Here is a 72,089-nt window from a genome sequence, read left to right as displayed (position 1 = left end):
AAAATGAGTAAGCCATACTGAATTTAATTTAAAAAATTTTAAAATACAGATTTTATCTCATTTTCTTTATCACTTATGCACATGTACGCTCTTGCTCTCTTCCGCTAATACATGTGTGTAGATACATATGTAAATGTATATATCTACACACATTTTTTTCTAAATCATTTAAGGGTGACTTACATACATCACGTCTGTGTGTGCCCAAATTCTTGCGTGAATAATTCCTGAGAAATACAGTTAGCAACTTCAGCAGGTTTAACACTGATACTTTACTATTGTAATCCAATCTTGTCAGTCAATTCAATACTGTTGTTTATGCCGTTTTTTCCCTTCTTGCATTTAACTTTAGTCTCCTTCAATCTGTAACATTTCCATAGCCTTTCTTTGTCTTTTATGACAGAGATATTTTGGAAGAATAAAGACCTCTCCCCACTCTTTTTAGTAGAATGTTCCACATGTTGGATCTGTCTGATGTTTTCTTGTGAGTAGACTCAGGTTGTAGACATCTTTTTACATATTCTAAAATGTGGAAACAGTATTCCATCCAAAAGATCAATGTAAAACAAAATTTCGGTCACACAAAGTTTGAAAGAATTATTAGAAGCCAAAATGGAAAACCAAAATGTGTTGTAGAATCAACTTCCTAGAAAATGTTTAGTTTAAGATAGTTTTTCAGTCTTTCAAGTTACTATAGATGGGTGGTTCAACAACTGGATTTTCAAAAATCAAGAAATGTCTTGGCATTGAGGTGAACCTAGGTGGTTTTGTTTAGCTTCATCATGAACACTGGCTCCCCAAAAAGCCAATGGTATCTTTCTGTAGAAACAGGATTTTTCTTTCAACTTCTGCTCTATATATTCAACAAACATTACTAAATTCTTGTTATCCTGACATTGAAGTGGACCCTGGGAATACAAAGAAGGGCATAACAGAGACTTAGTATGCCACACTGTTTATTAAAAGATAATCAGAGGCTGACATGCCACAGAGGACAGAAGCAGCTTCTACAGGGGGATGGTCTGTAATTGCGCTGGAGGGGGAATACCTAAATGCTACTTTCTGCCCAAAGTGGGAAATCCCTGTTGCTCCTGTAAGAGTCACATCTGTCTGCAAAAAAACATCTCTGGCTGGTGCTTTAAAAATGACTAAGCTATACTGAGTAGTTTAGTACAGGCAATCCCTTTCAGAGACTGGGGGATAAGAGATTATTTCTTTCAGTGTTTGAATTCTTGAATTGTTTTGTACTACATGAAATGTTCCAGGGATTCGCCTTTTTTTTTTTTTGAGAAAACACTAGATTTTAAATTATGTATCTGTTTTTGCATCATTTCCAACAGTATCACAGGTAAATGTGTAAAATTATTTTAAGATGGAAAATATTTTTTAAGTTTGAAGACAAAGCAACTTTGCATCTTCTGATGCTATGTTCCGAGTTGTAGTTTTGTTCCTGACTCTTTCTTTAGCTTTAAGAAAGACTCTCTAAGACAAGGTCTTAAACAATTCATTTTATCTGAAGACTAACATATTCTCAGCTACAACTTCATTTGTCTGGTTTCTGCACGGAATAGTTTATTAAACATGGGGTTCCCAAAATACTATAACTTAAACCTGGAAATAAAATACTAATATGCTGAACCTGAGATAATTTCTAAGAGTGCCACTAAAGATACATCTATTTTTTTCCAGACACAACATAGGGGAATGGGTATTGGTTGTACCATGTAGATGTTCTTTAACTTAAATTGTATTACTTGGGAAGACTGGTAATTTTCATGTCATTCACAATATAAGAATAAAGAAAATGTAGTATCTATTCTAAATTCTATGTTGTACATTTTCATACAGTAAATACTATGCCAAAGAAAAGGAGCTGTGATTTCATATTGTCAGAAATATGACTTAAAAGCACCTAGATAACAGAAGGGAATTCAAGAAGACCCATGAATGTAATACAGGAGAAAATGGTTTTTTGAATTTTGTGACTAGGTATTATTTACTTCTATATTGGCAAGTATTGAAAAAAGAAAAATATTTTATTGATAAAGGTATATTTTAATCAAATAATTATCTGGCAGGACATTCAAAATAAGCTAATTTTGACAGTTTTCCTTCTGTTAAAATTGAAAGAACACAGTTGATTTCTCTCATGCAGTTGAAATGCAGTTAACTGTAGTATTCTTTCAGACTATCTTAGTTATTGCACTACCCACAATAGGACAATATTGGAAAGCATAAGGGAAGTTCTGAATCTGATTATAAATGAAATAGATTGCTTAGAGGTTATTTCTTGTCTGTATTGTTAATATAGAATAAGAGTTAACTAGATTGTCTTACATTTTAAAATCCCTGTTGTGGCCGGGCGCGGTAGGCCAAGGTGGGAGGATCGCTTGAGCCCAGGAGTTCAAGACCAGCGTGGGCAACGTGGCAAAACCTCATCTCTACAAAAAATTAGCATATGTGGTGGCATGCGCCTGTGGTTCCAACCACTTGGGAGGCTGAGGTGGGAAAAGCACTTGAGCCCAGGAGGCAGAGGTTACAGTGAGCCGAGATTGCGCCACTGCACTTCAAGCTGGCTGACAGAGCAAAACCCTGTTCAAAAAGGAAAAAAATATCCCTGGTGCTGTTTACAGAGCTTAGAGAGCAGAATGTCAAGTGTTTAAAATTCCTTAGCACAATATATTATATAAAATTGCCAAGTATTTCTTTTTTATATCAAAACTTGCTGGATATCATACATTTTATATGATTCAACCTTAAACTGGCTTCTCTGTAAAAAGACTGCCTTGACCAGGCTCGGTGACTCACACCTGTTATCCCAGCACTTTGGAAGGCTAAGGTGGGTGGATCATTTAAGGTCAGGAGTTTGAGACCAGCCTGGCCAACGTGGTGAAACTCTGTCTCTACTAAAAATACAAAAAAAAAAAAAAAATAGCTGGGCATGGTTGCACATGCCTATAATCCCAGCTACTCGGGAGGCTGAGACAGGAGAATCACTTGAACCCGGGAGGGAGAGGTTGCATGAGCCAAGATCATGCCATTGCACACCAGTCTGGGCAACAGAGTGAGACTGTCTCAAAAAGCAAAAAAAAAAAAAAAAAAAAAAGCTCTGCCTCTTTTTCTAACCTGCTATCCTTCCTTAGTCCATCTTTGTCTTAGTCTATTCAGGCTGCTATAACAAAATACTTTACACTGGGTAATTTATAAGCAGCAGAAATTTATTGCTCACAGTTCTGTAGGCTGGGAAGTTTAAGATCAAGATGTGGCAGAATTCCGTGTCTGTTGAGTGCTCACTCTCTGCTTCCAACATGGTGCCTTCGTGGTGTGTCCTTACATGGTGGAAGGGTCAAAGAGCTATCTCAGGTGCTCATCCCATTCATGAGGGCTCCACCCTCAAAACCAGATTACTTCCTAAAGCCCCAAATTCTTAATACTGTTGCATTGGGGATTAAGATTTCAATATATAGGCTAGGCGTGGTGGCTCATGCCTGTAATCTCAGGACTTTGGGAGGCCGAGGCAGGTGGATCATGAGGTCAGGAGTTTTTTGAGACCAGCCTGGCCAACATGGTGAAACCCTGTCTCTATGAAAAATACAAAAAAATTAGCCAGGAATGGTGGCAGCTGCCTGTAATCCCAGCTACTTGGGAGGCTGAAGCTGAGAATTGCTTGCGCCCAGGAGGTGGAGGTTGCAGTGAGCCGAGATCGTGCCACTGCACTCTAGCCTGAGTGACAGAGAGAGACTCCATCTCAAAAAAAAAAAAAAATTTCAACATACGAATTTGAGGGGACAGAGAAGTTCAGATGACTTCAACCTTGAATTTCATCCTCCAACAGCATTGAACGGCTTGTTATTTCCTTGCTCACGTCTGGCTTTTACATCTTACATTTGCATGTGCAGTATGGTAACCACTACCTGCATGTGGCTATTTAAGTTTAGGCCAGGGACGATGGCTCACACCTGTAATCCCAGCATTTTGCGGGAAGGCCAAAGCAGGTGGATCACTTGAGCTCAGGAGTTTGAGACTAGCCTGGGCAACATGGTGAAACCCTGTCTCTACCAAAATTACAAACATTAGTCTCATAACCCAGTCTCTAAATAAATAGTAGAAAAAAATTTAAAACGCTGTATTAAAAAAAAACCCAAATTTGTTTAAATTCATTAAATTTAAAATTCAGTCTCTCAGTTGTACTAGCTACATTCCAAGTACTCCAAAGCAGCATGTACTAGCAGCTACCTTATTGGAAGTGGACACTTCCATCACAGAAAGTGCCACTGGACAGTGCTGCCTTAAGCCCTTTGTTCTGTCTCCTCTTCACTGCCCAGCACTCTCCCCTTTCTTACCTATTTAAAGCATTATTCTTCAAGATTTATATCAGGTGCAAGAAACATTTCCAGCCAGTCCTGTTTATTCCCAATTATTTCTGGGTTATAGTCCCAGAGTATTCCTGGTTTTTTTGTTTTGTTTTGTTTTTCTTTTTGAGACAGAGTCTTACTCTGTTGCCCAGGATATAGTGCAGTGGCACGGTCTCAGCTCATGGCAACTTCTGCCTCCTGGATTCAAGCAACTCTTGTGCCTCAGCCTCCGAAGTAGCTGGGGTTACAAGTGTGTGCCACCATTACCAGCTAATTTTTTGTATTTTTAGTAGAGACAGGGTTTTACCATGTTGGCCAGGTTGGTCTCAAACTCCTGGGCTCAAGTGATCTTCCTGCCTCCGCCTCCCAAAGTGCTGGGATTACAGGCAAGAGCCACCGTGCATGGCCTCTGTCATTTTGGCATTATGCCTTTATTACTGACACTTTACTATGTGAAAATTTAGGTTTACATATATGTCTTCTTTTCTGACTATACACTTTTGAAATTTCACCTCCTAAATGTTTCTTCAATCCATCTACTTTACTCTAAATATAGTGGAAATGGTACAGGCTTAGGAGTCAAGCAGGTCTCATTTTGAATTCTAGCCCCTTCACTTACAATCTTTGTGACCTTAGACAGCTTTAATCTTGTTGAGCCTTAGTTTTTTAATACATAAAATAAGAATGGTAAACTAGGCATTCAGCTTTACAACGAGAGGCCACATATAGCATCTGAAAACAATAGTAAATGTTATTTATTTTATTTTATTTTATTTATTTATTTTTTTGAGATGGAGTCTCACTCTGTTATCCAGGCTGGAGTGTAGTGGCGCAATCTCAGCTCCTTCCCAGGTTCAAGCAATTCTCCTGCCTCAGCCTCCCAAGTAGCTGGGACTACAGGTGCCTGCTACCATGCCCGGCTCATTTTTGTATTTTTAGTAGAGATGGGGTTTCACCATATTGGCCAGGCTGGTCTCAAACTCCTGACCTCATGTGATCTACCTGCCTTGGCCTCCTAAAGTATTGGGAATGTTATTTTTTAAAAGAAAAAATGCTGCCTAGAAGGAACAAGTAAACAATAAAGAATAGTGTGACTTTTTTTTTCTCCTTTCTGATTTGCTTTTAAATTATTAAAGTAATAGACATCTAGACAGCCTCCTCAGTTAAGTTTCACACAAAGGAGGACTCTCCAATGAAGAAATTTTGGGGCTAAAGAGACTCCCATTTGCAAGTTGAAGAAGATTCTAGAATATATTCTTACTATATATGTACTTTATAGCTGATGTGACCAGCTGTGCATCCAGCTATGCACTTAACATTTGCTCTTGGCTATCTGCTACCGCCACCCTAATCTAAGCCCTTGGAGCCACACAGCTTTCTTGCTAGACTCCCTGAATCCGGGTCCTCCCTGTTTCAATTCATCAACTGTGCCTACTTTGCAAATCTTTGTTACTCCCTTGCCTAATGGTGTTTTTTCTTCTTCTTCTTCTTCTTTTTTTTTTTTTTTTCTTAAGACCTACTCTTGCTCTGTTGCCAAGGCTGGCATGCAGTGGTGCGATCTTGGCTCACTGCAGCCTCTGCCTTTGGGTTCAAGCAATTCTCCTGTATCAGCCTCCCTAGTAGCTGAGATTACAGGTGATAGTCACCACACCTAGCTAATTTTTGTGTTTTATTAGAGACAGGGTTTCTCCATGTTGGCCAGACTTGTCTCAAACTCTTGACCTCCAATGATCTGCCCGCCTTGACCTCCCAAAGTGCTGGGATTACAGGCATGAGCCACTGTACCGGGCCTAATTGTCTTTTATCTTCCATTTCCAATGCTTTCATTGTACTCTTTTGACTCAACTTTAAGACCTTTAGTGTCCAAGCACTATCTTAACATCAAACCTTTTCACTATGCAGTCTCCCCATTTTTCTGGGGTTCCCCCTCCCCCGCTACAGAGGAAGATCTTTTTACTGTCCCATTAACATTTCACTCTCAGTCCTATCTCCTAGTTTTTAAATATGTTGTATTCCCGATCAGGAACTCCTTTCCCCTATTCACGATCCACCCACCTGTCTTTTGGGATCCAGCCCAGATCACATCTCCTTCATGAAGTTTTCCCTGATTATTTTAATTTTCAGAATCTAACTATTCTGTACCTCATAATTATAAATTATGTTATCTTTGATTGAATGTGTATGTGTAATTATACATTGTCTTTGTGTTGCTGTGTAACATTTTTAACATTATGGTCTCTTGTTTTCTATTATCTGTGTTAATGTTATTTTTGTAAGAATAGATATTCTGCTTTTTATTTCCTCTTTGGCAGTGCTGAGCACATGGTAAATCTTCAATAAATGTTTGTTTCTTAAATAATATGATAAATAGACTGGCAGACATGCATGTAGGAATTTGTTTTGCTCATAAATTTGTTCACTGTTGATGGATTCATTTTGCATAGTTTGGAGGAGAGCCTTCCGTTCTTTTCAAGAGATTGGTCATTATGTATTGAGCTTCTAGAATAAATGTGCTGGACACAGTAGCTCCCTCATTACCAGTTTGTAACTCAGAAATGTCTCTCTCACTCTTTTTCCAGATTCTTCTTTTCAAGATGAAAGGAAATCCTATCATGTTGTTGTTGGTAGTGATGGAGTGATATAAAACTTATAATAGCCCTATGAGAATAAGTAATTCATTTGCTTGGCTATTCTCTAGTGTATGAGCATCACACCATAGTATTTAGCAGTTTAATGAACTATATTAGGAGATATAAAAGATATACCTGTACCTCAAAGAACATTCTGGTAGATAGAAATCCAAGTTATTTAAGAAATCACTAAAAATAGTGTGAATCTTGTTTAAGGACCCCACTAGTCTCATTCATACACACACTTGAGAAATTCAGAAAGCTAAATATTTCTGCTGGGTATGATGGCAGGGACCTGTGGTCCCAGATACTTGGCAGGCTGAGGCAGGAGAATCACTTGAGGCCAGGATGCTATAGCGTGCTGCGTTCATGCCTGCAAATAGCCACGGCACTCCAGCCTGGGCAACATAGTGAGACCCGATTGCTTAAAAAAGAAAGAAAGATGACAACTTCTAATTTAAAATGCCTGCTTGGATGGTAAACTATTTAGCCAGGCACAGCTAGAAATTTTATAACTATGTATAGGATGGGAAAATCCCTTGCCACATACTATGTTTATAAAGTTATGACGTTATGATTTCTTTGACACCAGTACTAATTTAGCCTGTTGTTTTTACAAAGAAATAGTCCTGAGGGAGCACAAGAGGAAGCCCTAGTTTTAATCAAGTCGATAAGTTATTTATTGTTGGTCTCTGTTTAAAAAATAATAATCCTACAAAGTTTTTAAAGAAAATAAGTATTGCATTTTAATTATAATAACTAGTGAGAAGAATTTTTCATAAATTTGTAGCAACAAATACTTGGGGAACAAACATTTATTCAGTATATGAATATGAAAATGATAATGTTAGTTATTGAGGGAGGTAGGGACAGGTTTGGGAGGGAAAGTCACGAGTATATTTTGAACACATTAAATTTGAGATGCCTATTAAAAGTCCAAGTGGATATGTCAAGTACATCAATTAAGAAATTATAGGGAAGAGATTGGGATATAATAGTGATTTCAGCCGGGCACGGTGGCTTACGCCTGTAATCTCAGCACTTTGGGAGGCCAAGGTGGGCGGATCACCTGAGGTCAGGAGTTTGAAACCAACCTGGCCACATGGTGAAACCCTGTCTCTACTAAAAATACAAAAATTAGGCTGAGCGTAGTGGCTCACACCTGTAATCCCAGCACTTTGGGAGGCCGAGGCAGGCAAATCACGAGGTCAGGAGATGGAGACCATCCTGGCTAACAGTGAAACCCTGTCTTTACTAAAAATATAAAAAATTAGGCAGGGTGGCATGCGCCTGTAGTCCCAGCTACTGGGGAGGCTGAGGCAGGAGAATCACTTGAACCCAGGAAGAGGAGGTTGTGAGTGGAGATTGCGCCACTGCACTCCAGCCTGGTGACACAGTGAGTCTCCGTCTCTATAAAAATGTAAAAAAATTAGCTGGGTATGTATGGTGGTGCATACCTGTAATCCTAGCTACTTGGGAGGTTGAGGCAGGAGAATCACTTGAGCCTTGGAGGCAGAATTTGCAGTGAGCCGAGATTGTTCCACTATACTCCAGCCTGGGCAACAGAGCAAGACTCCATCTCAAAAAAAAAAAAAAAAAAAAAGAGGGATTTCAGTGTTTCAATAGATAGTGTCTAAAGTGACATGACTTATTGACATCCCCCAGGAGCAAAACAGTCAGGGGGAAAAAAAACTAGGTCCAGTCTTGTTAATGTTCTTAACATTTAGAGGTCAGATAAAGAGAAACCAATAGAAGAACTGGCTAAGTATGTAGGAGGAAGATAATATGGTATCTTAAAAGTTGAGAGTGTTTCAAGGAGGGAATTATTAGCTATGTTAAAGATTGAGTAATTAGCCAGGCATAGCTGTGCATGCGTGTAGTCCCAGCTGAGATAGAAGGATTTCTCTCTTGAGCTCAGGGAGGTTAAGGCTGCAGTGAGCTATGATCGCACCACTGCACTCCAGTCTGGGTGACAGAGCAAGACCCAGTCTCTTAAAAAATAACAAAGATAAAAATTAGAAAACAAGAAGTGTCTGCTGGATTTGGCAACGTGAACGTCATTGATGGCCTTCATAAAAGCAGTTTTAGTGGAGAGTACTGAGAACTGAAGCCAGATTGGAGTGGGCCAAAGATAAGTGGATCAAGATGAAACAGACAACTACAGAGACCTTTTGTGGTCAAGAGGAAAGAAATGGGCCAAGGGTTGGAAACCACAGTGACAGGACAGTTTTTTCCCCTTAGTCTGGGATTATAGATTATATAGAACCTGTTTATATATCTGTCTTCATAGGAGTGAGCTAGCAGTTAGTCATAAATCTGTGGATGTCAGAGCTTTGTGATGTTAAAAAAGATATTTATAATTTTTTAAGTCCCTGCAGAATCAACTTTATACTTTTTTTTTTTTTGAGATGGGAGTCTCCCTCTGTTACCCAGGCTAGAGCATGATCTTGGCTGACTACAACCTCCACCTCCCAGGTTCAAGTGATTCTCCTGCCTCAGCCTCTTGAATAGCTGGGTTTACAGGCATGTGCCACCACTCCTGACTTATTTTATATTTTGTAGTTTTCACCATGTTAGCCAGGTTGGTCTCAAACTCCTGACCTCAAGTGATCTGCCCACCTTGGCCTCCCAAAGTGCTGGGATTGCAGGCGTGAACCACCGCACCCAGCCCCTATACTTTTCTTTATACTGGATTTAATATTTCAGCAGGGCTCACTGCAGTCTTTACCTCCCAGGCTCAGGTGACCCTCCCACCTTAGCCTCCTGAGGAGCTGGGACTATAGGTGCATACCACCATGCTTGGCTGATTTTTTTTTCTTTTTTTTTTTGAGACAAGATCTTATTCTGTCACCCAGGCTGGAGTGCAGTGATGCGATCATGGCTCACTGCAGCCTCAACCTCCCAGGCTCAAGCAGTCTTCCCACCTCTCAGCCTCCTGAGTAGCTGGGACTATAGATGTCTGCTGTTACACCCAGCTAATTTTTGTTTTTTTATAGAGATGAGGTTTTGCCATGTTGGCCAGGCTGGTCTTGAATTCTTGGTGTCAAGTGATCCTCCCTTTTCAGCCTTCCACAGTGCTAGGATTACAGGTGTGAACCACTGCACTCAGCCTGCATTGCTTTTTATTAATGAAAAGAGTTGAGTATATTCTGTCTAGTGATGAATACATATTGCTAGATAAAATTGTGTTAATTGTAAGCATTTTTAGATGCTATCTGGGTGCTAAAACAATACAGGAATTCTGGTTGACCAAATAGTAAGTATTTTCTTTAAATAATTGGAAAATACCTGCAAAAATCAGTAACTAATTATATTTCAGAGTGTATATATTTTGCTGAGAAAATGAAACTATATAATTAAAATGTGTCATAGCTAGTCAATCAACAAATTTTTATTAAGTACTTGCTATGTTCCAGGAACTGTCTTTGGTGCTGATGATACCACAGTGAAATAGTCTCTGCCCTCAAGGAAGGCTGACATTTTAGAAGGTTGGGGAAAGGCAACAAGCACATACTAAGGAAATGTTTATGTGCTGAAAAGTACTATGAAGAAAATAAAATGGAGTAATGTAGCAGAGAATGACTGGGATAAATACTTCTGCCAAGTAGTCAGGAAAAGCCTCTTTGAGCTAAGATTATATAATGGGTGGAGGAGATTCAAGTCAGTGAAAAGAAAAAGCGCACGTCCTGAGGTAGGATTATGTTTGGCTGGTAAAGGAAGATGAAAAGGTCTTGTGGCTGAAAGATGGAGTAATCTGGGAATAGAATGGAAGGACCTGTTCAGAGAGTTAGTTGGCATGAGATTATTTGAGCCTTGTCGATTAGGGTAAAGAAGTTGGATTTGGGTTTATTTATTTATTATATTTTATTGCTTTTCCTTCCTTTCTTCCTCTCTTTTTTCCTTTTTTCCTTTCTTTTCATTCATTCTTTCTTTCTTTTCTTTTTTCTTCTTTAGAGACAAGGTCTCACTCTGTCCAGGCCGGAGTGCAGTAGTACTATCATAGCTCACTTGGAGCCTCACATTCCTAGGTTCAAGTGATCCTCCTGCCTCAGCCTCTCAAGTAGTTAAGACTGGACTAAGGACTTCCTTTCTTTTCTTTTCTTTTCTAAGAGACCAGGTCTTACTTCATCCAGGCTGAAGTGTAGTGGCATGATCACAGCTCACTGCTGCCTTGACCTCCAGGACTCAAGTGATCCTCCCACCTCAGCCTCTTGAGTAGCTGGGACTACAGGCTCACCACCATGACCAGCTAATTATTGTATTTTTTGTAGATACGGGGTTTCACCATGTTGTCCAAGCTAGTGTTGAGCTCCTAGCCTCGAGTGATTCTCCTGACTTGGCCTCCCAAAGTGCTCAGATTACAGGCATGAACAATTACACCTGGCCAGGTTTTTTTCTTAATGTAAATTCATTGAAGGGTTTAATCAAGGAAGGGGCATGATTAGATTTGTCTTAGAAAGATCAGTCAGGGCTTGGCACAGTGGCTCACAATTGTAACCCTGTCACTTTGGGAGGCTGAGGTGGGAGGATCCCTTGAGGCCAGGAGTTCAAGAACAGCCTAGGCAACATGGCAAGACCCTGTCTCTACAAAAAATTCAAAAAAAAAAAAAAATAGATCAGTATGGATGCTATGTGGAATGGAAGCAACAAGTCTCATTCAGAGTCATCTACAACAGTCTAAGTGGAAGATTATGAGAATTCAGACTTAAGTTGTAGCAGCAGAGATAGTAGGAAATGGTTAGATTCAGGATGTATTTGGGAGCAGTACTGAGAGGATGTACTGATGATGGGTTGGATGTCGGTATGGATGGATTGCATATGGGGTGTAAGGAAAAGAGAATCGTCAAATTCAGCAGAAACGTTTGTTAAAATACCTGTCCTTATGTGGTGTTACATTAGATAACAAATATACCAATTGATTTAAACAGCTATGCCCCTTCTTCTTGGACCATAATTTTTCATCACTTCTTCCCATTTTAATGGATGTTTTTTAAACCACCTAAATGATATCATAATTTTCATTCTAGCTTTTAAAATAATGTGTTTTAAAATAATTTTTAAAGGTTTTGATTGCAAAATGAAACAAAGAAACAAAGATAAGTTATGCTAATTCCAATAAAGTATGGAGGCCATTGTTTTAGCAACATTTCTGGATCTCCTTTTGCTTAAGTGTCCAGCTCCTGGCACACGGAAACATCCCACATTAAAGCTTCCTTAATTCTGAACCATCCCATTTCTTTTACTGATGTTTTGTTTTGCTACCTTCATGATGCTGAGTTCAGTTTTAGTGCCCATTTGTTCACCCTCACTTCTGTTTTCAGATTATATTCTATTTGCCTTCTCTAGCATGATATAGTGATTCTATCAGAAAATCATAAAACACTCCCTTCAGTAAGTCTTGGGACACTTTTACCCTTGTATCTCCCTACCTTCCCAGAAAGTCTTGAGACTTGCTGAAGAAAGCAATCTTTGCCAAGGAGAACCAGGTACAGAAGCATGGTTACTAAAGATGAAATACATATCTGAGCACTTGTTCACATGGGGAAATGGACTCAAAACTTTTCCTGCAGAAAATTCTGACTTTGCCTGCAGGTGTCTCCCTCCTCGTTAAGATGGCCGTCTATCAAAGCAAGAGTCCTGATTGGGAACCTGATTTCCATTATATTAATAGATGATCAGCTTTACCACCTGCTAGTCTAACTTCTAATACATGTGGTTCTGTTCTTAATCAGCAATATAGAATACTTGTATTTTCCAAGGATCAGCAAACTTTCTGCAAAAGGTCAGATAATAAGTATTTCAGTCTTTGTTAGCCATATGACCCCTGCCCCAACCACCCAGCTCTGCTGCTGTAGAGCAAAAGCAGCCATTGACAGTGTGAAAATGAGTGAAAATGGCTGTATTCTAATAAAACTATACAAAAATGAGCAGCGGGCAGGATTCAGCCTGTGGGTCATTGTTTGCTATCCCCTCCTCTGGCCTTGGTTAGACAAACTGTTAGTCTGTTCAGCTATCATCTAAGCTTTCTAAGCTGGACTGAGAAAAGTGCTATTTATGGAATATGATAAGAAGGGTCCACTATATGCGGTTTATCTAGAGCAGATGATAGATCTACTCCTCTAAGTAATCTAAGTTATAAGAATCACTTCCTGGATCTGATTCCCTCTTGTTTGTTTATATATATATAGTATTAGGCAGGTAGACCTTCTGCTGTAAGTCTGCTTTGTCTACAATAGAAATGCCAAATAGGCTGGCATGGTGGCTCATGCCTATAATCCCACTTCTTTGACAAGAGGATTGCTTAAGCTCAGGACTTAAAGGTTATAGTGAGCTGTGATGCACTCCAGCCTAGGTGACAGAATGAGACCCTGTCTCAAGAAGAAAATACTCAGTAGGAAGAATGGCCTCCTATAGCTGCTGATTTCAAGGAAAGGGTGTCTCAATTCTAACGACAAATGGGGATTAGCTACATGGAAAAATACAGGCAGTGGATAAAAACAAGCTATTGAGCAAAACAAGATAGAAATTCTCAAAAAGATTTATCTTTGCTCTTTCTTACCTCTTTGTGTGTCATTCTGCACCCTAATTTTATTCAAGTAATAGTTGTCAAATGTCTGTTATGTGCAAGGCATGGTGCTATGCATTATCTCCTGAGACTATTCTTCTACTAGAAAGAAATGCCTGATATAAATGATTGGTATTTATATTTGTTTTCTTGCCATATATAGTCCATTCCCTGGCATGTAGGAGATGCTCAATAAATATTTGTGCCTGAATTAATATCTCCCATTATAAATCAATAAATTTCTCTGTTTTTGGTAAATTGCTCTCTTGTGAATTCTATTAACATGCATCAGTGGATGAATTTCTAAATAAAACAAGCCATAGCTGATGTCCAACCAGGAGCCCAAGGTGATTCCAAACAGCCTGTGATACCTAATGATTTTAACAAAATTATCAAATATCTTTTTCTCATAGTGCCACATCCAGCACTTAATAAATACAGTATGTGCATTTAGGAGAAAAGAAGTGAGAGCTAATTTGAGGGTTAGAAACAGGCAGCTATTAGCTGGCTAACAAAGCAGAACTTACATGTCTTTTTGAACATCTACTCAGTTTCTGGTTTCTGATGTTGCACTAGAATGTTTTAAATGGAAATACTGTGAAATTGTAGTTACTTACATTTACAGATGAAAACTGAATCCAAGAGAGATTAAGTCATTTATTTGAGGGAAGCTCTGATTTTCTCACTGTCTCTTTGTTTCAGAAATAAAGTTGTGGTTTAGGAGACTGATAGTCGGGTGTCCTATTTCTTTTGTCATAAGATTATATATTCACTTGTATTATTTTCCATTTTCTCCCAATGGAGCCACTTCACTATTGTACCAGCTGAACATGACTTCATAAGTAAGTCTTCATTCATTTTAAATGGTAGCCATTTTTTATTTCACTGTAATCTATCTTTCTAAGATGCCAGCAATGGACTCTTAACCCCAGTTAGTGTCAACTATCAATGTAAGCACATTTGACTGAAGAAACTAACATTTTTTAACTCTCTTATGTGCCAGGTACCATGTTGTTTTCATCGTCATCGCTCAATACTAAGACTTAGTATTGAGTAAATACTAAGTCCAGGCCTTTACATACATTCTCTTATATATTCCTCACAACACTCTATGAGGAAGATCCTATTACTGTCCTCAGGGACTTAATTGAGGAATTTAAAACTTGTGGGTAAGATTAAATGTTTTGTAAAGTATCAGAGCAAGCTATGATATGATGAACTCAGTCTATCTAACAGATTGGCTTTTCACATCCCAAAATGCTTCATGGTAGACTTATATTATAGTTGAGGACATTAGAAAAAATAATAAATTGTACTAAACTAAGAAATGACCACATGCAGTGTTTTCCAAGACTCTTGAAACCACACTCCACAATGGGAAATGCATTTTATATTTCAACCCAACACACACATACACGTGTGTGACAAAAATACAAATTGTGCCCTGTGATTTTTTTTTTTTACTATTTTTCGTAATGGATCATAACCTATAGCTTGAAAAGTAATGATATAATGTGATTCTGTCCTCAGTGTCTATTCTTAGTATGACAATATGACACAATAAGCCAGAGTTTCTTCTCACTTTTTCTAGCTAATATATTCATTAACTTATTAAAAAACTACATACATGTCAAGTGTTTATTATGTCTCAGGTACGGTTCTAGTTCCCAGGACATACAAAGACGAGTAGGATTCCATTCTAGCCCTTGGATTCAAATGGGCAAGATGGACAAAATTATAATAACCTGTGGTAAGTACTGTGCTATCCATATGAACAATGTGCTATGGGAACAGAGAGGAGCAAGCAAGTGATTCTCCCTGTGAATGTCTAAGAAAGGTTTCATATAGGAGTGACTTAAGAAATAGGTCATATGGAATGAATGAAAATATCCCAGATGTAAGAGAGAAGAGCATTCCTGACAGATCTGCATATGCAAAGTCAGGGAGGTTTGAAAGCTTTGAACTTGTTCCAACAACAGTAACAAAGAAGCTTAGTATAGCAAGAGTGTAGGTGTATGTAGAGAAGTGAGGTGGAGTCCATTGAAGACCAGTGCACCTTGCTAGAGAGGTTAGACTTTCTTCTTACATGGTGAGAGGCCCAGAGAGAGTCCGAATCTAAGATATGTAAGATAGAATATTTGTGCTTTAGGATAACAATTTTGTCAGCTGTTTAAAGGATGGTGTGAAGAAAAGAAAGATTAGAGTTAGGAAATCCTTTGTATTGCTTCACATGGGAAATGAAGACTTCAACTAAGACAGGAGTGATGGGTATGGAAAAGATGGTCTAATTCCAGAGCTCAGTTCCATTCAGTTTGTGAAACATTTACTGACGTTTACCATATAGCAGGCTGCTAAACACTGTGATACCAAAAAAAAAAAAAAGAACCTGGTCTCTGATCTTAAGTTTTTGTCTAGTGGGGAACAAAGACACACCAACAGATCACTTCAGTATGATAATGGCTAAGTGTTAAAATAAAGGCTTGCAAAAGGTATGAAAGGAGCAAAGATGGGTTCATAACCCAGACTGAGGTTCATAAAGGCTTCCTGGGAGGGAAATGTTTAAGCGGAATCTAGGAAAATGAATGGGAGCCGGCCACAGGAAGCAAAGGGCAAGGACGTTGCAGGCGGAGGGCTGGGGAGAGTCAGCCTGAGGGTCAGGGAACCACCAGGAACTGCACGGAGTCTCAAGCTGCTGAGCTCCGTTGGGTGATGAGTGACATGAAGGAGCCCAGAGTCAGAGTGGAAAGTTCACCTGTGTTCCTGTAGTGGAACTTGTGGATTCATATGGCGCCTCTGAGTCATGCTAAGGAAGCTTGGATTTTATCCTGTTGGTGGTGGGGAGCCCACTGAAGAGTTTTAAAACATGAGGATGATGTGGGCAGCCTTGTGGCTTCGGTGGCTTATTCTGATAACCGGAAAGATAACAGTAGCTCACTTTCGTTGAATGCTTATAATATGCCAAGCTGTGTTGTAAGCATTATATATGTATCGCCTTGTTGAAACAACCCTGCTATTATTAGCCTCATTTCACAGGGAGGTTACTGACACACAGATTAAGTAACTTTCTCAAATTTACACAGTCAGCGGCAGAATGAGGACTTAATCCCCAGCGATCTGACAGTAACCCACAGTGATACTGCTAGGTAGGTAGATGTAAGAGTGGCTGGACTCTAGGGAAGAGAAGACGATGAGCTACCCGGCGGTAACAGAGAAGGTCACTAATGAGTCAGCTTGGGCTGCCCCAGCAAAATACCATAGACTGGGCGGCGCAAGCAACAGAAATTTTCTCACAGCTGTGGAGGCTGGAAGTCCTCCAGGTGCTATCAGGATTGGGTTCTGGTGAGGATGCTCTTCTGGGCTTATATATCACCTTCTTTTCTTTTTCTTTTTTCTTTTTTTCTTTTTTTTTTTTTTTTTGAGGCTGGATCTCACTCTGTTACCCAGGCTGGAGTGCAGTGGTGTGATTATAGCTTGCTGCAGCCTCAAATTCCTGGGCTCAAGCCATCCTCCTGCCTCAGCCTCCTGAGGAGCTGGGACCACAGGTGTGTACCATCATGTCTATTTTATTTTTTTGTAGAGATGGGGTCTCACTATATTGCCCAGGCTGGTCTCAAACTCCTGGCCTCAAGTGATCCTCCCATCTCAGCTTCCTGAAGTACTGGGATTACAGGTGTGAGCCCCCCGCCCCCCGTGCCCAGTTCTAGTCTCTTCTTATAAGGACACTGATCCTGTCAGATCAGGGCTCCACCTGTGACCTCATTGAACCTTGATTACTCCTTAGAGGTCGCATCTCTAAATACAGTCACATCAGGGGTTAGGCCTTTGACATACGAATTTGCGGGGACACAAATATTCAGTCCATGACAGCGACAATTCTGGAGAATATTTGGAGATAAAATCAGCACACGTTGGTAATCGATTTGATGTGGGGAGTGAGGCAAAAGGAGGAGTTTAGGATGACTCTCAGGTTTCTCACAAAGATGCAGAGGAGGGGTAAGCCTGTGGGGTTGAATGAACGGCAGTTTGATTGAGGTTACTGTAACTTAGCACTTGGAAAGCTTCCAGGAGACAGTCTTGATGCTGATTTGAAGAGAGGCAGTGGTGTGTGTGGGTGGCAGTGGAAGCCACCGGCTAGGTCACATCACCTAGGGAAAACATGTAGAGTGAAAAAAGATGTAGGACTGCCAAGATGGAAAAATACTTATGAGGCAAGCAGAAGGAAGAAAAGGGAGGCTTAAGAAATAACAGACCTTTATCTCTGAATCCAAAGGAAGAGAATTCCAAGCAGTAGGGAGTGGTAGACACATTCTTCAGCCTCTTTGTATCAGATTTGTATTCTTAGGTGAGAAAAGGGAACAGCCTTAGAATCATAACTTTTTATTGCCCAATAAGACCAAAGAGATGATTTTATAATTCCTTATTCTACAAACAAGGAAGCCGAAGCCCTACAAAGGCTTGTGATTTGTCTCTTTCATGGTAGAGACAGGACTAGAATTTAGGTCTCCAAAGCCTTTTGACTTCAATCCAGTGCTTTTTACAATACATCAAATAAAATCCCCCATTGTGGGGTTTGAAAATTGGGTCTATGTTATTAAAAATTACACTAAATGGAGAAAGAAGCGTCCAAATTTTATTTGTATATGCATTTGGGGAGAGGAAGACATAGTATAGTGTAAAAAATCTGTAAGACTTTGTTTAAGAGGAAAGAATACCAGTGTTGGCCTTGAATGGGGATAATGAGATTGACTAGTGGAAGAGGGCCTAGAGACAGGGATTCTGTTTTTAACATATTCAGAGCGGAAATGGCATTTTGCGAGTGGCTCCTGTTACACCCTGAGCACATTAAAACAAATTTTGTTTAGAGACAGGGTCTTGCTCTGTTACTTAGTCTGAGTCATAGCTTACTGCAGCCTCAAACTCCTGAGCTCAAGGGATCCTCCTGCCTCAGCCTCTGGAATAGCTGGATTATAGGTGGGCATCACCATGCCCCTGAGCACACATTTTTAAATGTGACTCCATGTTGTTTTTTTCCTATCATTGACTAACCCCATGTTAGATATGTAGCAGTAAATTAATTTTAAGTCAGTACCTTATTATAGGCTTGAAACTGACAAACTTCATTACTTGGGGAGAGGAGTGGGTTCTTTTACAGGATCTCAAAATTGCCTTCAGCCACGGAGACTCCCTTAAGTGAAAATTTCTGTCAGTAACAGAGTTTATCTTAGAATTCAGTTAATGGAGTATATATTGAGTATCTACTATAAATGAACCATGATGTTAAGCACTTCAGGAGGTATTAATGAATTGAACAGAGTCCCCATGTAAGACATGCATGGCCTGTTGCTAGAGTGAAGGAAAAATGTCATATGAACTTTTAGATTCACAGATATTTTAATGGGGTCAGTGTAGTCAACAGGGCCAGCGCATCCTCTTCAGTACTTATTGAAAATATGAGCTGACTTTGAGCTATATTCATCACTTTCAAATTTTAAAAAACACAAACTAAAGCAGTTTTAACCACCATCATGGTTTGTATGCTAATTGCTTTCTTGTTTTTATTAGCTAAATAAGCATGAACTTGACAACACAATATAAAAGGCTACTATTTTTTCCTTTTATAACTTGATGGCATGAATATGTTTATGCTGACATTTAAAAGAATAAACATATGCACATCATGCAGATACTCTTACTCAGAGTTTGTATTTTTGGTAGATTTTAATATATCAATGAAGATAGAATTATACAGAATAACTGATTCCCCAACAGACACATCTTTGGCACCAGGCCATTAATAGAATTTTTATGTAGTATATGCATATTACAAAGGGTACATTATATAGAAAATAAACCAAGCTAGGTTCCTAGATTCCTAGGAATCTAGCTTGGTTTATTTAATGCAAATATTAAATGAAAAGGTCTAGTTAGCACGCAGTTAGCATCATAAAAATAATTTTCACATATGACTATAGTAATATCATTTTTGCATTAGGGACAGCCCTCTACAAAATTACAAAGTATGTAGGTATCTTGGCACAACCCATAACACTTGTTTTTCCAGATATGACAGCTCTTACCACTGAAGGCAGTTCATGAAAAGTTTGATCCATAATTCTGCACTAGTCAAGACTTTCAGTAGAATGGGCACCTTATTACATTCATTTTTATGTTCCTATTTCCTAGCAGGGTCATGTAAATTAGCATTTCTCAATGAAAGTTTATTAAATGAATGCATTCTGCTAAAAGTAAACTTTAAGAAGAAATTTTGACTGTCGATAATGTTACAATAGTACTATTTTAAGAGAATTCATTTAGCAACCATTTATTGAACATCATCTATGTGTAGACAGTGTGTTAGCACTAGGAATACAAAACTTAATAAGACCAGCCTTCAACAGTGGGATTAGGGAATAGTGGATAGAAGAGGCAAAAGAACTTCAAATAGCTGTGATAAAGGGGAAAGATAGTAATGCTGTCACAGAAACATCTGCAAACAAAATACTGTTACGCTATTAGAAAAATAAAGAGTGCTGGCCGGGCGCGGTGGCTCAAGCCTGTAATCCCAGCACTTTGGGAGGCCGAGGCGGGTGGATCACGAGGTCAAGAGATCGAGACCATCTTGGTCAACATGGTGAAACCCCGTCTCTACTAATACAAAAAATTAGCTGGGCACGGTGGCGCGTGCCTGTAATCCCAGCTACTCAGGAGGCTGAGGCAGGAGAATTGCCTGAACCCAGGAGGCGGAGATTGCGGTGAGCCAAGATCGCGCCATTGCGCTCCAGCCTGGGTATCAAGAGCGAAACTCCGTCTCAAAAAAAAAAAAAAAAAAAAAAAAAAGAAAAATAAAGAGTGCTGTGGGAGCCCAGAAGAGAAATTAATTCCAGTTCGAGGTAGGAGTGTTTGTCAAGATTTCACATGGGAAGTGGCTTTTGAGTTAAACTTTGAGCATCTCACTGGCATCTTGGGCATCTCAAATCCACTGTGTCCATACGTGTATTCATCATTTATTAATAATTTTCCTCTTCCTCCCGTTCTTCCCCAGCCTGCATGTCTGATATTCTTGAACATGATTACTGATACTGCTGGGTCCTTCCTTTTAGAAAATGCTAGATTAGGCCTGGTGCGGTGGCTTACGCATGTAATCCCAGCACTCTAAGAGGCTGAGGTGAGTAGATCACTTGAGCCCAGGAGTTCCAGATCAGCCTGGACAATATGGTGAAACCTCGTTTCTACAAAAAAATACCAAAAAAAATTAGCCGAGTGTGTTGGCACAAGCCTGTGGATGTGCTACTTAGGAGGCTCAAATGGGAGGATCACCTGAGCCCATCAGGTTGAGGCTGCAGTGAGCCATGATCGCACCATTGCGCTCCCACCTGGGTGGCACAGTGAGACCCTTTCTCCAAAAAAAAAAAAAAAAAAAAATACTAGATTAATTTGACTCCTTTTCATTCCCCTCCAATATTCATTTGGTCACTATAGTTATGTGAAGTTTTGAATAATTTCTATTTTTTTATTGATATGGTATGTACATAATGAAAAGTTTATCAGAAATATTTGAGTATGTCAGTCTACTCATCAAATATTTTTAAAATTTTTAAATTATACACAGAAATATCCTACTTGGAAACAATTCACTCTTTTTTTTTTTTTTTGCACATTAAAAAGTTCGATTCTGATTTCTAAAAATGAGAAAATCATAAAGAGAAGCTATCCTGGTATACAATTATGACAGTATTTTTATTTTAAATGATACTGTCCTTCTAAGAATTAATTTGTCCTTATCTCTCTATAGAACCCTGAAATTGTAGCACTACTTTAGTGTTTCTAGAGAGTAGTAATACGTTTCTGCTGCCATTTGGAGGAGCCTGCATCACAGAGTAATGAGTTGAGTCTGACTTACAAAGATGCCTCCTTTGAAATTCAGACCCCCCAGAAGAATTTACAATCAAATTCCTATAATTAATGAATTGTGTCTTCTAGATTCCTTTAAGTACTACATCTAATGGAAGTTACAATTACAACTTAATTATTTTGTAGAGATTCTGATGATGTGCTTATACCACTGAAACAAAAGATATTCTGAAAACTGAAAGTGAAACTGTCAGCCCTTGGCATCTGTAGTTAACAAACTACTTAGAGTTTTGTTGCTAGATATCTAGATAATTGTGAGAATAAGCCAAGAGTGTGGGAGGCTGCTGTGCTCTTCTAATGAAATGGCTTAAGTTTTGCCAAAATCCGTGAAGGGTAATCACGGTCTCTTTTAATCCAGAGTTTTAAATCATACCCACAAATAACTTATTCTTTAGAGTGACCTTTGGAATTAGAGAAAGCAGAAATGTATTAAAATGTGTTTCATTCACTTTTTCCTGATCCTTATACCAGAATCACTTAGTCACTAAGAATTAGCAAAGTTCATTGGTAAGAGATTTACCCTTCTGATACCTTGCTCTGGTGAATTACTAGAAAAATGTTTTAAGAAGTAAAAGGCAGATGTGAAAGTTAAAGGAAGTTTCAGTTAGTTAGCAGAGTTGCATTAAAATAATCCTACTATGATCATGAAGTCTTGAATTCAAATTTTGCCTTTGCTGATAGAATGCTAATTAGATATTTTACTTAATTTTTGAATTTTCATTATAAATAACCCAGCTTCTATCAACAAAGTGAAGACTTTGCATTTAGAATTGCCTTCAAAATGCAATCAATTCCGATGTCATTACAAAATGTAGCTGAATGCTCTCTAAAAGCCAAGTTGAGCACTTTATCTCTGAGATGTCCTTGCATTCTATTGCAGTCATTTTCTGACATGTGTGTGGGAAGAAAGATATTTCCTACTTTGAGAGTTTATCAACACACTTACCCTAATACCGTGAACAGCCCCACCTCTGCCTGGCATTGTTTTATACTTGCTGTCGTCACATTCATTCTTCAAGTTTTAACTGGAAGTCACTTCTTTGAAGTCATGCTTACTCTCCCATCATAAACTTGCAAAATTAGGCCTGAGGCTATTTTATTTCCTTCCAAGTAATATCTGCTATTCGGGTATATACAAACACAGAAACAGCCTCAGGTGTAGTCTCATGGTGTACACAGCTGAGTTTATCAAACACTAATTTTACTAAAAGCAAATATAGATATAGTAAAATTATTTTAATATATATACGAAACTCACTAAAATTGTAGGAATGTAAATATTAACTACTATGGTACTATAAAAATATAAAGTAAGACTTCTAAAATACATATACTCTTCATTTGTTAATCTTCCTTAATCTTGAACTATTTTCATTTTCTGCTTAGCTAATCTTAGTTTTCTGTAGACTTGAGTAGATTTAAATGTTTTTCATGAACCTGTTTGTGGCTTCAAAACCACTAGGCACTATGCCAGCTATTAAAGGTAGATTTTTATGCTACAGCTTAATTGTCCATGTAAAACTTGGCCATTTTTTGCTAATCCTGGAAAAGGGCTTTCTCACAATCATTATTTTTTTAAGTTGTCAAACTTCCTACATTGTTTTGTCTTACCAAAATCAAAATAAAATAATACATAATAAAATGACCATGTATATAAAAAATTTCCTTGTGGTTGTGCATTCCTTATCGGAATAAGATTTTTCTTCCACCATCTAGCTACTCTTATTCTTTTAAATTTGAATTTATGAAAATATATATAACGAACGCACACATTTATTCATGAGCCTGACTTTTGAACATGAGTATTTTTAAAAGGCCTGTGATACTATTTTTTCAAAATTGATTTATGTGAAAAATCTTACAAGAATATGAACATGAAAGCACATTAGGTAATATATTTCAAGAATTGCCTTTAAGAAGAAGGAATTGCATGAAATTAGAACGCTCCCAGAAAATACGGAATATAGAACCATCATCTCTATGGAGGATGGCCCTTATGTATTTAATGGTGTCTTGGTAGAGTGCTTAACACGGTGGCATGAAAAGATGGCCATTTAATAATAGCTTTTAATAACCAGGAGATGAACTTCCTTTGATATGAAGAAGTAACCAAAACTGTGCTTTTATTCTTATCATTCCTACGGGTGTAGGAAGCAGAGCATTTAATACAGTGCTTAAACAAGAAAACTGCACACAAAATCAGAAGTGTACCATGTAGAAAGATGATTTGCAAAAGCCCAGTTACATGAAGGATATGTAAGTAGAGCCCTATGTGTCAGTGTGTGGGTGCAAATTGATCAAGTTGAACACTTACTGAAATTGCTTGTCAGAAAGCTAAGTGACTATAAAGATGCAGAAGTTCAAAGTGGAAAAGTCACCTTAGACCAAGTAAAATGAGAATCCAGTTGTCCATTAAGGCAGTTTTGCAATGCCTGAAAGTTTTCACTAGCATCTGGAAATTCATAAGTGGATTTTGTAGAGAATGAGAACTTGAATCATTAATTGCTGTATTTTTTATTTTTAATAGCGAAAAAGCTTCGTTGTGTTAACCAGGCTGGGCTTAAACTCCTGGCCTCAAGTGATCCACCCATCTTGGCCTCCCAAAGTGCTGGGAGTAACAGGCATGAGCCATTAGTGTACTTGCTTAGGCAGAGCGTGGCTTCCAGGCAATGCCTCAGACTTCTTTTTCCCTCCTACTCTGTCTTGTGAGTCATCAAAACCAGTGTGCTGTCCTTCACTTACAAAGAAATCGCTGTTGACCCATCAAGGGGGAATGCACTGGGTTTGTAATCATCTGTTCTGCCTTCTCCCGTCTTCCTCCTACCAAAGCCCATGCAGTTACAAACTTCTAGGCAGGCTAGGGAACTGTTGCTGCTGGCTGCAGATCAGGATCTACAGAGATAAAATGCGTGACCTCTAGCCTCATGAACACAAGCACTGATTCAGGTTGCAAAGTATTTACATTTGGTTTTGGTGTCTTAAAGCCTTCTTATTTACATTTCTTATCTAATCTTTCCTCCTCCTCTACAGTTTTCTGCTGCCTGGTAACTTACACTTTCTGCTCTTTATCCATGAGAGCGCACTCCGGGAAAGGTAGTATAGGAAAGACGTTGATGTGATTAAGAGCAGCGGCTATGGAAATGAGACTCAGAGTAGTTCGACAAGTGAGGCACTTACTAACATTGTTTTCATCTATGAAATGGGGATAATGCCTACCTCCCAGAATCCTGTAGAGGTTAAACAAAGTAAAGTATTTAAGGTGCTTAGTACACTGTCTAGCATGTACAAATGCATGCTAGATAGCCAAAATGAAAAAGGAACTAGACTTGTTTACACTAAGATTGATGTGTTTAACATAAGGATAATGTCTTATCCCACAAAAACTCACTTTTTTGACAGGTTATAAAGACATAATCTCTAGTTATGGAATGAGGAATAGTATACAGTTAGTGGAAAGAGGCCATATTTGAAATGGCCTGTCCCAGCACTCCTATGATCATGTATCTGTTCTGCTTAATACAGAACTACAGACCTTTAACAACCTCTTTTTGATGCTTATGACTTGGCTGTGTCCTAGGATGAAGGAGTCTTGCTCTGTCGCCCAGGCTGGAGTGCAGTGGTGTGATCTCAGCTCACTACAACCTCCACCTCCTGGGTTCAAGCAATTATTCTGCCTCTGCCTCCCAAGTAGCTGGGATTACAGGTGACAACACCACGCCCAGTTAATTTTTGTATTTTTAATAGAGATGGGGTTTCACCATGTTGGCCAGGTTGGTCTCAAACTTCTGACCTCAAGTGATCTGCCTGCCTTGGCCTCCCAAAGTGCTGGGATTACAGGTCTGAGTCACTGCGCCTGGCCCTATATTTATTTTTTTATACTGTGTACTAGAGTCATAATACTGCCACTGCCATAACAAATGATACACAAACTTAGTGGCTTAAAACAACAGAAATTGATTCTTCACAGTCCTGGAGGCCAGAAGTTCAAAATCAAGGTGTCAGCAGAGTTGGTTTCTTCTGGAGGCTCTGAGAGAGAACTCATCCCATGCATCTCTCCTGGCTTCTGGTTGTAGGCAGTCCTTGGCATTCCTTGACTTGTAACTGCATCTATGCTTCCTTCTTCACAAGGCCCTCCCCTCTGTGTCTGTCTCACAGTTCCTCTACCTTTCTTTTGTAAGGACAAACGTCATTGGATTTAGGGCCCATCCTAAATCCAGGATGATCTTATCTCAAGATTCACAAAGAGCTTTTTTTTATTTTCTCCCAAGAAAGGGAGTCTCACTCTGTCACCCAGGCTGGAGTGCGGTGGCATGATCATAGCTCACTGCAGCCTTGAACTCCTTGGGTTGGAGCAATCCTTCTGCCTTAGCCTCTCAAGTAGCTGGAACTTCAGGTGCATGCCACCATATCTAGCTAATTTTTTCTTGTTTATAGAGATGAGGGTCTTAATGCCTAGGCTTGGCCTCTCAAAGCTCTGGGACTGCAGGTGCACACCACTGTACTTAGCCCCATTTTTCCAAATAATGTCACATCCACAGGTTCTAGGGTTAACACATGAACATATCTTTTTGGAGGGCCACCATTTGGCCCACTACATACTAGGTAAGGGAGAAAAAACAGAATCTAGAAGAATGGGAGGATGAGCTGGTATGAGAAACTACATCCTGAGGATTCCACCCAGGGGGAACACTAGAGCTTCACTGCCCATATGTTGTCATGGGACCATTTAAGTTAATTTTCTAGGTGTAATTAAGCACCTGCCCAATGGGCGAGCCTTCATCTTCAGCTGCAGGAGCACAGCAGTTGGGATTTGCCCAATTGTCTTTTTCAAGTGTGTCAATGCTGTTTAGTGCCCGGGAAACTATATTTGGGTAAAGAGCAAGCAAGGGAGCTAGAAGTACCTTCAAGTGGTGTGTGTCTGGATGTCGTGTTGGGGTGTTCTAACAAGAAAGGGCTATAGAAGGATTTCAGCAGCTATCAATATGTTCACCTCTCAGTTGCCTCACCACCACCACCCTCTTTTCAGCAGGCATTTACTGGGCCTCAAGTGTATGTGACTAGAAATTTGGTTAACAAGTGAAATCAGTGGTTAACAAGTTTTAAAGTAAGATTATGTTTGGACATTTTTGGTTTTTCTTTGAATGGAGCACTGGAAATTGACTACAAGGGCTGAATGAGGAAAGAAAAAGAAATCATCTAATTTTGTTCACCGCAGTAGTTTGACTTGTGACCACAGAAAGAACAGTGCTGATACCAGAGCAGTTTGCCTGAGACTTGGAACTAGTAACTCTATTAAAATGCTTTGGAATGGTAGTTCAAGAAAACCCAGAGTGGTAGAGAGCTGTGACTTCAGGATAAATTTTTCTACCAACTTGCATAGCAAGCTGCCCACCAAAGCAGTGAGTATTGCACAAATGTTTTGAAATTAAAACTTGTGTTCATCAAATCTCTAAACCAAGATATCCTCCATGTTAGCTACTACATGATTCCTTTTCGCATCTGTGGTTCTTATCACAGTTCCTATTTAGGTGATGTTTAACTAGCCAATTATTTCATATATTTCACCACTGCTTACCTTTTAAGGTGCTCTAATTGATTTTTATAAAGACCAAAATTTTGAGGAGGCAAATGACATGGCCTAAATGCTAGCTTGGGTGGATATAATCTCTTTGTCATATAGAATAACTGCTTGTGGTCATGGTAAGAAGAGATGAACATTAAATGTATGGTTTCAAGATGGGTATAAATTGGATCAAGATATTACTTCAGAGCATGGGTCAGCAAACCCAGCCTGTTTCTATGTGGCCTACAGGCTAAAAATAGTTGTTACATTTTAAATGGTTGGGAAAAAATCAAAAGAAGACTATTTCATGACACATGAAAAGTTTATGAAATACAGATTTCAAAATTCGAGATTTATTGAAACACACCTCTTCATGCATGTATTGTATAGGACTGCTTTTGCCCTACAGTGGCAGAGTCTGTAGTTGTGACAGAAACACATGTGGCCCAGAAAGTCTAAAACATTTACTCTCTGACCCCTTACAGAAGTTTGCCGACCACTGCTGTAGAGCCTGTGTTTGATAAGATTGCTGATTTTTGAAACTTAGTACTATATATTGAGAAGTTGAGTGTGTCCCCTCAAGCTCTAGTTTCACCTGAGAAAAGTAGAGACTCACTGTATCAAATATTAATAGCAAAACCACAAGTACTTTTGCACCAACCTTACTGCCTGCCAAGCTTCCCTCCTGCACACCAAGGGTGGGGTACGAGCCCTTAGCTGGGCAATGTCCATGGTACTCAGAAAATGGCCCATAACCGAATGGGCTAGACAGGCAAGCCACCGTCTGAATAGGACCCTGCCACCAGCATCACTGACAGATGCCCAATGCCACCAGTGCTGGGAATTATTTCTAAGTTGTCCTTGCATCTCTGCAAAAGAACCTCAAGGGTCATGGTCCTGGAAAGAATTTTCTGGTTGGCCATAAGCCAACCTAGATCACAATACCCATACTTACTTGTTAGAGATAATAGAAGAGTGAGTGACACTTAACTCATTCTTTATTTGCTGCTTTTCACTTCACATCTCCCGTCATGATGCACAAAGAGATCTCACCTAAATCAGAAGGCATGCTAGGCAGCCAGAGAGTAAATATCAGACATCTTTTTTGCTCCTCTGAGTGTGGTCCATGGACCAGCAGCATCGGTGTCCTCTGGAAGCATATCAGACATGCAGACCCAGACTTCACCAAATCAGAATTTGCATTTTAACAAGATCTCCAGGTAATATTTGCTTATGTGTTAAAAACTGACAAGCAGTGCAAATGAAGTCCTAATTTGGCAGGATTTCAGGCAGTATTATGAAGTGAAAGGAAATATTTAGGCAGTTTGGGCACATATATTTTTGGCCCTGGGTGGTTACCCAGAAGCATGACAGGTCTGCCTGGCAGTCTATGCCCCTGAGTAATGCCTGCTTTTTATAATTTATTTCTTATTTAAGCCCTCAGATTTAGAGCCTCCAAAATTATAGCATTCCCCTTGACAGCGCACTAGGAGCCCTGGTGGTAAAAGTGGATGGTGAGACAATGGCCATCTGGATGTGTGGATTGTTTGTAAATAACAGCTTGCCTGTGTAGGTCACAGGGCCAAAACCTGTTTTAAAGAGACAAAGGTGAGATATTGACCACTAATATAAAGTCAAAAATGGAACCTTAATATGAACCCAATCACCCTTGGATTCAAACCTTAGTTCTGTCTCTGATTTTGTGATTTTTATATAACATACATAACCTTCCTGAGCCCAAATGTTCTCATCTCTTAAAATGGGATTAATAATATAAGAGATAATCTATGTAAAGGACATACCATAGTACCCAGCCAGGACTATGTTCTTCATTAATTATAGCTATCATGTATTTTAATTTGCTGCATCAGGAGGCCATTGTTCTTCATGCTTTTGTTCGCTAAAGTGTTGCACATTATCAACTCATTTTGCAATGGGATTGTTAGAACCACTAATGCTGAATGGTCTATTCTGAGTTTTAGAATTACAAATTCTTACGCATTCAATTTCTCTTTCTGCCTCCAGTTTCTGTACTATGAGGCATCATAGAGTACAGTTGTTTATGTCATAAGGTCAGTTTGATAACTTGCAATCATGAATATTGGAGGGATAAGAGAACATATTTGAAAAACTACTGAATCCACTAAAGATATTCTTTAAATATGGCTTCTGGAATATTGCCACTACTGACCACAATAGAAAAATCTCAGCAGAACCTTTCATAAGACAGAATTGATTACTTTTAGGTATTATAAACCTAAAATTTACTTCTAACAGTTTTTAATGGTAAAGATAAACAGATCTCTCCAAGCACAGGGCAGTGGTTCTTTTTTTTTTGGCGGGGGAGGTGGGGACTGAGTCTCTGTCTTTGTTGCCTAGGCTGGAGTGCAGTGGTATGATCTTGGCTCACTGCAGCCTCCGCCTCCTGAGTTCAAATGATTCTCATGCCTCAGCCTCCCGAGTAGCTGGACAGCAGGTGTGAGCCACCAATACCTAGCTAATTTTTTTTTTTTTTTGCATTTTTAGTAGAGCTGGGTCTTCGCCATGTTGCCCAGCCTGGTCTTGAACTCCTGGGCTCAAGCAATCCACCTGCCTCAGCCTCCCAAAGTGCTAGGATTACAGGTGTGAACCACTGCACCTGACCCATGGTTAGTTTCGTAATCATGTCCTATAACTGATCATTTGTCCACTTTTTGTTTGAGAATATATCACCTTTTAACATTGATTACAAAAAATGTGAACTGAAATTATTTTCACAGCTAAAATGTTCTCGCCACAATGCCCTTGAAGTTATTAAATTCTTTATTGAAAAGCAAGATAGGTTTTCCATTTACCATTTTAATTTTTATTGTCTTGTAAATTAAGGAACACAGTTATAAAGTAGAAACCCAGCTAATAAAGCTCAAACAAGTTGTTAATAAATGAACTGGATACATAAAATCCTTAAACCACATTTTCATTAGCAGTGAGGCATCTTTATCCTCAATTGATTAATTGTTTCACCCACATAACAGTTTTGCCAAAGACACCTCTAACATGAAGGTCCTAGGTTACTTTTAGCTAGAATCTCATATAGAACTGCAGAAAAGTAATTGTACTGGCCTTTGAAGTACATGGCTGTAATGGACCAGAAGAAATAAATGGGCTTTTAATTTTTATATATTTATTTTTTTGAGACAGAGTCTCTCTCACTCTGTAACCCAGGCTGGAGTGCAGTGGCAAAGTCACGGCACACTGCAGCCTCAACCTCCTTGGGCTTAGGTGATCCTCCCACCTCAGCCTCCTGAGTAGCTGGGACTACAGGTGTCCGTCACCACACCCAGCTAATTTTAAAATTTCTTATAGAGATGGGATCTTACTATGTTGCCCAGGCTGGGCTTGAACTCCTGGAGTTAAGTGATCCTCCTGCCTCCGCCTCCCAAAGTGCTAGGATTACAGGTGTGAGCCACTGAGCACAACCACAGGAATGTTTTATTAATAATAGCCAAGCAATATTATCACTATTGGCCAGGCAATATGGGGGAAATTCTATCAAAAATTAAATTTGTGGGGATTTTACCCCATTCTTTGAACAGAGAACATCTAGATGCTTCTATAAATGCAGAAATTGATTTGACCTTGAAGCAGATCTTCCTCGTTCTAGTAAAACTTGCCTAAGTAATTGCCCTTAGAATTTCTAGTTGTAATTCCTGCTCTAGACTAGTAAACTCTGCTGTTAATAGTACTAGAGGCTTAAAGCACTGTGCTCTGGAGGCTGACACCATTTTTACCCCCCAAACTATGCAGAACGTACATCCCAGGCCTGGCACTCACATGGCATTGCCATGAACACTTGGACTATTTCCTTGCTTCTTGGAGCTAATCCTTTATGGTTTACTGATCTTGTGCTTTCCATAAACCATCTTAACCATAACCCTTTCAGAACACACTAGTTCAGATACTAACAGAGGAAACCAGAATCTTTCCCAATGATTTGCTAGTTATCAAGGCCAAGCCTCTGCCATTGCAATAGTAATACTCCTACCAACCCAGCGCCAATTCTGTCAACTTCAGATGTGTTGGCCATACCCTGACCTCAGTGTCTCTAAGAATGAAGTCTTTGTACCTCTCAGATTCATAGCCCTGTCACTGGTATGGGACTGCTTTTCTTTTCACTATTGGAAATGGATAACTTATGTGAAATCGTTCTAGAGAAATATTTATTGTCACTACATAAACTTACTTCTGTATAACAAAAACTCTAATATAAAAGTAAGTGTATATAATGTAATTCATATACTTTTCATATGAAGAGTATTTTATAGTCATTCACATAGAACTTTATATGTAAACATAAGTTTATATATAAATTTTATAAACCTCTGTAAGTATTTTGTAGTGGTTATATATAATTTTATATATAAATTTACTTCTATATTAGCATTTCTTACACGGAAATTTATACAGTGACAATAAGTACATCTCTTTTTTTTTCTTTTTTTTTTTTTGATATAGAGTCTAGTTCTGTCGCCCAGGCTGGAGTGCAGTGGTGCAATCTTGGCTCACTGCAACCACAGCCTCCTGGGTTCAAGCAATGCTCCTGCCTCAGCCATACCTAGTAGGTGGGATTATGGGCACACACCACCATGCCTGGCTAATTTTTTTTATTTTTAGTAGAGGCAGGATTTCACTATGTTAACCAGGCCAGTCATGAACTCCTGACCTCAGGTGATCGGCCCACCTTGGCCTCCCAAAGTGCTAAGATTACAGGTGTGAGCCACTACGCCTGGCCAAATGTATCACAACTTAACTTCTGCATAAGAAAAGACACTTTTTTCTCTGACCCCATCATTAGCCAGGGAGATGATGCAGTCCTTTGCCTAATTGTATCTCCACATTCACTCAGAAGTTGGGGGACCAGTTGCTGATGTTTTACTGTCCTTCTGGCCCCTCCCCCATGGTCTGCGTTTCCTGTGGATGGGATTTTCCTCTCATTTCCACTCTCTTGATGATCCACTTTCTCTTCTGTCTTCCGGGTCTATGAACTCTACCCCAGCAGCATTTAAATCAGCTTATGTGTCTTCAGTCTTAAAGAAAACTTCCTGCTTAGCCACAAATTCCTTTCTGGTGACTCCCCTTTATTTCTATTTCTTTATTTCCCCTCTTCAGTGTCTCAGAAGAGTGATCTACCCTCTGTTTCCACTCATCTACTTCTCTCTCCTCAGTCTCCAACCCAGTGTCATCTGTCATCGTTCCTACTACTTCCCTGACTTTTTTCTCTCAACAGGGTCTCGTCACCAGTTGGCCGACTCCTTGGCAGCAGTGTTCTTCCTTTAAGAATATCTTCTGCCTCCAGCGTCCTACCTGTCTCACGACAGTGGCTCAGTCTCCTTTGTAAGCCTCTCTTCTGTTGTCATCACAGCTCCACTTAATGTCTGTGCTCCTCGGGAACTTACCCTGGTCATTCTTCTCATTTGACACACACAGGACAGGTGATCTCAGCTACCTTCATAATCTTAATACCATCAGGTAGAGTTGCCTCCTCCTCCTGAGCTCAAGACTGGAAAGTCACTGTTGACTCTTCCCTCCTTTGTGAAAATACTGCTGTCTATTGGCTACCCTGATTCCAGAGTCAAGTTTTCCTCCTACTTTCTTACCGAATGTGTCTCAGTCTTCTGAAATCTGTCACTCTCTTGCTGAGAGCCCTTCTGTTGTTGGAATTCAGTGTGAATTTTAAATTTAGGGGGTACGTGGCTCCCACTGTGGTGCTCCCTTCCTTGCACTAGATCCAGCTATCCTTATCTTACTCTTTCATTTCTGCAGACCTCGCTCTGTTATCTTATGCTGCTGGAGAAAAATGTATATAAACTGAAGCCATTCTGATTTATGAACTCCAGCCTCTACTGGTCTATGAAGTTATTTCAAATGTCCATCGCTCCTCAACCCTTCAGTATTGTCACCTTTCTCCTGCCAGTTGACTTTGCCATCTCCTTCATGGAAAAAGAAAATGCTAGAATTTTCTGAGCCTCTTCCTTACACTTAGAACTTTATCTCCATGGGAACCTATCCTTCTTCTTTATTCTCTGTCCCAGGGTAAGAAAGATGCTCCTACCTCTTTAAGCCCAACCCGATCCCTTCCCAGCTCTTCAGGCATGTGTTTAACTTCTCTATTGATACTGGCTTTTGTCTCAAGTGGTCTCATCCGGTGTTATACCTTTATACTCTTTGGGAGGAAAAACAGCCCCTCCACTCCACATTTCCTTCTAGCTACTGACCTAATTCTCCTAACCTTCAGATGTGAGCCTCTGCAACTTCAGATGTGAGCGTCTTCAAAGAGTAACCTGTAATTGGGTATCCCTACTTCCTTATGCCTGCTTGATGACTCAACCCACTGCAGTTAACTTCTGTTCCCTGATGGAACTGTTCTTGCTAAAGTTACCGATAAGCTTCATATTTGCCAAAACCAAAGGCTAATTTTTAACCTTTATCCTACTTGGTGCCTTCGTGGTATTAGACACTGCCAACCACCCCACCATGGAACATTTTTCCTCCTTTGATTTACATGACCCTAGTTTTTCCAGATGCTTCTGTCTTCCTAGCTTTTTCCTTTGCAGCCTCTTTGGGGATGTCCTCTTTTCTCATTCATTCACTCAACAGATGTTTATGAAGCTGGATCCTAGAGCTGCAGTGGTAAGTGGGATATAATCTCTACCCTCACTAGTACAGGATACAAGAGAAACAATCAAATAATTACACAAATCACTGCAAACAGTTACACATTCTGGTAAATGCCGGGAGGGGTTGCTTTGGGGGTCTGATCCAGTCTCAATGGTGAGAAACACATGACATCTGAGTCATGTGAAGGCGTCATCCGTCGCACTATACTACCTTTCCTGCTTTTTGGGAATATGAGATTTTGGTGAATGAATGCCTATTCATCTTAGTCATACTCTTAATTATTTAATAATTGTCAGTCACATACCCTTTCATAATCTGCTGTTTCCGAGTGTAGATATTTTTAGCCTTTTAATATACGCCCTTCTTCTCAGTCCCTTCTTAGTAGTATGGATAGACTTAGGCTGAAATACATTTTAGTGAATCTTGAGTTCAGTTATGCCTTAGTTGAGCAGCAGCAGCTAGAACTTCCCAGAATTCCAGGTGTCCATCTATTTGCAGCTGAATTCCATCCGCTTTCTTAAAAACTGATTTCCCTATGTGGCTATCTAAATTTAGATCTCATGTGTTAGAGCAGGCAGCCTACTACAGGCACATCTCTGAACACTCCTTTGTGATATTCCATATTGCTGAAGAGGTGTGGGCAGAGTACACAGTTGGTTTGAGTCTGGCCTCCATCACTTCATATTTTGACAGGTTATTTAAATTCACTGGCCAAGGAAGCAAAACCAGCAAACCAGCATTGAAACTTGGGCCATCTTACAGGGGTTGGGAGTTTACCCTGTAACATAAGCCATTGTCTTGTAAACGACCATTGTCAATGGTGAGGAAACGTTCTCCCACAGTGTGCTTCCCTAGCCACTCCAGAAGCACAGGAAGCAACTGGCCTTGGAGTGAGGCCAGTGCCTAACCTACCTTGGTAAGGGACGATCTAAGGCAGTGCTTCTCAACAGGGGTGATTTTCCTTCCACCCCCATCCCCCACCCCAGGTACATTTGGCAGTGTAAGAAACAGAGTCACTTATTTCTAGAGAAGTCCTTAAAAGGTATTTTTAAAAATTAAAATAACTGGAGATTCAGAGTTTTCTGGGAAAGGATACAGATCATTTATTCATTCAACACATTCTGAACACCTGCTATGAGTCACGAGCCAGGGTTCACTTTCCACAAGTTTGCTCCTTGCCCTCAAGGAGACTATAATCCCATCTGCATTGGTGGTCCTCAAATTTTACCATGCATCAGAATCCCTTGGAGGCTTGTGAAAAACTCATTTCTCGGCCCTACTCGCAGAGTTTCTGATTCAGTAGGTCTGGGGTGGGGCCCAAGAATTTGCATTTCTAACAAGTTCCCAAGTGGTATGAACCTCATTCGGGATCACACTTGAAAACCATTGCTCTAGGGGACTAAGGAAAGAAAGCTTCTTGGTTTTGAGGATCAACATTTGCAGTATCTGTGGGACACTTGAAAGGTTTGATTGTATCTGTCAGAATGTCTTTGGAAAAAGGAAGATTTCATAGCCCGTGGCTGTTAGAGACAGACTTGGTGTTTCACTAACAACTAGGATTATTGCTAAAAGCCCAGACAATTTAATGCCTGTTTCTCTAAAGCCAGAAAGGTTGAACATTTTTTCATCTTAAAAAAAAAAAATCTTTTTTACCTAACTTATGTTTTTACTTCAATTATTAAAAAAAAAACAAATTCTGCTGAGGTCTTGGTGAGCAAATGGTTTTAAACTCCACACTTTTGGCTAAGAATGAGATGCAAGATATAGACACTAGTTCTTAAAATTCAGCACTGTTCACTTTTGCCAAGTGAATATAAACTGAATTGCATCATATTACAGAGAGCAGAGTATCTAGAATATTATTTTCTTTTTATTGTTTTTACCTTTCCATTGAAAGATTGTTTTTAACCTTTCCTTGTAATCAGTCAATCAAGGTAGCAAGGGTTAAATTTCTAGACTACCACAAATTAGAATTCACAAGAAAAGTTTTCTGATCCATATTTGTCTGGGACGGCTCCAAGGGAAACACAAGAAGCAGCAACTCAAATCCTGTTCTCTTCATTATCCTTTTTTTAATAGCTCTTGCATGGGCTCGGTTTTTGGAAGTTGTATGCTGCTAATTTAGGTATATATGTCATTACAATTTTAGCATGGATCCTTCTCAGGCATACACAAGAGATGCCAGACATGTGAAAAAAGGAGGGAGCCAAGCACAGGAACCTCAGGGACACTGGCATAACTGTTCTAGAGTCAAAAACTACATGAACACATATGGGATTGATAGACCTGAGGTTCAAGTCTGTCCTGTGCCCTGTTCCTCAACGTCCCCTTCTCTTTCCATAACTATATTTCATATAACTCTTTAGGTGAGAACTAGAGCCATTAGGTCAAAGACTAAAAAGAGGCAAGGTTGGACCAAGTTTAAATAAGAATCAGGTAACCATTAGCTTTGTGATGGTTAATAAAATCATTTGTCTCGGCATAGATTCTTCCCCTGGAAGTGTCTTGCAAGAGCTGGTTGTTGGTGAAGTAGGATGGAGAGTTAAGGGATTGGGTTAGATGACCTCCAAAGTCCTTTTATCTACAAGGTGAATTTGTAAGTCTAGGATTCTTAGGCCAAGAAGTATTGGAGCATAGATATGGACAGAGCTCTGTGCTAGGCACTGGGCCACAAGACATGAAAACGTGGTCTTGACACTCAGAGGCTTGCTCCCTAATCAAGGGGACCAGGTAGACAGACATTTAAGTAAAACAAAACAAAATAAAATAAAATAAATGAAATAAAATGCAAAGGAACGTAGACTAGGCATTGTTTCTTTTTAACTCTGGAACTAGTGTTGAGGAACACATTGATTACTTTTAGGGTTAAATTCTAGAACTGAGGAGCAACTTATTTCAGTTAGAACTCCCTATGTAAAGATAAAGATGAAAACATGGAAAAAAATACCCTTTAAAATGTGGAATTCAGTGCAAAATTTATTAGACTACAAAAACATATCATACAATTATTGTAGATATATTTATATAAAGTCATAAAAGTTATGATCTTTGAAAAACAGCATAAGAAATAATTTTTTAAATTTGTTATATAAGTAAATTAACATTAGTGTCTTAAGTATTCAGTGATACAGTTTTTTAATTTATTTTTTAAATTGACAAATAGCAATTGTACATATTCTTGGGGGTACATAATTATATTTCCATATATATGATGTATAGTTATCAGATCAGGGTAATTAGCACACCCACCATCTCAAATGTTTATTGTTTCTTTGTGTTGAGAATGTGCAATAGCCTTCTAGCTATTTGAAACTATGTATTACATTAACTATAGCCATTGTACAGTGCTATAGAACACTAGAACTTATTCCTTCTATCTAGCTGTAATTTTGTATCTTCTAACAAATCTCTCTGTCACTCTCCCTTCTCCCTACCCTTCCAACCTCTAGTATCCTCTGTCCTACTTTTTACTTCTATGAGATCAACTTTTTTTAGCTTTCACATATGAGTGAGAACATGCGGTGTTTAACTTTCTGTTCCTGGCTTTTTTCACTTAAAATAATATCTTCCAGTTTCATCCCATTCTATGAACGATGAGATTTCACTCTTTTTTATGGCTGAATAGTACTCCATAGTGTGTATATATCACATTTTCTTCATTCATTCGTCTATTGTTGGACACCTAGGTTGACTCCATATCTTGGCTATTGAGAATAGTGCTGCAATAGACATGGGATGCAGATGTCTCCTCGTTTTACTATCAAGGATTTGTTTTGTTTTGTTTTTGTTTTTTGAGACAAGAGTTTCTCTCTTATTGCCCAGGCTGGAGTGCAATGGCAGAATCTCGGCTCACTGCAACTTCTGCCTCCTGGGTTCAAGCAATTCTCCCACCTCAGCCTCCCAAGTAGCTGGGATTACAATTGATCAACACCATGCCTGGCTAATTTTTGTATTTTTAGTAGAGACGAGGTTTCACCACGTTGGTCAGGCTGGTCTCGAACTCTCAACCTCAGGTGATCTGCCTGCCTCAGCCTCCTAAAGTGTTGGGGTTACAGGCATGGGCTACCACGCCTGGCTTCAATGACTTGTTTGAATGAATTGTTTCTTGGAAGACATACTGGTATCTCCTGCTTATTGACAGCTCTGGCAGCAGCTTCCAAAAGCTAATTTTTCTGAGGTCTTTGAAGCTTTTGGACACTTCTCCCATTGGGAAAATAGAATTTTCCTTTTGAATAATTCTTATTTCCCACTAAAGCATATAAGCAACCTGGAGTATCTTGTAAGATCCATACAGATTAATATGTCAAGCATAATAATCCTTGCAGATTCCTTTTTGACAATGGAGAATGGTTACGAATATAAGTTTTTAAATAAGGACTACTTTTGAGGCCCCAAAGATTTGAAAGTCTTAGTTATAAACAAAACAACATATTCCAATGAGATATCGATATCCAAACTAGTTTTCTTAAATTTGTCATTCAAAGGTTGATAATTTCTTCCTGAAATTTAGACTTAATATAGAAATGTGGTTTGTCTTTTCATAAATTTAGGATGATTATTATAATTCTAGGCATTGTTTATTCTGTATTAGTTAATAGTCAATGCACTAGTTAGAATTGTGGTTGCTAATAGTCACAAAATCTAGTAAAAATGTGAGTACATGAACCCATCCCCAGGAAACTGATGGGACGAGTAGTAAATTTTAAGAGAAATGGAAGAGTGAGGATGGCTCCTAAGCTGGACAGATACCCATTGTGGTTTATTATAGTCAATCATTACTCTAGGAATTTGTGTATATTCTACGTGTGTGTATATATAGGGTAAGCTTCTAATTACCATACTCCTATAAAGTATTATCTTAATTATAAAGTGAGGAAAATGAGACTGAGAGAAGTTAAATTATGTGCCCAAGGTCATGGCTAGTGAATGGGCAAACTTGGTTTCAAAGTCAGGTCTGTCTGGCTCCCAAGCCAGTGGTCTTTTATGTTACCACATTGTCTTAGTCTGGGCTCTCCTGAAAGCAAAGCCTGTACCAACGATTTCAAGGTAGGGAGTTTATTTGGGAATGTGACACCGAGGAATAGACTGTGGAAGACAGAAAAATGACCCCTGAAAGGAGAGAAAACCAACCCAAGGGTTCCTTTCAAATTGGCAACCATTATGAATATCTGCTACTTGATCCTGTGGGAGCTTCTGAGGAACCTTTTAAGGCATCTCAGAATTGGCCATCCTGGGCTAAAAACGAGTCAAGCATTTTTCTATGAGCTCTTGTCCCTCAGTGGTCAAGGGCAAGCATACAGGCCTTAACTGTCCCCTGTTTCCAGATTGTATGCCCGAGTGCTAAGTGGTTCCCATGCGACTCCCGTGTCACAGCTCCAACATAGCCCTGGGGCCAGAAACCAGGACCAGAGGCCAAAAGCAGGTACTGTGAGGTTGCATCCGCACAAGGCTACAAGAAGCCCACAAATGCCTGGACACCACAGCAGTGTTTGAAATAAGGGGTGAAATTGAGAACACATGATATATTGCCCAGAATGTTTAGAGACATGCATCGACCAGTTATATTGAGAGAGTGGAATGAGAATCTTCAGTGTCTCATCATGCATTCATTCATTCATGTATCCAGTCACCAACAAATGCTGGGTAGTCTATGAAGTGCTAGAAGAATTAAAATGAGTTTCAGATACTACAGAAAAGAAAATAGGCAATATGATAGTATCTAAGTGCTTCAATAGAAGTATACAAAAGGTAGTAAAAGTGTAGAAGAGAGATACCCAGTGTATTCTGTGTGTGGACAGAGAGGGAGTGTGGGGAGACGGGAGATCATTTTCCTAGAGCTTAGTCATGAAAGACAAATAGAAGTCAGCCAACTGGGGAGAAATACGAGCATCAACTATATATTCAAATTAAATTTTAGTATTTCAATATTAAATTTTCCTAAGTGTGATCATTGAATTATGGTTATGTAAGAGGGTATCCTATTTTTAGGAGATACTTGCTGAAAAATTTAAGAGTAAAGTGTCATAATGCCTGCAACTTACTCTCAAATGATTCAGCAAAGTAAATATTTGGGGATAGAGAAAAGTGAGTGAACACAAATGCGGCAAAATGTTTACAATTGGTAAATATAAGTAAAGGATATGTGTGTGTTTATTGCACTAATCTTACAACTTTTGAATTTTTTCTGAAATTAAAAAAGTGAGGGGAGAAAGTTAATTGAGGGCCATGGGTAGAGGTTGGGAAGGAGCAGTCTGGGATGGGCTCATGAGAGGGACACCAGTACTTGAGAACACTTAGAGCATTTTAAAAATTGCAGCAGTTGGCCAGGAGCAGCAGCTCACACCTGTAATCCCAGCACTTTGGAGGCCAAGGCAGGAGGATCACTTGAGCCCAGGAGTTAAAGACCAGCCTGGGCAACAGAGCAAGACCCCGTCTCTACAAAAAATACAATATTAAATAGCCAGGCGTGGTGGAACATGCCTTTGGTCCCAGCTACTCAGGAGGCTGAGGCAGGAGGATTGCTTAAGCCCAGGAGTTTGAGGAGGCAATGAGCTATGATCGTACCACTGCACTCCAGCCTGGGCAACAGAGCAAGACCCTGTCTCTGAGAAAAATAAGTAAATTGCAGTGGTTAAGGGGACACAGTGGGACATAAATGCTCATGATAGAGAAATAACAAAAGTGAGACAAGAGAAGGCAGTGATCTGTGTTCGAGTGTTGGGCTGCATCCTGAAGGCCTGGGTGACGTTGAGTAATTTCATGCATTTTTTGTGTTTTAGGTGGTCACTTTAGCAGCAGTTGAATAAGAATGGATTAGAAAGGGCCAAAACTGTGGCAGGAAGATTAGTTTTTATGTTATTACAGTAGTTAAGATGACAGATTCTATGGCCTACAGGAAAATGGTGCCAAAGATAAAGTGAGGACAGCTTTGAAACTGCAGAGGGCAGAAGAGTCAACAGGACTTCGCAATTCCCTCCACTCAGTGAGTTCCTAAGAAGATGGAATTGGTTCAGTTCAGTGATGAGTCTTTTACACCCTAAAGAGAAGGAAGACTTGTGGAGAAAAAAATTTAGTTTTAGAATGTATTTAACCATGAAATAATGAATTAAGATGCTTGGTTTGTACATCAGGGGCTTATCACCATGACTAGTACGGCTTGCAGTATAGTAGGTATTCAATAAAATATTTTTAAACTGTGTTTAGAAATCATGATAGTAGATGGTAAAATGCTTTCTTCAGTTGCTGATACGCAGGGGAAATATGTTGCATATTTTGTTAATGTTTTCTCCCTGAGGGCTAAGCATTTGGTGAACATCTGTCTCCTAACACCTGTTGGACTGGTTTACGTGGCAATCTAAAATGAACATGTGCCAGGGTAGTGCCACTTAAAGTACCTTCACTTTTTAGAATCTATCAGATGTGTTTAGAATCAGTTTTGACTTCCACCAGCTAGTTTTCTCAGTTTAGAAAGTACAAGTATTTCTACTTCTTAGTAAATGTAATATATGACACTTGAATTTAAAGAATGTGCAAAGTAGGAAACACATTTCATACAACTTGAATTTTCAAATGCAAAAATTTTCACTTGGGACTGAGTCTTATTCTCTGGAACAGGAATGACAGAAGAGATACAGTACCAAAGCCAAGCTCACCTAGATATTTCAAACACACAGGCGAAAGAGGAGGTAGCCGGGTGTGTCATCAGAGGGTCCTTCGGCATGGGAGCAGTTCTTTTGGCGGGTGGTGAACTGAGCAAAGAGGCAATGTCTAAGAGCTTTCCTTCACATCCCTCCCACCACGTCAGGCAGGCTATGTACTCTCGTTCCATTCAGCCGTTAGCACTGATCACGCTGGTAATAGCTTCTCATCGTCTACTTTCCTCCTTGGTCTTTAGATAAGCCCCCTGAAAGCCACCCACCTTTGTGTTCCTAGTGTTTATATTGGTCCCTAGCACAAGGTCACTGTTCTGTAACTTTTGCATACATGAATGAACAAGTAGACAAATGAACATACATGACTTCCTAAAAGGATATCATAGCTCTTGCTAGTCATGACAGAACTAGTATTAACCTTTGTTTTATAATGAGTTTCAATGTAATGATAAGGAAAACATAGGATTTGAGAAACCAGTGCACACACCTACACATATTTCAGAGTGTTTCTGGTGAGTTTGAATATTAATTTGTAAAATAATCTAACCTGACGTGCTTTAAAAATTAGTGTTTGTGGCCAGGCGTGATGGCTCATGCCTGTAATCCCAGCACTTTGGGATGCAGAGGCAGGTGGATCACCTGAGGTCAGGAGTTCAAAACCAGCCTGGCCAACGTGGTGAAACTCCACCTCTACTAAAAATACAAAAATTAGCCAGACATGGTGGTGGGCACCTGTAATACCAGCTACTCAGGAGGCTGAGGCAGGAGAATCGCTAGAACCCAGGAGGTAGAGGTTGCAGTGAGTCAAATTGTGCCACTGCACTCCAGCCTAAGGGACAAAGCAAGACTCCATCTCAAAAAAAAAAAAAAATAGTGTTTGTGCCAGGCACGGTGGCTCATGCCTGTGATCCCAGTATTTGGGAGGCCAAAGCAGAAGGATCTGTTGAGGACAGGAGTTCAAGACTAGCCCAGGCAACATAGTGAAGCCCCGTCTCTACCAAAAAAAAAAAAAAATTACTCAGACACGGTAAGCTGCACTTGTAGTCTTAGCTACTCAGGAGGCTGACGCAGGAGGACCACTTGAGCCCAAAGGTTCAAGGCTACAATGCGCCGTGATTGTACCACTGCACTCAGCCTGGGCAACAGATGAGAATCTCTTTATTACTCTAAATACTATCATTATTACTATAAGAGTAATAGCATTTAGTACTAAGTTGTTGTTTTAGGATCTCTGAAATACAGGAATGCTGCCCCAACCTGGTCAGACATTTCCGATTCTTCTTTTTTTTTCAGACAGTATCTCACTCTGTCATCTAGACTGGAAGTTCAGTGGTGCAATCACAGCTCACTGCAGCCTTGATCTCCTAGACCCAAGCTAGCTCTTAAGTAGCTGGAACCACAGGTGTATGCTAGCATGACCAGCTACTTTTCTTATTTTTTGTAGAGATGGGTCTCTGTTGCCCATACTGGTGTTGAACTCCTGGGCACAAGAGATCTTCCTACCTTGGCCTTCCACAGTTGGGGTTACAGGTGTGAGCCATTGCACCCGGCCTCTCTGATTTTTTTTATTCCATTGAAACGAAAATTTCAGTACGTCAAGAAAGAAAGCAGCCCAAGGAAGCTCACACTGTCCCTTTATTCACTATCAGGGACAACATTAATAGGGACTGCTTTCAGCAGTCTGCACAATGCCATTTACTGTCCAAGATCAACATTTCCAAGACAGCATGGTTCATTTGGTCTTAGGAACAGATACTGAGGAGTTGGTCCATAATCCACAGCAAAGCTCTATAGGCACCTGATACCATGGAGAGGTGTTCTGACATTCTTGTATATCCCCCAGGGCAGAAGCTGTAGGTTCTGAGTGACATCTTATTATAATTCAGTGAGAACATTGAAAGACAAGCAAGCATAATTCTGGGCAAAGAAGGGCTCCCATCATAAGAATTTTACAAACTGCATACTCTTTTATTTTGTAACAATGCTTATAATTTATCTTTTGGAAAGAAGCGCACAGATCTTGATGTAACTTGTGTAATAGACACTGTTCGCTGATGAAATATCCTTTTCAAATGAAAGGAAAATATCCTACATCAGGTGCTGTATTAGTTCTTTCTCATGTTGCTAATAAAGACATACCCAAAACTTGGTAATTTATAAAGGAAAGAGGTGACTTGCAGCTCAGCATGTCTAGGGAGGCCTCAGGCCCCTTATAAAACCATCAGCTCTCAGGAGAGCTCGCTCACTATCACAAGAACAGCATGAGGGTAACTATCCCCATGATTCAGTTAACCTCCCGCTGGGTCCCTCCTACAACACATGGGGATTATGGGAACTATAATTCAAGATGATATTTGGGTGAGGACACAGCGAAACTGTATCAGGTGCTTATGATCATTTTAAAACCTGAAACAGTTGTATTCCTATTGCAAATTTTCTTAGAAAAACACCATTAGATAAAATGCAACAAGCAATAAAATAGCATTTTATATTATGGAATGATAATTTTTGCTTTCTCCTAAACATAGGTGACTAACCCGTATCTTTTTTTTTGAGACAGAGTCTCACTCTGTTGCTCAGGCTGGAGTGCAGTGCAGTGGCACAATCTTGGCTCATGCAATCTCTGCCTCCCGGGTTCAAGTGATTCTCCTGCCTCAGCTTCCCAAGCAGCTGGGATTACAGGCACAGTGTGCGACTGTGCCTAGCTAATTTTTGTATTTTTAGTAGAGACAGGGTTTTACCATGTTGGCCAGGCTGGTCTTAAACTCCTGACCTCAAGTGATCCACCCTCCTCGGCCTCCCAAAGTGAGCCACTGTGCATAGCCATATCTTTATATTTTAAAAACTGAAGTCTTGTTCATAAAGAGTCTTTTCCAATGGTGTTAGACAGCTATGTAATGCTCTGTAGGAAACCACCCCAAACTCAGTGGTTTGTATCAACATGTATCTATTCTCATACTCACAGGTCTTAAGGTTGGCCGAGGTTTAGCATCTATGGAATGGGCTCAGCTGTTGACTCTGCTGCAGGTTGTGTGTAAAGGAAACCAATCTTTAGTCAGTTTAAAATAACCTTGCCCTGTATTTGGTTCATGAGGTTTTGCCAACATACATAATTATTAAACTTTCACTGAAAATGTTTAGCAACAATATTTTTCATGAAATGGGAGAGTAAAGTGAGTAAACTTATAACTGGAGCAGTGCCTTGCCTGTAGTAAGTTCTCAAATAATATTTGGGAAAAGAATAAAACAATGGAATATAAAGAAATCAGAGATGATAAAATTTTCTAAGAACTGTAACTCAGCAAATCTTGGACAAAACCTGACAAAGCTAAGCAGAACGCTTTTTCCCCATTCCCTTTATCGTCAGTCATGTGAAGAACATCTCAGGAGGACTTCAGGCTTGGCATGGCCATCAAGCACACACATTATCTCTGCTCCTTGCCAAAAACCCATCAGTAATACTGAAGGAGTAGGATAGGGATAAAGAATGTTTTGAATGATGGAAGACACATAGACCAGTGGTAATCAACAGTATGAAACCTACACCTCCAAGTATGTGTTGTAGGGGGAAGTTAAGAGTCAAGTTTTAAGAAAGAGGGGACTTCAGGTACCCCTGAAGTTGGATTCACAGTAGGATTGAAAATTTAATAATTAATGAACTATTGTATAAATAATAATTAAACTGTACTGGGCATGGTGGCTCATGCCTGTAATCCAAGCACTTTAAAAGGCTGAGGTGGGAAGATTGTTTGGGGCCAGGAATTCAAGACAAGCCTGGACAACATAGCAAGACCTCATCTCTTTAAAAAATACAAAAATTAGTGGGCATGGTGGCACCCACCTGTAATTCCAGCTACTCAGAAGGCTGAAGGGGGAGGATTACTTGAGCCCAGGAGGTCAAGGCAGCAGTGAGCTTTAATTGTTCCTCTGAACTGTATAGCTTGGGCAACAGAGCAAGACCCAGTCTCTTAAAAAAAAAAAAAAAAAAAAAGAATCACACTTCCAGATTCCTCCTCAAGAGTATAGTTAGAAAACCACTTCTCCCCAAGTATAAAACCTGAGGTTTAGTCTCCAGCAGTGTCCCTTAGAACTTTCTGTGATGATGGAAGTGCTTTATATCTGCATTGTACAACAACTAGTGGCTCAATAGCCACCTGAAATGTAGCCAGTGTGGCCACGTGTGCTGACTGACACCCTGTCATCCCAACATTTTGGGAGGCCAAGATGGGTGATTCACTTGAGCCCAGGAGCTCAAGACCAGCCTGAGCAACATGGTGAACACCTGTCTCTACAAAAAACAAAAATTAGCTGGGCATGGTGGCACACACTTGCAGTTCTAGCTAGTCAGGAGGTTGAAGCTGAGGCAGGAGAATCTCATGAGCCCAGGAGGTCGAGGCTACAGTGATCCGTGATTGCACCACTGCACTCCAGCAGGGTTACAGAGTGAGACTTCATCTCAAGAAAAACCCGCAAACAAAAATACACGAAATATGACCAGTGTGACCGAGGAAATAAAGTTTGGTTTTAATTTTGATTCAAATAGCCACATATGGCTAGTGGCTGACATAGTGGACAGTGAAGCTCTAGACTCAGGGATACTGGGCACTGCTGAGAATGAGATGGATTCTCTTGCAGAAAGACAGAAAAAGTGAGTAGAATTCTTCAGGTGACTACTGAGATCTGCCAACCTCTTCTGTTACGTGGGGCCCAGATTGGAGGATTCCTTTCTGAAACTATCCTGCCAAATATATTAATGATAATATTCAGTTTTCCTAGTAGAGTGGCCGGCACTCTACCTCATCACCCAGCGACGGCACCCTCACACACAGCGCTCTCAGTCAGCATTGCTTGTCATTGTTTTGTTTTGTTTTCAGATAGGGCCTCACTGTGTTGTCCAGGCTGGCCTTGAACTCCTGGGCTCAAGCGATCCTCCCCCGCTCAGACTCACATCAGTCAGCGTTTTAAATGCCTCGCTCTCAAATGCAATTAGGTAGCCAAGGATTACCATGCATTTGGGGAAAGCTGCCCAGCTGAAATGGAAATAAATGCAAACAGAAGAAAAAGAACTGAAACAAGACATGACAGGGAGCATAAGAAAAAAAAGTTTCTTTATGAGAGTAGATATTGCAATCTAAAACAGATCAGAGGCTATATAAAAGATTGGAGGCCAGGAGCGCAGAGGAACAAACACGTTTCTACATTCAGGCACCTCCTGACTCACCTGAATGCCAAGAGAGCACAGTAAGCGCCAGTTCTCTGCCTGCCCTGGATCAGGTCCTACGGTTGCAGAGAAAGCTGGGGAATAAAAATGGAGGTAAATCTTTAAGTGATTACCTGTTCTACTGACCCAGCAGCTACAAATCAGGGGTTCCCGCCACCTTCTCCTCAGGTTCAACTGATTTGACAGAGCAGCTTACAGAGCTCAGGGAAATGCTTACATTGACCTATTTATTATAGTGGATACAGAGGAATAGACAGATGGAAAAGATGCATAGGGCCAGCTGTGGGGGAAGGGTGCAGAGCTTCCATGCCCTTTCCAGGGGCACCAGGTTCCAGGAACCTTGACATTTGCAGCCATCTGGAAGCTCTGCGAACCCAGTCCTTTGAGGGTTTTGTGAAAGCTTCATTACGTAGCCATGATTGACTACATCATTGGCTATTGCTGATCAACTCAACCTTCAGCCCCTCTTCCCTTCCTGGCTGTTATGGGAGTGAGGCTGAAACTCTAACCCTCTAATCTTGCCTTGGTCTTTCTGGTGCCAGCCTCCATCCTGAAGCAACCAGTCATCTCATTAGCAAAGCAAAAGATACCCTTACTGATCTGGCCATTCCTAGGGCTTGAGGAACTATGGCTAGGAAATAGAGGTGAAGGCCAGGGGATCACGGAGGGCTCCCACTGTCTTACTTTTGGGGCAGAAGTGAACATTCTGAGGTGGGGAGTGGTTGGTTCAGAACCTCTAACTTGTGTGTTCAATTCGGGCAGAGAGACATTGCTAGGACCTGCTGGGGTGGATGATCTGCCCACATGGCTGTCACCTGCAGGCATGGGTGCAGGCACACCTAGCTGAGAGTTGAGTGCCACCATTCTGGATGTCCATCCCCAGAAAGAAAATCTGAGACCAGTAAAGCTGTGAATAGAGTTTTGATCTGAATACCAAGGACAAAATAAGCAGAGTTGCTGTAAGGATGCTATTGCTGTTGTCCGTGGGAAAAGCCCTTTATGCCTGAATTACTTCAATTCCAGATGGAAGGAAAAACTAAGTCCAGTTAGTTTTATAGAGGCTGGGGTTTGGGGCCTTCCTGTTTAACTGTAAACTCTCAGTAAGGTAGGGAAATAAATCAGAAATCATGGGTGTGCATTTGTAGAGACTTGCCAGACTCACTTTGTAGCTGGGGCTTCAGGGCCCAGAATCTTTTAGCATCCTTGCCCTAGTTGAAGTCAGACACACCCTCTCCCTGGTATCCAAACAAAGCTAGTTCAAGTGCTGCCTGAGCCCCAGGTCCTTAAATTATCAACAGGAGTACTTCCTGGATGGGCTGGGTTTGATCAGGTGGTGAGATATAAGTTCTCCTCCTTTACAGGAGAAGACACCAGGACTCGGAGAGTCCCACCTCCCACCTCGGATGCTCTCAAGATGGTGAACTCTCTGAGTTTTAACTGGACAGGCTGGGTGTGGTGGCTCACACCCGTAATCCCAGCACTTTGGGAGGCTGAGATGGGCAGATCATCTGAGGTTGGGAGTTTGAGACCAGCCTGGCCAACATGATGAAACCCCATCTCTACTAAAAATACAAAAATTAGCTGGGTGTGGTGGTGCACACCTGTGATCCCAGCTACTCTGGAGGCTGAGGCATGAAAATTGCTTGAACCCGGGAGGTAGAGATTGCAGTGAGCTGAGATCATGCCACTGCACTTCAGCTGGGCAACAGAGTGATACTCTGTCTCAAAAAAAAAAAAAAAAAAAACCTGGAATAGGCAGCGCCTGGAGGATGCGTGTGGACTTTCCATCTGTGCCATATGTGCCTTGGAGAAAACCCACATATCTGAATGACCAAAGTCAACCACAGGAAGGGATCTGCCACATAGCAGTGCCCTGTGCACCTTGGTGGAAAGGAATATTTCTGTCCATTGACAATGTGGCTGTCCACTGTTTGGAATTAGTCAGTTTTGGGAGTCGCCACCCATCAACTTGTCAGTCCCAAGGGCACTCGTGAAGTAATTGCCCATTTAGTCTGCACTGGGGCAATCCTGCATCGCAGTGAGAAAGGGAACACTTCCACAGAGAAAGTGAAGATTATGTGTCCAGAAGAAGCCAGACTGTGCCCCTGTGGAGTCCTCTGATGAGGCAGATGAAGAGTTTCTGTTCCTTGGGAAAGTCAAGGAACAGGAAGCAGAGCCTGAGGAACATGAGGAGGGTTCATCCAGCCAGCTGGGCTGTGGCATTTTCAGGACCAGGTGAGTGACGAGGGGAAGAGAGATTGGCCGGCATTGGAAAACAGTGGAACCTGGAGTGATAGGAGCAGGCAGCTTCAGAAGAGAAGGAGGTACCCAGCACCTGGAATGGGAGGATGTCAGTGAAGAAGAAGAGGAAGAAACGAGGATGAGGAGGTGGAGCGGCAGTGCAGCACAGTGTGTCGGTGAGCACAGGAGAGGAGACATGAAGGTAGGAGGCACGGAGGTGCGGGAGGAGGGGCATGCTGGGGGGCTCAGAGCAGATCTGAGTATGGAGAGTCCACAGACAGTGAGGATGAGATGGAGCCTCACCTGACACAGCTCCTCACTGCGAAGAAGGGCCGAGTGGCTGTTCCTGAACCTGAGTCTGAAGCATTGAACCAGAAAGAGCCAGAGCAGGAGGCAAAAGGCATGCTGAGGAGGCGTGGCACTCACTCCAGACTGTAGGAGACCAAGGAAGAGTGGGGGGAGAGCAGGCAGGGCCCCACTACTCTGGATGCACTCAACATCATAGATGAGAGTCAGGAGGATCAGAAGGCATGGAAAGTTCAGGAGCTAAAACGAATAAGCGGGCAGAGACAAGGAAGAAGAGCTTGAGAAGGAGGAAGCAGAAATTGAGTGCCTGCAAACCTGGCTGAGGAAGAGCAGCAAGTTGAGCTTCGGGCATACGGCAAGGTCGTTACCAGCAAAGTTGTTCAGGGCAAATATGAGAAACAAACAAAAGAGACTTCAGTGCCCCCACCCCGAAGGATCATTTCAACAAAGTCATTCTTCCTAAAGTCATGCAAGAACTTTGGGCGCTCTGGTTATACCAAATACACCCACAGTGGAGATGGAGACACCACCTTTTTCTGCCCAACATAGGGCCAAGAGAGTACCCAGAACACAAAGTTCTTCAAACAAGACAGCTGAAACACAAGATGTGGTTGAGCAACCGTTTGCCAAGAAGCAGAAGACCATGTAGGGGGCAACTCCTTGTTCTCCCAAATGTGGAACTCAAGGGGAAGTCTCAGCATCCGGTCCTTGATTTGCTTTTCCTGTTATTTACATGGCCCCTGAACGCAGCCTGTGGATCTACTGCCATGCCTGTGATACTGGGTAGCCCAGTTTTTGAAGGTACTTTGTGAGATTTAGACTTGTGCTGAAAAATCCCCCAGAAAAGCACTACCCAGGTAGGATTAGAGGCTTCCCACTTATTTCCAGGAAATCTTAGGTTTCATTAATGCTAAGACTTCCCTATTTACATGGGACTGTTCCGATTTTTAATTTTAGAGATAGGGTCTTGCTACGTTACCCATGTTAGATTTGAACTCCTGGGCTCAAGCAATCCTCCCCGCTCAGCCTCCCAAGTAGCTGGGATTACAGGCATGTGCCGCTACACCCAGCTCTGAGTTTCGTTTTCCAGCCCCTTAGCTTGGGTCAGAAACATGGGCATGTAAGTGGACAATACACTTAACCCTTAGAGTTAGGAGGAAAATACCAGGAAATCTAAACTCACTGAAACCTGTTTTGCATTTTTGGTTGAAGTCCATTTTTCTAGATAAACATACTTTTTGATCCATTTACGTGTTTGTATCAAGAAATAAAAGAAACACCCCACCCCCAAAAGAGAAAGAAATGTACAAGAAGGAATACAACCTCTGTGCCAGGCCATTCCCAGTGTTTCACTGGTGCCCTGGGGTCCACATGCTTTTTTTTTTAAAGACTACAGTGTGCCAAATCTGCAGTAAATTGAAGAATGTGCGACCTGCCTCTTAGACATAGAGTGTGGCCTGCACATCCAGGTTCATGACACAGGACTGTCTTTTGAAAATGATGTGCCAAAGTCAGATGTCAGCAGAGGGTTCTACACACAGAATATGGAGAGAGATCTCTAACTCTGATGGAACATGTCCAATTGACATGCTGGGGAAAAGACACATCCCCCAGTGACATGCTGCTTAAATTGGCCTGGACCATACCCTACTATCAAAGGAATCAGCCCCACATTTACTCCTGCTGGGTGAAAGGAGGGTATCAGAGAAAAGAGGAGCATCCCTAGAGACACAAGAAGCCTACAGATCTGGATGATCCCCTTGCTGATCAAAATGTTGACGACTCATATTATACAATCAGTGACCCTGTAGCGGATAAGCTAAAGCAGGCTTCAACCATGCCTCGTCTGGACCTACCAGAGAACAAGACTGTCACCACACTAGACATGGATGGTCTGGGTGAAACAGATCAGAGAAATCATTTCTACCAGTTTGGAGAGATTGACAATCACTCTAATGCAGAGACAGCAGGGTGCTTTCACCCAGTTTTCCACAAGGCAGGCTGCAGGCATGGCTGCTGAGAAGTCCTTTAATAAGTTCATTGTAATGGCCACAGACTCAAAGGGAAGTCAGGAAGACCTCAGGCAGCCAGAGGAAGAGAAAAAGAAGGATAAAACCACAGACTCTGGGATCAAGCTAGAGCCTTTTCCAGGACTGCCATCAGCTCTTCCTCCTCTTGCAGCAGAAGATGCAGCGGCCAGCTACTTCAGCTCACCCCAGGTGATCCTCCAGCACTGTGGTGAACATTGCCCTGCCACCCCCACTACCCCTCGTGCCATCAGGTTTGGGCCACACATGGTCCACCCAATGAGACCACCCCATTCCTTTCATGAAGGCTCTAGCCAATCCTTCTCAGGACCCTCAAAGGATGGGAGCTCATGCTGGAAAACACAGCAGTCCGCAGCACATTAGCACTACTCTGGAGCTCTGTGGAAGAAAGGGCACTTAAAAGTCCCAGTAAATGAATTTTGGAGTAAATATATTTTTCCTTCTTTTGTAGTTTCCATGGTAGCTGAATATGCTCAGATATGGATAGTCGGTGAACGACAGCCATGCTTCTCTACATGTGTTCAAAGATTCAATGGCCCTCAAATAAGCTGCTGATGACACATCTGGTTACAAATACAACATGACTAATAAAACCTAATGCCTGTTCCCCTCTGTGCTAACAAGTGGCTGGGTGAATTGGAATACCCAATGAAGTTACCATCTCAATTATATGTTCATTTTGTACCTTTTCGGTGGAGGCGGGCAGGGTGGAGAAATGATCTTCAGTAAAAAACCCTTGGGCCAGTTGGGTGCAGTGGCTCACGCCTGTAATCCCAGCACTTTGGGAGGCTGAGGTGGGCAGGTCACTTGAGGTCAGGAGTTCAAGACCAGACTGGCCAACATGGTGAAACCCCATGTCTACTAAAAACACAAAAATTAGCCAGGACTGGTGGCAGGTGCCTGTAATCCCATCTATTAGGGAGGCTGAGGCAGGAGAATCACTTAAACCCAGGAGGTGGAGGTTGCAGTGGGCCAAGATAACACAATTACACTACAGCCTGAGCGACAGAGTGAGACTCTGTCTCAAAAAACAAAAAACTTTCGGCCTGTTTTTATGTCCGTGGGGTTATTTTTCTTAGTATCATCTTTAAAACAAACAAAAAAGACAAAATTGCTAGTACGGCTCACTGCAGTGGTGTGAGGGTGATTTAACTCTTTTGAAGTCACACCCTCAGAAAGGCAAGTAGAAACCAGCATCCAGCAAAGCCCAAATGTTTTCTTTCCTCTCCTTTTCTTTGCTTATTACTAAAGGAATCTGACTGATAGTTTTACTTCTTTATGCTACCAAAAAACAAAAGACAAAAATAAAAATTACTTTGTCTTCCTATCAGTTGGATGAAACACAAATTTCATGGAGCTGTGTATTATTGAAGAAACCTGGTGTCTGGGATGAAATTATTTTCAACAACATCCTGTAAGACGCTTTCTTTAACCAACGGAAATGAAAAGCATGGAGTGTTTGAATGGAAGACTTGTGACCTGCAGCTGGAACTATGATCTTCCACATTCACCTTTATGTGTCTTCAGGGGCTCATTGGAATTCCCAGCTCTGGGCAGGGGACTATCTGTTTGGATTTAGAAAGTTTGTGTTTAACTGTATTATAGATGATAAAAGAAACTTGATGTTGTGTTAAAAAAAAAAAACTCTAAAAAAGAGGAGAAGGGAGAAATCATCAAAGAAGTAATTCCAGCAATTTTCACCAAATTAAAAAAAGAATTCAGACTGAAAATGAAAAATGTCTTATGCCATCCAACAGAACTACATCTGTTTAGCAGAGGGCATATACAGAAACGTTTATGACAGCCCTATCTGTAGTAGCCCCATAATCGAAATAGTCACAAGTCCATCCTCATTAAATTTGGTTACATCAATTATATATATATTGGAACAAGAATGAATTGCTACCACATGCAACAACGTGGGTGAATCGGACAAAATTGATGAATGAAAGAGACCAGGAGCAAGAGTACATATTAAAAACATATATACACATTTTATAATGATTTTCTTTCTTTTTTTTTTTTTTGAGTCGGAGTTTCTCTCTTGTTACCCAGGCTGGAGTGCAATGGCGCGATCTTGGCTCACCGCAACCTCCGCCTCCTGGGTTCAGGCAATTCTCCTGCCTCAGCCTCCCGAGTAGCTGGGACCACAGGCGTGCGCCACCATGCCCAGCTAATTTTTGTATTTTTAGTAGAGACGAGGTTTCACCATGTTGACCAGGATGGTCTCGATCTCTTGACCTCGTGATCCACCCACCTCGGCCTCCCAAAGTTCTGGAATTATAGGCGTGAGCCACTGTGCCCGGCCTCTATAATGATTTTATTTATATAAAAATTCAAAAACATGCAAACTGATCTACTGTACTGGAAATTACAATACTGGTTCTCACGAGGGGCAGGTAGTGGCTCTCGGTAGCATTGTTTCTTAATCTAGGTATTAGATTAAGAGGTATTATCTAATCTAAGTATTACACAAAATGTTTGTTCATTTGTAAAATGATTTGTGCTCTTCTGTGTGTTATAGTTCAGTAAAAACTTTATGGTTTTTCTAAGTTCCATATCAAAACACACCATAGTGAAATTTATGGGGATAAAGAGGAGATTCAGAAAGCTTTGGTTGTGTCTGAGTGATGGTGGGGAGATAAAGGATCAAGGCAGAATAACGTATGACTTCTTAAAAGAATTACTAGAACTGAACAACCATAGAGAAATGCCTGTAAATTTCTACATTCCAAGGGGAAATTATGTCCAAACTGTCAATCAAGTGAGGGGTAAAATAAAGACATTTAATAAGATGTAGTCTCAAAAACTTTTCTGCCTATGCACCCTTTCTCTGGAAGTTTCTAGAAGACATCACAAAAATAACAGGGAAGACAGAGGACCCAGGGAACAGAAAAGAAGGGAAGAGACTGGTGACGCAGGCCTGTAGTCCCAGCTACTTGGGAGGCTGACCCAGTAGAAAGAGCTTGCAGTAAGCTGAGATCAAACCACTGCATTTCAGCCTGGGCGTCAGAATGAGACTCCATCTCAAAAAAATAATAATTATTTTTTAAAATACGCATATTGAAAATTAGGAGGAGGGGGAAAGTGCATTGTGTTGTGAGGAAAAAGCTGGGAAAAAGGTCTGAATCCTAATACCCTATAATAGGAAGTCAGTATTTATTTTGTATACTATACATATATGTTATTTTGATAATTTTAAAAACACTATGAGAAGAAAAATAATTGGTTCATCTGCAATACAGTGAGAATTATTTATTGCAGTAACTTCTATTTAATTGGAAAATGTAACATATTTTTCATTCCTTCTGAAGGAAACCTGTAAGTGCACTTTAATTTTTTATCTAGTTCTATAGTGTACAAGGTAAGAAAATCAAATTTAAAACGTTTCCATTTTCTGAATTACGTTATTGGCAATAATTACAAAAGTGGACTTAGATTATTTGAGTGTGTTGCTTAGCTTTTGCCTATATTCCTGTCTTAATTGTGAGCAGAAAATAGGGGGTTTTGTTTGTTTGTTTTTGTTTTTTGAGACAGAATTTCTCTCTCATCACCCAGGCTGGAGTGCAATGGAGCAATCTTGGCTCCCTGCAACCTCTGCCTCCCGAGTTCAAGTGATCCTTCTGCCTCAGCCTCCCAAGGAGCTGGGATTACAGGCATGTGGTACCACGCCCGGCTAATTTTTGTATTTTTAGTAGAGATGGGGTTTCACCATGTTGGCCAGACTGGTCTCGAACTTCTGACCTCAGGTGATCTGCCTGCCTCAACCTCCCAAAATGCTGGGATTACAGGCGTGAGCCACTGTGCCTGGCCAGTTTTTTTTAAAGTGCATATTAATTCAAATAAGTGGAATGGTAAGATACAATAAGCATGGTACCTAGCTGAGAACATCTTTGCAGTCTTCCTACTGAAGCAATTAATCCTAGAAACTCTTTTCCAAAATTTCAAATGGTAAAGAGAAGCATAGAGGAAAAGCTGTTTCCCTTTTTTGTGTGTTACTGTATTAATCATCTTTCCAGCTTAGAGAAAGTAGCAGTACATACATAGACAAGTACACAGTTGTTTCCCCCAAAATACTGAATTTCAGAAGTTCTCTGTCATTCTCATTATAATTGTTTCAAAATCTCAACAATTAAGAAACTTGAGAATGAACTAAGCAAATACTATAGCTCCCTCCTTTTCAAAGTGCTGGCAAAGCACAGCACATCAAGTGCTGCTGGCTGGCTTGTCAAGACAGAGGCTACGATTCTATGATAGGGCAGAAAGAGAAAGGCTGAGTGGGGAAGGTTGTATAGAGGACCCTCCTTATTCAAAGATTCATTATGAGAGCCCCTGCAGAAAAGATTAACAATCTAATACTGACTTGTGAAATTAGTCCTCATTCAAGCATCTCTCTCCTCTTAGCATCTGTAAGTCATTGAACAGTCTCTCCAGTGCTGTAAATATTAAAGCAAAGCAAACGGATAGCACAGTGAAAATGCTAATCTCCTAGAAGCTGGAAAATGTCACGGAGCCTATGAAAGTGATGTTAGGAAACAGCATGCAGGCAGCAGCAACGCGGAGGAAACGGGAGTGAACCGAGAGCCTAGTGACCAATATGAGCCTTCTCAACAAGCCCAAGAGTGAGATGACCCCGGAGGAGCTGCAGAAGCGAGAGGAGGAGGAATTTAACACAGGTCCACTCTCTGCGCTCGCTCAGTCCGTCAAGAACAGCACCCAAGTGCTCGTCATCTGCCGCAACAGTAAGAAACTCCTGGGCCGTGTGAAGGCCTTCGATAGGCGCTGCAACATGGTGCTGGAGAACGTGAAGGAGATGTGGACGGAGGTACCCAAGAGCGGCAAGGGCAAGAAGAATTCCAAGCCAGTCAACAAAGACCGCTACATCTCCAAGATGTTCCTGCGCGGGGACTCAGTCATCGTGGTCCTGCGGAACCCGCTCATCACCGGCAAGTAGGAGCCACCTATCCCTATCAGTTAACAGAACTCACTCCCCTGTCCTACCAAGACCACTGCTGCTGGTGTTGAGAATAATAACGCTCTGTGTTTTTTTCTAGTGGAAAAAAGGAAAAAAGAAAACAGCATGAACTGGCTGGGCATGGTGGCTCACGCCTGTAATCCCAGCACTTTAGAAGGGCAGGGTGGTGGATCACCTGAGGCCAGGAGTTCAAGACCAGCCTGGCCAACATGTTGAAACCCCATCTCTACTAAAGATACAAAAATTAACTAGGTGTGGTGGTAACATGACCATAATCTCAGCTACTCGGGAGGCTGAGGCAAGAGAATCATTCGAACCCAGAGGCAGAGGTTGCAGTGAGCCAAGATAGTGTCAAAAAAAAAAAAAAAAAAAAAAAAAAAAAAAAAAAAAGCTTGAACCATAGGCAAGAGTTGACTAATTAACAACATAGAAGAAAAGAGTAAGATAAGGATGATAACATAACAGGTGCTTCCAAAAAGAATGACAAGAATATTTAAAAATTTAAGGGCAGCCCTTGAAAAATTGACAAGCCTCTCCTTATATCTTTGTGGGGGAAAAAAATGACCATTTTAATGATCAAGCTAGACAAGTCAAACATGAAGGGTATTACATTGTGTTAGCAGCTTTTTTTGTCAGAACAGAGCTTTCCCCCAAAGAAGGGAGCCACGGGAGGCTGAAGTGAGAGACAAGACTGGGTTTGGCCCGGGTCGTGGGGTGCACCTGAACTGGCTGAGTGAGCAGGGGAAATGGGACTAGCTCAGGAAGGAACTTGAATCGGAATGAGGAACTGGAACTGTTGTTTTCATGTGTTGACCAACCTGGGGAGATAAAGATAGTCTTTACCAGGATTTACTACAGCATTTTCAAATTGGGGATTTTTTTTTTTTAATTATGTAAGGGAAAATTTACAATACATTGCAATCAACTAATAGAAGTATTATTTTATGACACTTCTGTTTCAGTTTTATATATGTGTATACCTGTGTCACAAGGCAAATATTGGTCTTACCGAGAGTCATGTAATCCAAAATTTGGGCCAGGCACAGTGGCTCACATCTGTAATCCCAGCACTTTGGAAGGCCAAAGCTAACAGATCGCTTGAGGTCAGGAGTTTGTGATCAGCATGGCCAACATGATGAAACCCTAATACAAATATAAAAATTTAAATATAAAATATAAAATTTAAAAATAAAAATATAAAAATTAGCCAGGCCTGGTGGCTCACACCTGTAATCCCAGCTACTTGGGAGGCTGAGGCAGGAGAATCGCTTAAATCCGGGAGGTGGAGGTTGCAGTGAGCCGAGATCACACCTCTGCACTCCAGCCTGGGTGACAGAGTGAGACTCCATCTCAAAAACAACAACAACAAAAACCAAAGTTTGAAAGACACTGATATAGAGGAAGCTTTATGATCCTGTTATAGATGAGAACCCCAGGAAGCCCTGGCTGAGCCACATTGGAGCACAGCACCAGACTGTGAAGTCTCTGGGCTGTGGTTGCACTAATGTCCTCAGGTTCCAACCCCAGCACCTCCCTGCATGGTGCATGAGCCCGAGGGCCCATTCCTTGGCCCCACTGCCCACTCCTGCTGAATCCTTCTGTCTCCCCTGCTGCATGTGAATCTGGGTCTCATGGTGGAAGAAGTGTGTGTTTTAGGCTCAGCTTGAGCTGGGCGTGAGGCGTAGTTCAGCCCCCTACTTTACAGGTAAAGTAGTGGAGCCATTGTGATCCTCTGTTGCCTTTTCTGTTACAGAAAAGGTGGGGGAAATAATACCTATCTTATAGGGTTGTAATGAGGATTTAAAGAACATATGTCACCTTCGATCAAGCTGTATTCTACTTCTAGGACTTCATCTCTGGAAGTACTCATATGTGCACAGATTCACATACAAAGATGGTTGATTGCAGTCTTATAAAACCAAACATCTGGAAGGAGGTTAAAAATCTACTAACGGGTGGGCATGGTGTCTCACACCTGTAATCTCAGCGCTTTGGGAGGACGAGGCAGGTGGATCACTTGAGGTCGGGAGTCCAGGACCATCCTGGCCAACATGGTGAAACTCTGTCTCTATTAAAAATACAAAAATTAGCTGGGCATGGTGGTGCACACCTGTAGTCCCACCTACTCAGGAGGGCTGAGGCAAGAGAATTGCTTGAACCAAAGAGGCGGAGGTTGCATGAGCTGAGATTATGCCACTGCACTCCAGCCTGAGTGAGACTCCATTTCAAAAAAAAAAAAAAAATCTAATAAGGGATTGATTTATTTCAAATTATGGCATAGCAATATAATGAAATACTATGCAGCTATTTAAAAGAATGAAGTATACCTAGGTCTACTTAATATGGAAAGATATCTGCCTCACTACCTAGTGGAAAAAAACAAGTTACAAAATCCTGATCCCATTTAAAATATATATATAGATTATTGGACATGCATAAAGAAATGCTGTAATAGCATAAATATGGCTACAGTGGTTATCTTTGGGAAGCGGAATTATGAAGGACTTTAGATTTCTGTTTTGTAAAATTTTTTACAGTGAGCATGTGTGACTTTCATATTCAGGAAAAAAAAATTTGCTGAAAACACACACACACACACACACACACACACACGTTACCCAGCATAGCAGTTCTGAGTAGTTAGTGGTTGTTAGGAGAGTTCACTTTCAGCATGGGTGCTCTACATCTTTAAATATTCCCATAGCAATGAATAGCCACTGTGCCTAGGGTTTCTGTGTGAATACATACCCTCTTTTCTTCTTGATAGACTCATTATTTTAGTTGCAGCCTTGTTCTCCTTTCCTTCATTAGCTTTAATCAGCAGGCTCGGGGCACCTGTCACAGGAGATGCCATTATTCATTTTAATTTTTAAAATTATAGTAGCAATTTAAGCTCATCTTAAACATGGAAAACAAATCTGCAGTTAGTAAAGTAAAACCTTAAAGTCACCAATTTCGCCATGCCTTTCAGTCCCACTACCCAAAGATGGCAGTGGTTCAGTGTACGATCTTCACAGCTTCTGTGCATATGCAAGTGTGTGTGTGCACTTGTTCTTTGTTTTTTGATACAGGGTCTCACTCTTGCCCAGTCTGGAGTGCAGTGGCACAGTATCAGCTCACTGCAGCCTCAACCTCCTGGGCTCAGGTGATCCTCTCACCTCGGCCTTCCGCATATCTGGGACTACAAACATTTGCCGCCACACCCAGCTAATTTTTGTATTTTTTGTGGAGACAAGGTTTCGCCATGTTGGCCAGGCTGGTCTTGAACTCCTGGGCTCAAGCCATCTGCCTGCTTCCACCTCCCAAAATGCTAGGATTACAGGCATGAGCCACCACGCCCAGCTTGCGCTTGTGTTGTTGCACAAATAAGATCATTATGCGTATCAAAAAATTTATTTCCACTGCAGAGATTTATATACACTACATCTTTTTTAAGAACTGTATAATATTCTACTTTGTAGATGTAATTTATTTCACCATTCCCTTATTGGCATAATTTTCAGTATTGTTAGCAGAGCCACAAAAATATTATTTTACCTATATCTTTGCACACTTCAGTGAGCAGATGTGTAAGATAAATTCCTACAGGAGAATTAGCATTGGTCAAAGGGTATCCATGTGGATAGTTGTGTGCACTGGCTTATATTCCCAGTCGTACATATATGAGTTCCTCTTCCCCTACACACTTTCACCTATACAAGCTGAGTATTCTTTACACAAAATGCTTAGGACCAGATATGTTTCAGATCTTAGATTTTTTAGGATTTTGGAATATTTGCATATACATAATGTGATATCCTGGGCATGGGACCCAAATCTAAACACAGAATTTGTTTGTTTCATATAAACCTTATACAGATGCCCTCAAGGTAATTTTATGCAATATTCTTAGTAATTTTTGTGACCCATCGCAGGAGGTCAGGTGTGGGATTTCAGATTTTAGAAAATTTTTGATTTTGTATTTTCAGGTGAGGGGTGCTCCACCTGTATTCTGTATTATATATTGTTATCTTATTATTGCTTTTTTTGTTACTATTTTTAAATCTTTGGCAGTTCAGTATGTGAAAAATGGATGTCATTGTTGAATTTGAATTTCTTTCATCATGAGTGAAGTCATCATTTCTTCATTGCCACCATCCATTTGGAAATGTTATGCACGTCTGCAAATTTCGTTGGAATGCTGACCTAGAGTTGGATTAGATGGTGGTAGAGAGATAACATGCTTAGAAACATGGTCCTGGATAGAGTGTTGAGGAAAAGTAGAGAGAATGGATGGTGCATTTTAGTACACTCATGGTTTCGTCTTTGGACATCCATAGTGGTGAGAGACATGTTGGATAGCGGTATATTTTTGTGCATAGAAGTCTGTTAGCTATACGGCTGCTGTTTCAGCATCCCTGAATCCCCGCCTGGCTGAAATGGGCCATCTATTCACCTTTGTTCAAAACTACAGAAATCATGTCCAGTATTCTCTATGTACTTTTTCTCACTGAAGTCTGGCATCATATTGACTCGGCATCTAGAGGAACCAACACAAGTGAATCAAGTTTGCATGCATCACCCAACAGTGCCTCATATGCCTAAGCGATTTCATGGAACTGCATTTCAAAATCACAGTTTGAAATGGTCATGTTCCAAACACCTATAAAGAAACTTGAAAATGTGGCAAAATGTAGGCAGGGCCTTAAATGTAGAAAGAATGTTCAGATAACTTTGCAAACACCTTTTTGGTGATAGCTCAGTTACTTCTTGCCTCATCAGTTGTCCTTGGTGCGTAGGACATCCGTGACCCAGCATGTCAATGATAAAGTTTGTTCCAATACACATTATTTCTTCCTTTCAGAATGAGTGGCCTTGGCAGATGTGAAACCTCTCTGAGCAGGGACTGTCACTAAAGGGGGCATGTAGAGAGACTGTGTGGGGTCACATTGTGATGGAGACATGGGTGAAGGAACTCACAGTTACCACTGGCTTTTTCATCATTTTGGATGTGTTCACTGGTTTCTTCATTTCACCATCCAGAAATACCAAATTATAAAGAACACAATTCTTTCTGACTACCCAAGGCATCCAAAATTCAATCTTATGCAGACTTTGGTTGAGGACATTTTCCCTGATTCTTTTGCAGCTTCCAAGTCCACTAGTTCTCCATTTTTAACCTATCAGCTGCTCTCTATGGATTTCGTGCCTTGAGATGTTGTCTTCCAAATACACAGCATACACAACTAACTTATTGTTTCTCTTTTTAGAAAATTAAGCAGATCTGCATATAACTACATATACAGACCTCTGGTCCACCAGAGGCAACAAGCATGACCTCACAAGTTTGTGTAAACTCAGTCAAAAGCAAGGGAATGCAATACAGTAGTCCTTTTATGGGTTAATATGATCTCACCCTCCCCCTACCACAGTAGTGATCTTTCTGTTCCTAAAAAGGGAGGAGCCCTGGGCTGGGAACCCCTTCAGTTATCCCTTCCAAATGGTACAAATCTTCATCCCATCCCTCTGATGGTCCCAGTTGGTTTTAGTTGACTGTGAAAGAAGGTAAATGCCTCAAGATCACGCACCTCATCCCCCACCTGAAAAAAGACATTTCACATTCACATGTTGCTGGTGATGGGATCCCTGAGTCAAAATCTGTATGTAGAAAACAGCCCAGGAGATGGGTTGCCCGGTCACTGGCACTGCAGCGCGCCCAGTTCCCTGCTCTGGGTCAGGTTGTTGAGACCGCATGAGGATGCGCTGCTGTGAAAGTGCCTGCTTTTTCCAATTCAGGTTCATCAGAGTGCATAAATCCACTGACAGCTCTCTTCAAATGGTGGTTCTCAACTTTAAATAAAATTTTGAAATAATTAACACCTGGTTTGCTTTTTAAAAATTTCGATTTTAAAAAAGATAGGGCAGCAGGAGGGTGTAGATTAGGGGGCTATGGAAGGCATTCTAATATGGAGGGAAGAGCACACATCTTTGAGTTTGACTTTGAACCCTGACGTCACTAAATATTTGGCTATATGACCTTCAGAAGGTTATTTTTAAGCTTTGATTCCCTTCTCTGGGAGTAGGAATAAGACTCCCTTGCAGTCTTGTGGACATTTATTAATAATAACAACTGTGAAACAGCACAGCATAGGACTGGGCGTGGGGTCGGGGCTGAGTAAAGGTGCGCTTGCCCGTCTCCTCTCCATCTATTTTTTATGTCACACTGTATTGGAATCTTCTGTTTCTGCAGTTAAGGGCAGCACTGGATGTTGTGGTGGTGCTGACCCTAAGGAAGTGACAGCCCACTTCCTCGGGGAAGTGGTGATGTAGACACAGGCAATCATATCTCATTCATAGAAGCAAGTCCCCAGCTTCTATGTGGACCACCGACATCTGAGAAAGGTGGGAAGGGGCTCAGAGGTAGGAGCTACCACCCCGGCCTCGGGTGTTACTCACCGAGCTGCACTGCAGTCTTAGGGTGGGGGCGCAGGCAGGGGGACCCTCCCCTCATCCCTGAGAGGTTCCTTCCTCGGTAAGCTGACAGGCTCAGCACCGCATGCACAGCCACTGCGGCCCCTGCTCTGTGAGGACTCTTGAGCCTCCAGCGGGGAATGACCCATGCTACTTGTCAAAGGCAAGCTCGGCCCCTTCAAGCTCCTCCTCCCCAAGGAGCCTGCATGGCTGCAGGATGCAAAGCCAAAGGCCATCAGAAGGATGTGTGGAAAACACTGTGGTTAGAAATGAGCAGACATTCCTGATGGAGCCTGGACCTCAGGCTGATTGTGATCTGAGACATAACAGTGCCAAGGCGCTGCTAAATCACCAGAACACTTGTGGACAACAGCAAGAGAAAGACACAGGCTCTCCCATAGGAAGGCTCTGTGGTGTGGAGGGAAGCAGGCACTTTGGCGACAAAGGGGGCAGGCCCCTTTCTGGTTGTCTTGGGACAAGTCATTTAGTGGTGGTGGAGCTAGGCTCGTGGTGGCAGTCTTGCTGTCCCCCCATATCAAGGTCTTGCTATGTGCCAAGCACTCTCAGGATCCTCGTAGACATCATGTCCCAACAGCCCTATGAGGTAGGTACTATGATTATGCCTATTTTAATTTTAATTATTTTTAGGTTATCTCGAGGTTGCAGAGCTCTCTGTTTAGATGAAAAATCTTAGACTCAGAGGTGAAATGATATGCAGGTAGAACCAGTCTCACTATTTTCTGTCTAATGTCTCTTAGCCTTCATTCTCACCTGCAAAATGGGGATAAAAGAATACAATCTCATAGAATTAGAGAAATAATAAATAATTCACAAGTCTGTGATATGAAATAGGTGTTTGAGCTCATGCCTGTAATCCCAGCACTTTGGGAGGCCGAGGCAGGCAGATCACTTGAAGTCAGGAGTTCAAGACCAGCCTGGCCAACATGGTGAAACCCCATCTCTACTAAAAATATAAAAATTAGCCGGACATGGTGGCACATGTGTGTAATCCCAACTACATGGAGAGCTGAAGCAGGAAGATTGCTTGAGCCTGGGAAGTTGGGGCTGCAGTGAGCAACTGCACTCCAACCTAGGCAATAGAGTGAGACCCCCATCTCAAAGAAAAAAAAAAGCCCAACAAAAACAAATGCCAAATGCAACACTGGGTGTTACAGTAGCAGCCGCTGTAAGCAGGGGATAGCCTGAGTGTGGCTTACGTGTGGAAAGGACACTGGTTCTTTCAACCACACCGGCATATGCAGAGAGCGGGCCTTATCCTAATATTTTGTTGTTGTACAAAAAGTGGTACCATCTTTCGGACAAATCCTGAAAAAAAATGTATTTGGCTTCAGTAGGTATACCACATGCTGATTAACCTAGCTCACTCTGTAACTCCAATAAGATTTTATGGTCCAATGATTCGAAGCTGATTTTTCCTAGTGATGTAGGAAAGCTTTATTTAGAGGCCTTTTCCCTTGCTCAGCCAGGGTTGAGCGATGTGTAGAGTTTCTTTGACTAGGAAAGAGTGGTGCTGTAGCACTTAACCTCCAAGGAGATTATTTCATAAAATATTGATTTTTATGCACAAAAAGGAGATAGTTCATGAATAGAAAATGTAAGCATAAGCAAAATTTTTTTCAGTCCTCTCAGTTCATAAACACAAAAAGTAATGAATCCTGTTACCAACGGAGGCTGATGTCTACTGTACCTACTGGGAAATAGGCAGAACTAGAAAATTATCCTTCCCCAGTGTTTATAACTGCAAGAACTGTTATACCAAAAGTAGACCCACCTGGATGGTACAGCCTTTTCCTGTAGGCTGTGAAGGCAAGGCTGTAGACTTTGTTGCAAGTGGAGCCAGGCACAGTGGTTCACACCTATAATTCCAACACTTTAGGAGGCCGAGGCGGGCGGATTGCTTGAGCCCCGAAGTTCTAGACCAGCCTGGGCAGCATGGTGAAACCCTGTCTCTACTAAAAATACAAAAATGAGCCAGGCACGGTGGTGCATGCTGTAGTCCCAGCTATTCAGGAGGCAGAGGTGGAAAGATTGCTTGTGCCTGGGAAGCAGAGGCTCACCACCATACTAAAACCAGGGCAACAGAGCAAGACCCTGTATCAAAAAAAGAAAAAGAAAAAAATTATAGACTTGTTTGCCTCCATAACCCAAACTATAACTGAGCCTTTTCCCAACTTTTCCCAATATCAGATCCATCTTACTGAGCTGTTGCAGACCAAAAATACAGTTTCACTAGCTATTGCTGTCTTGCAGATGCCAGCAGCCATGCCACATCACCTAAAGCGGTGGTGTCATGCTATGTCCTGACAGCATTTTTGCACCCAGCCCTCCCCCTCCCCATTTTATCTCTAATTCGTCATCACTCTTGACCTTACTCTATTGCCGTTAGGTAGCTATCCTGAGGGTGAAACAGCCTGGAGGGGTAAAAGGGCAGTGGCCTCAGAATCTAGAAGCAAGATTATGGCCAGGCACAGGGGCTCACACCTGTAATCCCGACACTTTGAGAGGCTGAGGTGGGAGGATTACTTGAGCCCAAAAGTTTGAGACCAACATGGCAAGACCCTGTCTCTACAAAAAATAAGAAGTTAGCTGGGCATGGTGGCATGTACCTGTGGTCCCCGCTACTCAAGAGGCTGAGGTGAGATCACTTGAGTCCAGGAGTTCAAGACTGCAGTGAGCTATGATCATACCACTGCACTTCAGCCTGGGTGACAGAGCAAGACTCTGTCTTACCAAAAAAAAAAGAAGGTATCGTGATTACGTTTTAACTCACGTTGTCGCTAAACTATCTTGAGCAAGTCAGTGAATTACTCTTAATGTTTGTTTCATTGACTGTGTATAAGGAATGTTGACATGTTGTGAGGATCAAATGAGAAAATGAGGTGAAAGTGCTGTAAAAATAAGTGCAATGTCATAATGAGATCTCAGTTCACATCCACTAGGATGGCTCTAATCAAAAAGACAGATAATAACAAGTGTTGGGTGAGTATGTAGAGAAACTGAAACCCTCGTATATTGCTGGTAGGACCGTAAAATGGCTCCTCTGCTTTGAAATACAAGGTGGCTGTTCTTCAAACAGGTAAATATAGACTTACTCTGTAATCCAGCAGTTCTGCTTCTAGGGATGTACCCAAGAGAAATGAGAACATGTATCTACACAAAACCTTGTACATGAATGCTTATAGCAGCATTATTCATAATGGCCAAAAAGCGGAAACCACCCAAGTGTCCATCAACTGTTGAGTGAATAAATAGAATGTCGTATATCCATGCACCTGAGTATTATTCAACAATAAAAGGGTATGAAGTGCTCATATGCTACAACATGGATGACCCTTGAAAACATTATGCTAAGGAAAGGAAGCCATCCATGAAAGACCACATATGGCAATTCCACTTATACAAAATATCCAGAATAGGCAATCCATAGAGAGAAAAAGTAGATTAATGGTGGCCAGGGGGCTCAGTGTCAGGGGAGGAATGGGTATAACTGCTACTGGGTCCAGGATTTCTTTTTGGGGTAATGAAATAGTACTAAAATTGATTTATCAGTATATTCTAACATACTAAACTCCATTGAATTTTTCACTTTAAGTGAGTAGATTGTACGGTATGTGAATTTCATATCAATAAAGCTGTTATGGGAAAACATAAGGGCAACACAAAGGCCATTAATAATAATACTGTGTTTTCAGCAAATGACCAAATGGAACTGAACTCCAGCAAAGATCAGTTCTGGGCTTCATCAACCTAGTACCAATATGTCTGAAATTCAGGATGCATCTTATAACGGAAGATGTCTCACAATCTGCTAGCCAGGCCACAGTCGTCATTGCTTGCGTGTCCATGAACCTCAAAAGCACCAGTGTCCAAACTTAGAAAATGGGTATCAGTTGCTTGGAATAAAATCCCAGAAGGAAGAGTGAAGCACTCCTTTCCTTCCTGGGAACCAAATGTTTATGGGAAAAGAGGTAGGGAGAATGATAAATCATCACGTGCTTGGCAATAATCTTGAAGCAGGAATCAAAAATAGGCAAGCAAAGAGCCCAGCCCCAAGAGCTTTTAGTACTGTTGGATTCTCTTAAGAAATGCTGCATCACCAATGCCCTTGGTGGCACGGAGGATGATATTGAGTGAATAAGCAGCGAAGCAGACTGAGTCAAACAAGTGATTCACAAGGCTGGGATTCTGAATGAGAAGACAATTTGGGAATATTTTATTTTATTTATTTACTTATTGAGACAGAGGCTCACTCTGTGGCCCAGGCTGAAGTGCAGTGGCCTGATCATGGCTCACTGCAACCTCCGCCTCCCAGGTTCAAGCGATTCTCCTGCCTCAGTCTCCTGAGTAGCTGGGATTACAGGCATGCACCACCATGCCCAGCTAATTTTTGTATTTTTAGTGGAAACAGGGTTTCACCATGTTGGCCAGACTGGTCTCAAACTCCTGGCCTCAAACGATCCACCCACCTTGGCCTCCCAATGGGCTGGGGTTACAGGTGTGAGCCACCACACCTGGCCTATTTTTATTTTTTTTCAAGATGGAGTCTCATCCTGTTGCCTAGGCTGAAATGCGGTGGTGTGATCTCAGCTCACTGCAGCCTCCACCTCCCAGGTTCAAGTGATTCTCGTGCCTCAGCGTCCAGAGTAGCTGGAATTACAGGCACGTGCCACCATGCCCAGCTAGGTTTTGTATTTTTAGTAGAGATGGGGTTTCACCAAGTTGGCCAGGCTGGTCTCGAACTCCTGGGCTCAAGTGATCCTCCTGCCTCAGCTCCCCAAAGTGCTGAGATTATAGACATGAGCCACTGTGCCTGGCCAAGAAGACAATTTAGGAATATTTTAAATCAACTTATTTTGCCTAGATTTTCCTTTTTATGTATGCAAAAGAGTGTTAAATGTTTCAAAAATTTAAGTCTAAAAGAGCAATTTCAAAAAGTATAAAATAAAATGGTAAGTGATAAGGAAGCATCATCTCATAATTTAATTGGAGCATTTTTCTTTTCTGAGGACTGCATAATATAGTCTTGCAATCATCATATTTGGTACTTATTATGAAAGATAGTTCTTAAGGGGGGCAGTAACTGTTTTCTAAGTTCAATGTGACATCTCTAGCTGCTATATTGAATTTTCTTTTTTTTTTGAGACTGAATCTCATTCTATCACCCAGGCTAGAGTGCAGTGGTATGATCTTGGCTCACTGCAACCTCTACCTCCTGAGTTCAAGCGATTCTCCTGCCTCAGTCTCCTGAGTAGCTGGGACTACAGACATGTACCACCACACCTGGCTAATTTTTGTATTTTTAATACAGACGGGGTTTCACCATGGTGGCCAGGCTGGTCTTGAACTGCTGGCCTCAAATGATCCGCCTGCCTCAGCCTCCCAAAGTGCTGGGATTACAGGCGTTAGCCACCACACCCAGCCTGAAAATCATCATAGCATAATTCTCACTACTCAAGCATTGAGATTAGTTGACACTTGTTTCAGGACTGTCATAGAATATTTATTTGGGCTGGGCACAGTGGCTTACACCCATAATCCCAGCCTTTTGGGAGGCCAAGGCAGGAGGATCATTTGAGCCCAGAAATTCAAGACCAGCCCCCATCTCTATTAAAAAAAAAAAAAATAGCTGGGTATGATGGCATGTACCTTTTTGTGTGTGTGTGGTCCCAGCTACTTGAAAGACTGAGGTGGGAGGATCGCTTGAGCTGGGAAGTTGAGGCTGCAGTGAGCCATGCTCATGCCACTGCACTCCATTCTAGGCAAGAGAGTGAGATCCTGAATTTTAAGAAAAAGTTTCCATGAGTGTTAAGAGCTGTGTGCTTTCTATTGCTCCCTTACTCTGTGTCAGGCACTGTGCTAAATGCTTTTCATGCATTTCTGATTGGCATCTAACAACAATAATATGTGGAAGGTATAATACAAATTCCTATTTTACAGAAGAGGAAACTGAGGTTAAGGAATATGAAATAACTTTCCCAGAGTCCTTCAGCAACTAAATGACAGAGCTAGGTCCTGGATCTGTCTGACTCCAAAACACCATGCCCTTGATGTTCGGCCAGGACACCTTTATGGCTGATCTGAATTGGGTCTTAAAAATCACAGACAATTAAATACAAGGGGAAACAGGAAAAGGCAGTTGGGGATAGAAGTGTTTTGTTTTGCTTTTTCAGACAAGGTCTCAGTTGCCCAGGCTGGAGTACAGTCGTGTGAACACGGCTCACTGCGGCCTTGAATTCCTGGGCTCAAGTAACCCTCCTGCCTCAGCCTCTCAAGTAGCTGGGACTACAGGCATGCATCATCACACCTGGCTATTTTTTTATTTTTAGTAGAGATGAAGTCTTGCTATCTTGCCCAGGCTGGTCTCAAACTCCTAGGCTCAAGCAATCCTCCTACCCCAGCCTCCCAAAGTATTGGGATTACAGGCCTGAGCCACCCCGCCCAGCCAGATACAGAAGTTAGATGGGGTTTGCAGACTTCTGATCTTTCTCTCACTACACTAACAGTCAACTTGGCCAGCTCTGGGTTTTCCATGTTACTCAGTGGAAGTCAAAGCAAACACAAGTGAGAATCTATAGTTAGAGGTTCAGTGTTCTCCTGTAAATTCTGCGGGTGAGGTATAAAATAAAGTTTCTGTCTGTCACCTTTATTGTCCCAGCATTCTGGGTTGTTTTGTTTTGTTTTGTGTTTGTTTGTTTGTTTGTTTGTTTTGTATACTGAAGAGAACTACTGAAGATTTGAGATGTAGAACCAGAATAAGCATAACCTACAGCAAAATCCCAAATCACAGAACTTCATCTCTAAAGACTCTCAGAGGCCAGGCACAGTGGCTTATGCCTGTAATCCCAGCACTTTGGGAGGCCAAGGCAGGCAGATCACTTGAGGTCAGGAGTTCAAGACCAGCCTGGTCAACATGGTGAAACCCCGTCTCTAATAAAAATACAAAAATTAGCCAGGCATGGTGTCATGCGCCTGTAGTTCCAGCTACTCTGGAGGTGGAGGCAGAAGAATCACTTGAACCCGGGCCGTGGAGAGTCTGGGTGACAGAGCGAGACTCTGTCTCAAAAAACAAACAAAAAAAAGGCTCTGAGAAATTGGCACACATTAAAACCGCCTATGCAGCTCTTCCCAGACAGCTGTTGAATGAGAATCTCAGAGCGGGTTGGTCTAAGAACTACATTCTCAGTGGTTCTCAAAATAGAATTCCTGGACAGCAGCTTCATATCACCTGGGAACTTGTTAGAAATGCATATTTTGGCTGGGTGGGGTGGCTCACGCCTGTAATCCTAGCACTTTGGGAGGCCGAGGTGGGCAAATCACCTGATCACCTGAGATCGGGAGATTGAGACCAGCCTGACCAACATGGAGAAACCCCATGTCTACTAAAAATACAAACTCAGTCGAGCATGGTGGCACATGCCTGTAATCCCAACTACTCGAGAAACTGAGGGAGGAGAATCACTTGAACCGGGGAGGCAGAGGTTGCAGTGAGCTGAGACAGTGCCGTTGTACTCCAGCCTGGGCAACAAGAGCGAAACTCCATCTCAAAAAACAAATGCATATTTTGGGGTCTCACCCCAGACCATTGGATTAGAAACTGGTGGCAGGGCCCAGCAACCTGTGCTTTACCAACCGAGCCTTCCAGGAGGTTCTCAAACTTCAGCAGGTTTGAGAACCACTGAACTAGACCAAGAACTTGGATACGATCCTAAGGTCATTCCTTCTTTTTGGAAGTACATCACAGCTCTATTTCAGTTTCTTCAAATTCAAAATATTTATGTTCATATTTTATGTACTTGACTTTTTTAAGCATTTATGTATTTAAAAGCACAAGAATCCCAGCCTAAAATTATGAACCTATTTTCTTTTTTTTTGAGACTGGGTCTCATTCTGTCACCCAGGCTGGAGGACAGTGGTGTGATCACAATTCATTGCAGGCTCAATCTCTGAGGCTCAAGCGATCCTCTCACCTCAGCCTTCCAAGTAGCTGGGACTACAGGAGTGTACCACCAAACCTGGCTAACTTTTTATTTTTTGTATAGACAGGGTCTCACTATGTTACTCAGGCTGATCTCAAACTATAGACTCAAGCAATCCTCCTGTCTTGGCCTCCTAAAGTGCTGGGATTACAGGCATGAGCCTCTATGCCCAACTCTGATTCTATTTTTCTACCTCCTCCTTAACATCGACTAAAAATAGCTTTAAAAGTTTGTCACTTCTAAGTGTTTTCTGCATTAAATTATAAAATATTAGATGATAAAACAACCTCTTATTTAAGAAAAAATCCACTGTTGTAATGCACAAATAGATATAGGGTATGGCTGAAACTATTTTAGAAAATTCCTTGCTGCATTTACTTTGCCATATAGGTATTTTGTGAAAGTTAATACATTTGTTAAAAATCACTTTTCCAATTTACTGACTCAAGTAAAAAAAATTAGTGAAAAGTTACTATAGTCCATAAGGAAAGAAGGAAGACACTTTCCCAGCTCTTGAATATCCTGAATCAATTTAACTTCTGAAATACTCCTTGCAGTCCTACTATTTTGATTTAATACTTGATCGGGAAGGGAAGAATTTGTTCAGTCCAGCATTTCCCAAATGGCATTTCTGCAAGAGGTCAAAAATTATTTCTCAAAGAAAAGATTCTGTCATAAGTACATTTGGGAGATGCTGTATTAAAAAAATTAAATGGGTAGATTCACTTCATGACTTTGTAGAGTTTTTAATATGGTAATATGGACTGTAAATCTCTGGGGGTGGGGGTGAAGGTGGAGTGTTGTGCATAGCATTTGCCAGACCTTTTTAAATGAAAGTTTTTAGAAACAAACCAACAAAGCATCGTTTCTAAGGACCTCGGAAATAGATTTGTTATATAGAATCTTTCTTTGTAATGGTAATTCATGCAAAGAAATTTTTCCTATAAATGCTTTTGATGATTACCTTAGTTTGTAAAATATCCTGCTAGCTGGTTATTGGTGTCCTGAAACTAAAATTTAGCCCCTGGGTGTATGAAATGTTTTGAGATGCATCTCTGCTTTAAATAATTCCTTTTATATTTTCTAAAAACATCCCTTCTAGAATAATGTGGGATTTTTTTTTTAGCAATTCAATAAATATAAAATGAACATGACAGATATTGTTCAAATTAAAATCTTTGTTAAAATTGTTTTTAATGTTGATAATAGGCAGAAACGGCCAGCTGGTATTATGACCTTACTGGCGATAAGATAAAGTTATTTCAATTATTAATATTTTCTCAGTGAATATTTATTGAATGTAATGTTAAATTGTTTTGTTTAGCAGTGAAGGCTCTGAAGAGAAGTACATATTAGTCTTCTATTGTTGCATGACAAAAATGATCATAAACAGAGGCTTTAAACAGCACCCACGTATTAGCACCCAGTTCTGTAGGTCAGAAGTTCAGTTTGGCATAGTCAGGTTCTCTGCTCAAGGGGATCACAAGCCCAAATCAAGGTGTTGGCCAAATCAAGCTC

The 72,089-nt window shown here is 41.1% G+C and overlaps 1 protein-coding gene and 1 pseudogene across 1 annotated transcript; both read left to right on the top strand.

Moving 5' to 3' along the window:
* Window positions 1-16,737: 16,737 nt before the first annotated feature.
* On the top strand, window positions 16,738-51,549 carry LOC105732105 (pre-mRNA-splicing factor RBM22-like; annotated as a pseudogene).
* Window positions 51,550-55,123: 3,574 nt separating this feature from the next.
* Window positions 55,124-56,218, top strand: LOC105732112 (small nuclear ribonucleoprotein Sm D2-like). The gene has a single exon (XM_064361790.1). It carries the CDS (start codon window positions 55,747-55,749, stop codon window positions 56,101-56,103), a length of 357 nt encoding a protein of 118 aa, XP_064217860.1. The 5' UTR covers window positions 55,124-55,746; the 3' UTR covers window positions 56,104-56,218.
* The last annotated feature ends 15,871 nt before the right edge of the window (window positions 56,219-72,089 follow it).

This window comes from Aotus nancymaae, unplaced genomic scaffold, assembly GCF_030222135.1.
Source record: "Aotus nancymaae isolate 86718 unplaced genomic scaffold, 86718_ANA_hifiasm-v0.15.2.pri h1tg000043l, whole genome shotgun sequence".
Classification (NCBI taxonomy): domain Eukaryota; kingdom Metazoa; phylum Chordata; class Mammalia; order Primates; family Aotidae; genus Aotus; species Aotus nancymaae.
Note: the sequence above shows the minus strand (reverse complement) of the source record. Positions and strands in the feature narration are given on the sequence as shown.

Excerpts from the sequence above, each read along its gene's own strand:
- LOC105732112 (XM_064361790.1), top strand. The coding sequence starts at position 55,747 with ATGAGCCTTCTCAACAAGCCCAAGAGTGAGATGACCCCGGAGGAGCTG.